The following is a 57822-nucleotide window of genomic DNA, read 5'->3' as shown; positions in this document are numbered from 1 at the left end:
ATCAATGCCAATTTCAAATTTACTTTGGAACTTTGTGTTCGCCTCATGTCCAGTGGTCAGACTGTCTGGCAGCAGCAGTGATGAGGTGATCTGGACCGGGTCGACGTTGTTGTGCCAAATTGACCTTGTGGTGTCGCCCACCCTGTAGGTTTGCTTTGCAGACTAGATTGGGACAGCCAGTGGCTGTTGGTGAGGTGTGGTGGCGTCATCAAAGACTGGTTGGGCTCTCAACTTGGAAAGGTTCAGCCGAGTTGTGGCTCAGTTCAACGTGTGAGTTTATAATTGTATGCGGTTAAGCTCGGGAATGTGTATGACACAGGCTCAAGAGAACCAGAGACTTGGAGGTTCCAGCATGGGTTGATGTCTTTGTCATCAGCGCTGATCAGCTGTAAGCTATCATCAGAGTGATTGGTTGTGCAACTTTTTAAAGCAGTAGCCCACATTTTTTAAAAGACCCAGAGAAAAATACAGCAAGGGTCACCAACTTTGAGAAATTGAAATATTATGGTTACTGCACCTGTCATGTGAGTATACATGCAGTGCATCCGGAAAGTATTCACACCCCTTCACTTTCCCCACATTTTGTTATGTTACAGCCTTATCCCAAAATGGATTAAATTCCTTTTTTTCTCTCATCAATCTACACACAGTACCCCATAATGACAAAGCGAAAAAGGTTTTGTAGAAATTTTTGCACATTTATTAAAAATAAAAAACTGAAATATTGCATGTACATAAGTAGTATTCACACCCTTTACTCAGTACTTGGTTGAGGCACCCTTGGCAGTGATTACAGCATCAAGTCTTCTTGGGTATGAAACTACAAGCTTGGCACACCTATATTTGGGGTATTTCTTCCATTCTTCTCTGCAGATCCTCTCAAGTTCTGTAAGGTTAGATGGGGAGCGTCGCGGCACAGCTATTTTCAGGTCTTTCCTGAGATGTTTAACGGGGTTCAAGTCTGGGCCACTCAAGGACATTCACAGACTTGTCCCGAAGCCACTCTTTCGTTGTCTTGGCTGTGTGCTTAGGGTCGTTGTCATGTTGAAAGGTAAACCTTCACCCCAGTCTGAGGTCCTGATCGCTCTGGAGCAGGTTTTCATCAAGGATCTCTCTGTACTTTGCTCCATTCATCTTTCCCTCGATCCTGACTAGTCTCCCAGTTCCTGCCGCTGAAAAACATCCCCACAGCATGATGCTGCCACCATCATGCTTCACTGTAGGGCTGGTATTAGCAAGGTGATGAGAGGTGCCTGGTTTCCTCCAGACGTGAAATTTGGCATTCAGGCCAAAGAGTTCAATCTTGGTTTCATCAGACCAGAGAATCTTGTTTCTCATGGTCTGAGAGTCCTTTAGGTGCTTTCTGGCAAACTCCAAGCGCGCTGTCATGTGCTTTTTACTGAGCAGAGGCTTCCGTCTGGCCACTCTACCATAAAGGCCCGACTGGTGGAGTGCTGCAGAGATGGTTGTCCTTCTGGAAGGTTCTCCCATCTCCACAGAGGAATGCTGGAGCTCTGTCAGAGTGACCATCAGGTTCTTGGTCACCTCCCTGACCAAGGCCCTTCTCCCCCAATTGCTCAGTTTGGCTGGGCGGCCAGCTCTAGGAAGAGTCCTGGTGGATCCAAACTTCTTCCATTTACGAATGATGAAGACCACTGTGCTCTTTGGGACCTTCAAAGCTGTAGAACATTTTTGTACCCTTCCCCAGAGCTGTGTCTCGATACAATCCTGTCTTGGAGGTCCACAGACAATTCCTTTGACTTCATGGCTTGGTTTCTGCTTTGACATGCACTGTCAACAGTGGGACCTTATATAGACAGGTGTGTGCCTTTCCAAATCAAGTCCAATCAATTGAATTTACTACAGGTGGACTCCAATCAAGATGTAGAAACATCTCAAGGATGATCAGTGGAAACAGGATGAACCTGAGCTCAATTTTGAGCGTTATAGCAAAGGGTGTGAATACTTATGTACATGCAATATTTCAGTTTTTTATTTTTAATAAATTTGCAAAAATTTCTACAAAACCTTTTTCACTTTGTCATTATTGGGTATTGTGTGTAGATTGATGAGAGAAAAAAAGGAATGTAATCCATTTTGGGATAAGGCTGTAACATAACAAAATGTGGGGAAAGTGAAGGGGTGTGAATACTTTCCGGATGCACTGTATATTAGGGTCCCACAGGATGACTTGTGGAGGGGAAGAGGTCATTTCAGTTGCATAGTGGTCAAGAAGTAAGTCTTCAGAGTTAACCGTGGCATGTACAATTAGCATCTTTTTAAGCACAACACACACACACACACACACACACACACACACACACACACACACACACACACACACACACACACACACACACACACACACACACACACACACACACACACACACACAGGAACAAACCTCTAATTTGTTTGCAAAAAACTTTACTCTAGTCATGGTTTATGACTTTCATTGTGGTTCCTAGCTGCTAACTGTGCTGTTTTGATTTCTGTTATTCAAGTAGGGAAATAAAGAACAAATAGTGTTCTGTGTCAATTCATAAAGGAATGCAACATTTTGCCCTTCATTACAGAACAATTCAATTTTATACAGAATAAGGGGCAGTCGTCAACACAGCTAGGAGCACTCATGGTAAGGACAGCACTAAGCTAAGTCAGAACCTTTCAGTAACAGCAAGTAGATACAAGGACCTGTAGATAAGCACTGACACAGGCAACCATGTGGGCAGGTATTCCATCCAACCAGTCAATACACCATGTGATTTAACTGATCTTTTTTGGCTGAAGGTGAACCAATCTGTGAAATCCCTTGGTGTAGTGATTGGTTGGATGGAAAACACTCTTGGCCCACCAAGTGTCAGCAGTATGAAGCTTCATGGTCCAGAAAATGGATGTTTCAGTTTCAGATGGACAGTTTGGTAATTCTCTCAGGTAAGTGAGTGAGCTGGATTCGCGTTTCCTCTTAATTGGCTTTTCGGTCCATCTCAGAGGATGGTGGACTGTTCCAGGCTCAGGAAGATAAGCCAATCTTGAAATTCCCTTGATATTTTGGTGGAATCAATTTTCCTCCTTTGAGTTCTGCCTGATATTTTCACATGCCTTAGTTGTGCATTTTTGCAATGAGTAAACTTTAACCAGCACACCACTTGAAACCTGACAGTCACAGAAAAAGCTGAATAACAATTATGACAAGAAAGCAAATTACTCAATACAGCAAACAGTGTGAAATTTGATATTCACATATTGCAGATAACATAGAATTCATGATTTTGCAAAAAGCTGCTGTGAGTGCTCAAGTATCCCCCCCCTTAAACGTGTGTGTGTGTGTGTGTGTGTGTGTGTGTGTGTGTGTGTGTGTGTGTGTGTGTGTGTGTGTGTGTGTGTGTGGTTGGACCTGTCGTTTTAGGCCTGACAAGAATGTTTATTGTCTAGAGTTAATCTAGTCAGGGCAGTTGAGGCCTGTTTAAGCTCAAGGTACATTATCCCATTTGCGAGGTTTCAGTTCCCTGATCTGACAGTATTCAGAGGAATTTCCAAAGTAGGGATACATTCTTAGCAGTTGGACACATCAATTTGTAGCTTTGACATCACTATGCAGAACCACGTGAACTGAGAAAATGTTCCATTTGGCCTCCATGGAAAGCGCCTAACATTGCATCATATCAGTTAGGCCTAATTTTAGGGTTGGGTTGAGGAGATAAGGGGGAAATGCATTATGCCAGAGGTTAATGATTAATTTAAAAATTATCTTGGGGGTTGTAAACTAAACAAGATAGAACCCAACCCTAAATGTTCTCATTAGACATGAGTGTGTGAATGTGTTTGAGTGAGTCAGCAGGTAAAATTGTGCGTTTTAAAAATTTGGCCTCTGTTTTATTTTAACTGTTTTACATGGCCTTTGCCAACATAATTTCTATTCAGAATTTCCATTGTTGTTCATCCCATCCCATACAAGAAAGGTTTTTTTTCTTTTCCTGCCAATGTATCCATGAGCAAGACAAAATCTGTTCTTGTTCACTCACTGCTGTGGTTAAAATTTCCCACTGAATGCCCTGAAACTGAGTTGTAAAATGAAGATAAACTGTTCTATCGGGAGAGTTTACCCATGGACGCAGGGAAATGACAAGGAGTAGATATAACAAGAAAAAGTTTTTTGTCTTTTTAAATTTTGTATGTGTCCAGCATTTTGTAAAAACACAGTATAAAAATACATTTACAAAATCTGCTTACAAAATACATTCATTGAGAACAATGCACATAGATTATATACCAAGTGTTAAAACACTCTTGAAGAAAACAGCATTACTATTTGGAACCAATAAGGTTATAATTTATGCTTTAAAAACTAAGCTACATATTTTACTCTCCTGCCACACTCAGTAAGAGGTAAATTGTCTGCATGTCTGCTCTGTCTGTGCTCATGTCCTAACTTGGGGATTAGGGTGACTGAGTGTTTAGAGGTCCACTGGCCAAGACACTGAAACCCCTGTGGGCTTGTTGTTTCTAGCTCCTGAATAAGAACTAATGCTTGATGTATTAACGTAAACTTTAGCTCAGTGCAAGCGTTTGAACACTCTGAAATGTCTTGTGCAGCAATACATTTTATGCAGCTTTTACTATTGACTCACTGTTCCTGGTTGGACTTCTGTTTCTAAATGAGGATTCACCACCTACTGGAGTCCCATTGCCCTGTGGGACTAGCTATATTAAGAACATCTGCTGGAACCAGCCCTTATGGAATAAGTGCTTATGGGTGGCAATGAAAACTATTTTGTGATGTTTATATGTGGATGTAAATGTGTGTCTGCATGTTTGTATAAGTGTATGTTGATGTATGTAGGTATATGAATATGTGTAAGTGCATTTTACCTATGTTTTGCATGTTTGCCAGTCTGCCAGTGTGTACCGTGCACCTATGAACATTGTGTGCACAGTGTGTGTACTGTTAGTTTACAATCGTGTGTGTGTGTGTGTGTGTGTGTGTGTGTGTGTGTGTGTGTGTGTGTGTGTGTGTGTGTGTGTGTGTGTGTGTGTGTATGTGTGTGTGTGTGTGTGTGTGTGTGTGTGTGTGTGTGTACGTGTGTGTGCGTGTGCACATGTCATTGCGGTCATCTGAGCAGCAGCCAGAAGAGGCCAGTCATGTTGAGCAGCAGGTTGGAGAGTGGTGTGTTCACATGCCCTGTCGAGGCAGGTGGATGTGAAGGGCAGTCAGTGTAAGGCTCCAGGCAGGCTGCATAGGCCATGACATGGGCCACATAGTTCTGCTCTTTGACCCCGTGGAAAAGGTGGGCCATGGGGCCTTTGGCATAGATGGCAACGTCTTCCCCACCGTGGGTCTCTGAGTCCAGTGGAACGGCAGCCTGCTGCATGTACTCCTCATCATCTACACAGAAGGTGTTCAAGGTTTGTAACACACCAGGGTTCAATTCATTGATTGATCAATTAATTGATTGACAAATTGTACTCGTTTCAAAGTAAAATATTCACCATTTGAAATCTTTCATGAAATCATAGGTGGTACAGGGTTAAATAAAACAGTGTTTAAATAAGATAATAATAGATGATTTAAGCTATTGGTTGACCAAATGATGCAATGTTTACTGCCTGGAACCTCTAAAATGTTTTTGTGACATTTCTGGAGATTATTTTTTTCCTCCCAAAATATATACAAGATGACTTTCTCCCAAAATAGAAGGCAATTATATTATTGAGCATTTACTTTGGTTTGTTTGGTGTGTCAGTTTGGAAAAATGGTACAAACTAAATGGTGCACAAGGGTCGGTGGAAGTGGATCATCAGTTTCCTGTGTTCTATAAAAAAATCCCTGAATGGTTTAAGTTAGTATACACATGCACGCACGCACGCACACGCACACACGCACGCATGCACACATGCACGCACACACACACACACACACACACGAATGGCACAAAGACACCTCAATATGCTGGACACCACTATCATTATGTGTGACTCGTTTTCCACGGTTTCCACAGTGAGACGTAGACATGACTCATCTGTACACCACATCAGTTAGTATTGTCTATATACACATTGCCACATGCTGGAGACAAGCTAGCACCACATCTTAAAAGTTTATGCTTACAGTAATCCACCATTGTGATGTTCCCTCTGGTTCCATTTACGTGTACATAGCCAGGACCATTGGCGTACAGGATGCTGGTGAATGGCATTTTGTCATCAGCTTTCTTTGGTGCCAGACCTGGTGGTGAAGGTGAGTAACAATTAAGTAGGCCATAAATATTTTAGGGGAAAAGTGAAAAACAACAGCCTCAGACATTGCGGCATTAAAAATAGTTCCCAACTAGTATGCATTGTACTCTATAAAATAAGTCCCCCCTCTTCTATTATATACCCACACACACACACACACACACACACATACACACGTACATACATACATACATACATACATATACATACATACATATACATATATACATATACATACACACACACGCACACACACACACACACACACACACACACACACACACACACACACACACACATATATATATATATATATATATATATATATATATATATATATATATATATATATATATATATGGAGGGTACTGTTGGTGACCTGTGTTCTTAATCCTGTACCCAAGCATTTTCAGGATTATGGTTGCAGTGGCATATACAAGCTCGTTGGTCTCTGTTATGGTGGCAGTTGAGATATTGCATAAGTCTGTGTTCACATCTGCAAGCAGGCTTTGTGATGGTACTTTGTCAGAGTCGTGGAACCCATCCCTGGAGTTGACTGTCTTTAGTCTGGCCATGATTCTCATTTGAACCTCAGTAGCTTAGAATTGTTTCAGCTGGTTGGCGTCTGTCCTCATGTATCTTCTGCCTACTGGGCAGCCATTCAGTCAATTAAGGGTGTCATTCAGGGCCCTGAACTGTATAGTCAACCTGTTGGAGCCTCTCCACAGGCTCCAACTTCCACAGGCTCTCCTTCTATTGATGTTTGAGCATTGAGCCACTAGCTCCTTCTGAGTCAGTGTGGATGTAAGTTTTCTGTTGTTCCACAGTTCCCACATTCACTTCATGTAACCTCTCTCCTGGGGTCTGCTGTTATAGTGGCATTCCATCAGTTCCAGGTTCTTGGCCCTTGTCCATGAATGTTATGTTCCAGTAGCCCATTTTTCATCAGGTTGCCCTGGTTCCTCAACACCTGATGCGAACCTTCTTAACCTGGATGATGTCCAAGCTGGTATGACTCTATTCATGTTACTCTCACTCATATCCAAGGTAGCTTGTACAGCATTAGGAGTCTAAGCCACGGACTCTTACTGGAGACTTGTCCCAACCAGGATTTCAACCCCTGATCTCCGGCATGAAAACCTGATGTTCTTACCCACTGAGCTATCCAGCTGCATAAATTTACTATTTTATGCAGGATTCTACTTATTAGATAGGAAAGTGAAAATTGACAAAAGAAAGGGGTATGCCTCAACATTGTCCTCAAAATAAATTCCTTTACATTGCCTTTATTTAGTAAGCAAGTGGTTCTTACTCGGATTGGGGTTTTAAGTGTAGGTCTTACCAAAGATGGGGTTCCCTCTCGGGGTGTTTCCACCAAAAGTGAAGACGTGGGAGTGGTCTGCAGTAACCACAGTGAGTGTGTCAGACTCCCTGGTGAGCCTTGACGCATGGTGCACGGCCCGGTCGAACATCACAGCCTCGGTCAGTGCCAGCTTCGCAATGCCATCGTGGTGGCCGTGGTCAATTCTCCCTCGTAATGGAGCATGGTTAGCAGACAGTCAGACCAGAGGTAGAACTTCCATTCAACAAATTCTAATACTGCCCCTCTACTGTAAAATGTTATCTAAATTTAAACTAGGCTCTCTTGAGCTGAGACAACATTCTCTGTTGGAGTATTCTATATTGGACTGTTATGGTAATATGGATTCAATAACAACAAAACTGTTGATTGACAGTTAAAACAAGCAGAGAGTGCATTTGTTTATATTTTAATATTGGTAATGAATATAATGGGTATCTTTGCAATGACACCCATACATAATGGAAATTGTACAGGTTCAAGGTTCCAAGGTAACTTGTAGGATAGTCACCCTTCAGCAGCAATATTGCTTATTCTGTGTTGCAGATGGAAAATATACCTAGTACATTTATGCGTTTTGAAATTCCTTATAAAAACATATTTATCTTTTACAACAAAGTAATAAATGTTTTAACATACTAAACTCTACATAATGCTAGCTATGAGTGGTGTGTGGCCCAGAAAACTACACTGTCAAAAGTAGCTTTACTTTCAAGATGGTACTTATCTTCAACAAAAAGGAAGAATCCTTTAGGGTTTTTGCTGAGGATCTGAATGGCTTTCTCTGTCATCTCCACGATAGAGGGGTCACATGTTCTATTACGGAAAACCTCAAACCTCATGTCCTTGGGCTCAAAAAGGCCTGGAATCACAACAGAGACATGAAATCATGTTAGCAAAGCTTCTTCTGACAATATATTACAACATTTTAACACGCAACAGCTAATGTGGTTATACCTTGTGTTATATGGAGCAAGATACTAATACTAATAATAATTTTATTTGTATAGCACCTTTCTAAAACAATGTTACAAAGTGCTTCACAAAAAAACAAAAAACAGATAAAACCAGACAAGGCAGGAATAAGAGTAAGATCAAATAACAGTAAAAATAAGCCATCTCAATCTTGCCTCTCTTGCTTTGTTTCCAAACCATCCAACCTGAGCTGCCCCTCTAATATACTCGTTCCTAATCCTGTCCTTCTTTATCACTCCCAATGAAAATCTTAACATCTTCAACTCAGCCACCTCCAGCTCTGGTCTCACAACCATCTTGTAAACCTTCCCTCTAACTCTTGCTGGTACCCTTTTGTCGCAAATCACTCCTTACACTCTTCTCCACCCACTCCACCCTGCCTGCACTCATCATTACTTTGGACAGTCGACCCTAAGTGTTTAAACTCATACGCCTTTGTCACCTCTACTCCTTGCATCCTCACCATTCCACTGTCCTCCCCTCTCATTCACGCATATGTATTCCATCCTGCTCCTACTGACTTTCATTCCTCTTCTCATATTCTTCATAAATTTTATAATTCTGTTATTCTCTTTCAATGTTGTATTCTGTAAATTGTGTAAACACAACATCCATTGCACGTTGTCCGTCTTGGGAGAAAGATCCCTCCTCTGTTCTTCTTGCTGAGATTTCTTCCTATTTTTTCTCTCTGTTAAAGAAGTTTTTTAGGGAGTTGTTCCTTATCTGATGCAATGGTCTAAGGACAGGGTGTTGTGTTGCTGTAAAGCCCTTTGAGGCAAATTTATAATTTGTGATATCGGGCTATACAAATAAAATTGACTTGACTTGACTTGACTTCCAGTGCATACCTCCACCTCTCCAGGCTCTCCTCAACCTGCACCCTACTCTCACTACAGATCACAGTGTCATCCACAAACATCATAGTTCACGGAGACTCCTGCCTGATCATGTCCATCCAGCTGTCCATAACCATTGCAAACAAGAAAGGGCTCAGAACCGTGATGGTGAGCCATCTATTAGTTGCTCACCATTCACTGCTCATGAGTTTCTAGACTTTTTCTGCAATAAGGTTGATGAGATCATAAACAAAATTATTCTTCAACTCCAGCTATTCCTGCAGACCCTGTCTTACCAAATTCATATCTATACAATGAGTCACTGATAGACCCTGTTATTACAGATTTTTAGAGTCTCTCTCTTGATACTTTGACTAAACTCATGTCAGCTTCTAAACCAACTACTTGCTTACTTGACCCTTTACCAGCAAAACTTTTTAAAGACCTCTGGCCTTTCCTGTGACCTATAATGCTAGACATTGTTAATTTATCACTTATACTGGAACTGTGCCCAGCAGTTTGAAGACAGCTGTGGTCAAACCTCTACTGAAGACACTGCGTCTCGATCCAGGGTCTCTTAATAACTATCGACCAGTCTCTAATCTTCCATTAGTTTCTAAAGTACTAAAAAAGAGTTGCGTATCAACAAATTTCGACCTGTATAGAAGAAAACTATCTATATGAACCTTTTCAATTGGATTCCAGAGCCTGTCACTCCACTGAAACTGCCCTGACCAGAATGGTGAATGATCTACTTGCTACGGACTCTGATTCCACCTCTGTGCTTCTACTACTGGACCTCAGTAGAGCCTTTGACGCCATTGATCACTGTATATTAATATAATAAATTGTAATTTTGGTTTATCTTGGTTATCTCTCTTTTGGCTCAAGTCCTACTTATCTGAAAAAAACATGTTGTGTTTGCCATAATAATATTACATCGAAATTTTCTGACGTTAAATATGGCATACCTCAGAGCTCGGTTCTTGGCCCTCTACTTTTCTCTCTATAGAGTTCACCTCTTAGCCAAATTATACGCAGTCTTGGAATACATTTCCATTGCTATGCGGCTAATAGTCAGCTGTATGTGCCTATAAGGGCTGATGATTGTACTCAGCTTACTAATTTAGAGGCCTGATTGGCTGCTGTGAAAATTGGATGTCACTAAATTTCCTGCTTTTAAATTTGGATAAAACCGAAATGTTAGTCGTTGGCCCTGCTAGACACAGACACTGATTTGATCAAGTAACAATAACAATCGACAACGCTGTGATTTCACAAAGTGTGGCACACAAAATCTTGGTGTAACGTTTGATCCCACATTTGATAAGCACATTAAAGAAATCACCAAGACTGCCTTTTTTTACTTACGTCCATTCCATCCATTATCCAAACCGCTTATCCTGCTCAGGGTCACAGGGATGCTGGAGCCTTTCCCAGCAGTCATTAGGTGGCCAGCAAGGAGACACTTAGGTATAGCTAAATTTTAGTCTTTCCTGGCCATGACTGACACAGAGACTCTAATACATGCAGTTGTATCGTCCAGACCTGATTACTGTAATGTTCTGTTTTCAGGTCTGCAACATGCTAGTACTAAAAGTCTTCAGATGGTTCAAAATGCTGCAGGTCAAATCCTAACTACAACTAGAAAAATCGACCATATTACATCAATTCTTGCCTACCTTCATTGGCTTCCTATCCATTGTAGATCTGACTTCAAGGTGCTTCTGCTGACTTATAACATCCTTAATGGGCTTGCCCCGTCATACCTGTCTGATCTCTTTAAATTGTACATTCCATCTAGAGCTCTCCGCTCTCAAAATACAGGGCTCCTGTGTGTACTCAAAGTTAAAAATAAGTCAGCTGGTATTAGGGTCTTTTCCTATCGGGCCCCCTTCTTGTGGAATAACCTGCCTGCTGACAATCAGAGTCTGCTGAGTCCTTTAAATCCAAACTCATAGTTTTGCCTTAACCTACAATTAGTTGCCTTTAAATTGAGTGCTTCACAACCTGTACTGCATGGCGGGTTGGTTTCTGTCTCAATGAATTTACCAACCACTGTTCTGCCAATGAGATTATAAGTATAGATTATTGACTACTGCAAATTGTTTTCTTCTCTCACATGTATTTTCTCTCTCTGAATTGTATCTTTTCCTTTCTCTTCTCCTGTGTATGTGAATGGTGTGATGTGAGTCTCCAAAGTGTGCACATGTAGTCTGTCCTCCTCCCAGGTCTCCATGGTGATGGTGGTCACCACCTGGACACTGCTTGGCATCCCCCTCATCACATTTTTTTTAATATGTCTTATAAATCTATAAAATGTTGTTATCCTGTTGCAATGTTATATCCTTCTTTCACTCAGGTGTGTGACTAATGTTTTATCTTGTCTCTTTTCCCATGCATGTGAATGGTGTGATGTAAGTCTCTCTTGTGTGCTTATGTAGTCTGTCCTCCTGTCAGGTCTACATGGTGATGGTGGTCGCGTGACTCAGGCCCTAAACTGTTCTAGTGGCATCTGGACATTGCTTGGCATCCTTCTCATCATATTCTTCATATATCTTATAATTCCATTATAATTCTGTTATCCTCTTTCAATGTTGTATTCTGTAAATTGTGTTTTATTCTGTACACACAACATCCATTGCATGTCTGTCCGTCTTGGGAGAGAGATCCTACATCTGTTGCTCTCCCTGAGGTTTCTTCCTATTTTTTCTCCCTGTTAAAGGTTTTTTTTTTTAGAGAGTTATTCCTTATCCGATGCGAGGGTCTAAGGACAGGATGTTGTGTTGCTGTAAAGCCCACTGAGGCATATTTGTAATTTATGATAATGAGCTATATAAATAAAATTAACTTGACATTTTTGCTCACATACACATGGGCACAGAGGTACACTTTGTGTGTGTGTGTGTGTGTGTGTGTGTGTGTGTGTGTGTGTGTGTGTGTGTGTGTGTGTGTGTGTGTGTGTGTGTGTGTGTGTGTGTACTGGACTCCTGTTGTGTTGTAATAGTTGATGGTTTGTATTTGATGACCCCTGGCCTACATGTGTCATCATATGGTTAGCAGTAAATAGTAAATGCTAGAAATCTTATACTTATAGACAGATGTTTTTTATGAGTTCAAAATACTGAACAGAAAATTGCTTTTGACATCACTTTTTACAAACTACCTACCCAGGGGACCTATCTGCTGTGTACTGAATGTAGGGGAAATGAACGTTCTACTAGCCTGTCTGGCCCATTCACCATTTATCAGTTCATTATGTGTACTTTATGAGTGTGTGTTGTGTGTGTACAGATAAAGAACATGTGTGTGTGACAATTAATCTCCCTGTCTATGTGAAGGCCTCAAAATACCAACCCATGAGCCGGTCAGTAGTTGTCACATTGATTTCGTCGAACTGCTTCTTGTGCCAAACATAGAGGGACCTCTTCTTCTGTAAAACAGAGGATATGTGTCTGTGGCTCAGGATATTACATTATTTCTAATAACTGACACATAAGCTGTCACTAATGATGGAGGTTTACATAATTCATTCAAAACCGTTGTTATCTAAAATTGAAAATTAAGAAAAAATCTTGGCAAAAACAAAGAGCAAAGTTAATGACCCAGCATATGAATTTTGCTGACAGATTTAAAGAAAACAAAATTTTCCATAAATGAACTCTGCAAATCTTAATTGGACACAATCTAATTGTAAATGTGTAGATCAACTAAAAATTTCATTTAACTTAAAAAGCTGTTTCCACATTAATAAATCGTTATTTTACCCATCTGGATCATGGCATTAGGTTATATAATACTAACTGGCATCTTTTCCGTGGTTGGAGACACTCTCCAGTATTTGTATACCACTGATTAAACTTTTTGACCAGGTAGGACAAACATTGGTACCACCGCAAACACGTATGTGCTGGAAACAATCTTCTTTTTCATTTAGCTGCTCCCGTTAGGGGTCGCCACAGTGGTTCATCATTTCCATCTCTTTCTATCCTCTGCATCTTCCTCTGTCACACCAACCACCTGCATGTTCTCCCTCACCACATCCATAAACCTCCTCTTTGGCCTTCCTCTTTCCTGGCAGCTTCGTCTTCAGCATCCTTCTCTCAATACACCCAGCATCTCTCCTCCGCACATATCCAAACCATCTCAATGTTGTCTCTCTTGCTTTGTTCCCAAACCATCCAACCTGAGCTGTCCCTCTAATATACTCGTTCTTAATCCTGTCCATTGCCACTCCCAGTGAAAACCTTAGCATCTTCAACTCGGCCACCTTCAGCTCCACCTCCTGTCTTTTCGTCAGTGCCATCATCTCCAGACCATACAACATAGCTGGTCTCACTACCATCTTCTAAACCTTCCCTTTAACTCTTGCTGGTACTCTTCTGTCACAAATCACTCCTGACACTCATCTCCATCCACTCCACCCTGCCTATACTCTCTTCGTCACCTCTTCCGCACTCCCCGTTACTTTGAATAGTTGACCCCAAGTATTTACTCATCCACCTTCGCTATCTCTACTCCTTGCATCCTCACCATTCCGTTGTCCTCCTTCTCATTTGTGCATAGGTATTCCACCTTGCTCCTATTGATTTTCATTCCTCTTCTCTCCAGTGTATACCTCCACCTCTCCAGGGTCTCCTCAACCTGCTTCCTACTCTCGCTACAGATAACAATGTCATCCGCGAACATTATAGTCCATGGAGACTCCTACCTGATCTCATCTGTCAACCTGTCCATCACCAATGCAACCAAGAAAGGGCTCAGAGCTGATCCTTGATGTAATCCCACTTCCACCTTGAACCCATCCATCATTCCAACCGCACACCTCACCACTGTCACACTGCCCTCATACATATCCTGAACCATTCTTACATACTTCTCTGCCACTCCCGACTCCCTCATACAATGCCACACCTCCTCTATCGGCAATGTGTCATATGCTTTCTCTAAATCTACAAAGACACAATGTAACTTCTTCTGACCTTCTCTGTACTTCTTCATCAACACTCAAAGCAAACATCACATCTGTAGTGCTCTTTCCTGTCATGAAACCATACTGCTGCTCGCTAATCATCACCTCTCCTCTTAACCTAGCTTCCACTACTCTCTCCCATAACTTCATGCTATGGATGATCATCTCTATACCTCTGTAGTTGCTACAGTTCTGCACATCACCCTTATTCTTGAAAATCGGTACCATTATGCTTCTTCTCCACTCCTTAAGTATCCCCTCACTTTCCAAGATTGTGTTAAACAGTCTAGTAAAAACTCCACCACCATCTCTCCTGAAAATCTCCATGCCTCCGCAGGTATGTCAAGTACATGCTGAAAACAATACCAGCAGGAAAAAAGACTGAAATGTGGTGCTGATGAGATGATGCTTCTGGTGGATAGAAAATGCATATTATTGTAGAACAGTGTTGTAATATATATTTTTTTCTTTTGGATTTTCTCCCCAATTGTACGTGCCAAGTACCTGACTCTTCCGAGCCGTCCTGGTCGCTGCTCCACCCCCTCTTTCGATCCGGGGAGGGCTGCAGAGTACCACATGTCTCCTCCAATACATGTGGAGTTGCCAGCCGCTTCTTTTCACGTGACAATGATGCGTTTCGCCAGGGGAATGTAGCATGTAGGAGGATCATGCTATTCCCCCCAGTTCCCCCTCCCCCCCAACAGGTGCCCCGACCGACCAGAGGAGGCACTAGTTCAGCGACCAGGACACATACCCACATCCGGCTTCCCACCTGCAGACATGGCCAATTGTGTCTGTAGGGATGCCTGACAAAGCCGGGGGTAATACAGGGATTCGAATCGGTGATCTACGTGTTGGTATGAAATGGAATAGACCACTATGCTAACCAGATGCCCCAAGTGTTGTGATATAATTTGATGAAGTTTGCAATACATTAGACTTCCTGTGTTAGCTTTGGTTGAAGGATCCCATTTTTACAACGGTGGGAACTGTTTACTGCTGAACTGATGGCATACTAGCAATAATGGCTGCCCCACCTTGTTTGTAGTCCAAGTAAGTCAGCTACAAAAAGTATATTTCTCTCAGCCTTCTATATTGAACTACTCTTGTCTGTCCAATAGAATCCCCCATTGTCATCACATTTGAAATGGATAAAATAACGACTTATTAATGGAGAATGTATTTCAACCTCAAGTTTCCCTGTTTCACAAGGAACATGGGTAAGGAAATCAAGTGTACGTAAGAACATTTAATCAGGCTTGTGTATTCTTCTTATCTCTGAGCAAATGAAAGCAATTGATGGAAGCTTACTGGTTTGGCCTTCAGCCACACATCAATAAGGTTCCTCTTGTCTTTGCGATCCCCCTTACGTGAGTTGGAGGTGGGATACTCAGGGTCTGGGGTGCCTTTTGGTGTCATATACATTCTCCCTCCACCCAGGATCACCTTGAACAGGAATCAGATGGTACTTGTAATCATTATATGAAATTCAAAATGAAAATTATACAATGAGGAGGGTAGTCATACTGCACCATTTATGTATCTGTATGGACAGGGCCTGAAGAGAATAGGTTGAGATTTGAAAGGTACAAGAAATGCATCATCTGTTTATATTTTATGCATGTTTCATTTGATTTTTTAATGCTTTATGGAAGAAGAAATGTTCCCTTTTTTAAATACTTGAAAATTTTGGAATGAAAATGTAATATTTTAAGTGACAAAACGCAACAATATCTGTCTGCTTTTCCAGGACAACACACCAAAACAATAACGCATTGAGCAACATGGAATTACATCTGCTACACTACAAAACAAACAGTGATGTGAACTCAAAATATCGGGCGTGCAAATTGGTTATAACATGAAATACCAAAAGGTCAAAATGAAATTACCAAGTGCTTCATAAGTTAACTTAAAATATATAATGCTTCAATTGGGACTCCTACCAGGGTAACCAGTGAAGATCACAGGCATTCTATAAAATGTTTGGGATTCCTAAGGTAAGAATTACCAATCACCATACAAATGGGGGCTAAAGCATCGATTCTTACATACATCAATGTCCACATTGGTGACCATTTGGGTGGCAATGTCCACACAGCCCTGTCGGCGGGCGCTAGAGGGAATGTCGGCATCGCTGTACCAGCTGCGGCTGACTGAGTGGGCGTAGGCAGCAGCGGGTGAGGCATGCTGAACACGGGTGGTTGTCACAATTCCTACAGATTTACCTGTAGTAAAGTACACAAGTACATACTATGAAACAGAGTCAGAATCCCTTTAGTCAGCAAGGTTTTCTTGGCACATACAGAAAGGCACACATGGTACAAGGTCATTGTACATGGTCAGAGACACACACAGACACACATGGACTAAATTCAGACACCAAATTGTTGTCTGATGTGGAGTGAAACCAGTGGGGAGTCCTCCAGTATAAACTGACTAGCATAGTAGAAGGACAACAAGAATTCACATATAGCACAGAAAAAAATGCGAAATTTACTACAGACAGCAGATTGCCTATCTAAACTACAGGGAAACACAGGGACTAACGGTCAAAGTTTTTTAGCAAGTGCAAACCAGACAGCCCATTAATGATGTTACTACACATGGTGAACATCAAAACTCATAAAGATAAGGGAATCTGAGTGCAGGCTATAGTAAATAAAACAGTTGACTCATGTAGGGAAATCAATCTGTGAACCCTGACCCTTTATTGCCAATGATAAAGTTAATTGGAACCTTCTTATCTAGTGACTGTTTCATTTCCAATAAGGCATGTCAAGATAAAGTGGTAAATCATCCCATCAATCTTTCATTCACATGTTGCATTCAGCATTTTGCTACTTGAATGTATACAGGAAGATGGAAAGAGAACTCTGCGCAGCATAATCTGATTCAGTTCCAGTGCTGAAAGGTGAGAGGGGTGGGACTGGGGTTGATGAGAGATAGGCTTGTACACATCAGGCTATTAGTATGAATTCACAGACCTTGTGGGAAAATTTGCAGCCCTGTGTATGGCTGTTAACTGGTGCTAGCCGGTACCTTGTGCTTTTGCACGTCGCAGCACGGAGTAAACCTCATTGCCAAAGGTGGTGTTACACTTGTAGGCCTCGGCATTAGCGCTAAGCCCCACTGTCTTAGCATTAGCCTTCACCCCACAGTGGTATGCTGTAGCTGTGCTAGCGCTGTCTGCTACCTGCTTGTCCACACTGTAAGTCTGGGGAGAGACAGGCAGAGAGAGGACAAGAGGGAGCGAGAGAGAAAGTGTGAGAGAAAGAGATAGACAAAGTAAGTAATACAGGAGAGAGAAACATCACAGCAATATGCATATGTGTGAGAGGAAAGATGTGGAGAGAGAAGGATAGATGAGTAAGGGATAGAGAGGGAGTGAGTCAGAGAGCAAGATGGAAGATGCTTTAGGGTGTTCACATTTCATACTTCTATGAGAGGAAACAGGATTGTCTGGGCATACAAATACCAAAACGGGTGATTAAACAACATTCATTATTGTTAAAATCAGCTCCTTGGGGCTTAATTTGGTGCTGATGCACCATGCTGCCGTCCAGACAGACCACTCCTGGTTGTCTATATGCCTCCTGGCCAAAGCAGATTATCAAAGCCAAATGCTCCATGTCGATACTTGCATCCTTGTGAGGAGCCTTCTTTCCAAGTCTTATTCCATTCATCTGTTTTGTTTACCAGCTTCACCCCTTTCTGGTTTCACGGGGGGGGGGGGGGGGTAGATTTGTTTGCTGTAATTCTTTCTGCAGAATGGAGGAAGACCCCCAGGACAGGTTGCCAATCCATTGCATAGCCAGCAAATAGTCAACATCAGTCAAACTCCCATTCATACCAATGAGTGATTTAGGTTTTCCAATTCATTTGATATGCATGTTTATGGACTGTGAGAGGAAACATGCTGGATGAACAAATAAAACAAACACAGATGGCCCCCAAGATCTCTCGAGAAGCTCAAACTTTACAAGAACACAAGCAAAGGGAATGTAGTTTTAAATGTTTGAGAGGCCCTGTGTGTCACAGCATGCTGAGCAACATAAATGTTCATTTTACCAGCTGTTTAAATAGTTAGTGCTGCTTTTGTTTGTGAGTCAAGCTAACATGAAATTTCATGAAACGTGTGTGCTAGGACAAAACAATAAAGGACTCGATGTTTAATCTCCCTCCTGCTTGCCACAGTGGCTGTAATACCTACATGCCTCAGAACATCTTGTCAGATGAACGTGAGAGGCCACAACAAAGAGACTGGATATTCAGATACCATTCCAAAAGGTATATAAAAAGATGGGAGATTATACTTGGCCGTAAAGGTGCATTTTAAATTTTTTCAGACTCTTAAGTCTACTTTCACTGTTTTCCTGCTTTTACTGTACTGTCAGCATTTCTGTTTACAATGTGGACTTTAGCTAACACTCATTAAAACACCCAGGAGTGTTTTCCCTGTAATTTTGCAGATATAAAAAAGCTAAAAGTGGGGCAAAATGAGGCAAGATGTAACTTGTTAGGGGGGAACAAAGCAAAAGCACTTCACCTGTGACCCACTAGTGTACACTTGGAAGCATTAACCTACAGTACCCGTGGCTCTCTACCTCACTTTTCTCTTGATCTAGCTTTTTGTCCCGCTTTCAGATACCTCTTCCATACTTCTGTCACAAATACAAAAATGAAAAAAAAATCCATGTCCACCTGAATATTACTGCAGTGTTCTCTATCAAATATACAGGAAAACACACTCCTGTCTCCTCCTCACTTTCTTTCACACACAAATACATATGTCACAAACATATCTGCCAGCAGATATCTGGCATGCTCTCTCTCTCTCTCTCTCTCTCTCTCTCTCTCTCTCTCTCTCTCTCTCTCTCTCTCTCTCTCTCTCTCTCTCTCTCTCTCTCTCTCTCTCTCTCTCTCTCTCTCTCTCTCTCTCTCTCTCTCTCTCTCTCTGATTTGCCGATTATCTACTGGGCCTGGCAATTGATAAGAGAGAACAGATGTGTATGTTGCTGACTGCAGATGATGATAAACAGAGGTCACAGACACGGAGGCGTAATAAAATGTATCAGTAATAAGTCTATAAATTATAAACTATAGAGATTAGTTAGCATCATTCATTGTGGTCATAGCTGTACTTTTCCAAGCACTGAAATCAGAAAGTGGCAGTAGTAGTTGTGTTAGCTGTAGTAGTGGTGTTACTAGAAATAGTGAGAGTTGTGTTTATTTCATTTTCTGATACAATTTCAGTCCTTTTTATCCAATTTTTTCCAAACTATCTAAAAAATAGAGAATACAGGGTGGAAAATAGTGGATATGTTAATGCTTTGGCCCATTATTTTCATTTAATTTAATTTATTCCACTCATGGTAATGCACAGCTCCAGACAGAAACAAGCAGTTCATAATCAAACACAAATCAATTTACACATTCCATGATTGAAAGGAGCAGGGAGAAGAAAAATCTTATTTTACCTGCCCCTTACTCAAACCTAAATAAACAACAGAATAGATGGTCTGTCAGTCAGTTACTCAACAACTAATACTTACAGCAACATGAGAAATGAAAAAGAATCAAAAAGCCATACACAATAATTCACCATCAACTGAAAACCCATTACCTGATGACTCTGTGCTGTCTAATTATTATTTCCTTATACATTTTCTTGAACTGAAAGATATTTATACAACCCTTTAGATTGTTCTCTAAAGAATTCCACAGTTTGACACCACATACCGAAATACACATCTGCTTTAAAGTAGTACGTGCATACTGAAGTTTAAAATTAGATTTCCTTCTATGGTCCTCGTCCTCTAAACTAAAAACAAATAATTTTTGTAAATCTTCTGGTAATACTCTGCGTTTTGCGCTGTACATAACTAACAATGTCTGTAACTCAACTAAATCTTTAAGTTTCATTAATCCTGACTTAATAAACAGTCCATTGGTGTGTTCTCTTGGATCCACTTTATGGATAATTCTTACTGCTCTTTTCTTTAATATAAACAATGGCTTTATGTTGCTCATATATGTGTTGCCCCACACTTCCACACAGTAACTGAAATATGGCAAAATAAGTGAGCAGTACAGAATTCGCATTACCTTGTAATTTAACATGTACTATGCTTTGTTCAGAACAGAAATATTCTTAGACAGCTTTGTTTTTTACATATGTTATATGAGATGTCCATGTCAGTTTGTCATCCATTATTACACCCAAAAAATCTAAACTCATTTACTCTTTCAATATCAACTCCATCTATATAGACAGTAAAACATTTTCATCCTTTTTCTGTTTAGCAAAAACCATAAACTTAGTTTTGCTCAAATTTAATGATAACTTATTTTCATCAAACCCATCTTTTCAAAGCATTTACAATGCTTTCTGTTAAACTTTCTCCTGAACTAAAATAATTAATTTCATCTGCAAACAAAACAAACTGCAGTATCTTTGACACTTCACATATATCATTGATATATACAATGAAAAGTTTCGGCCCCAACACTGAGCCTTGTGGGACTCCACATTCAATCTTCATGCATTCAGATGTATTGCCAGCAAACTGTACAAATTGTTTTCTGTTATCTAAATAACTGCTTTTCTGTTATCTAAATAACTGCTTAATTATGATAGAATTAATGATCTCAGATGTGCACCTTGATTTGTAGACCAAGCACTCTGTGAAACCCTAGACTCACTGAAACATCTTTTCACTCTAATTAAGAACTGGATCCTCTTGGGATTTGACAATAGCAGTACTGGTCATTTAGCCACATATGCTTCTGTTAAATGAAGTACTCAGGGCTGAAGCACAGGGATTTTAGGCTGAATAACGGCCTACCTTAGACAGAGCGAGGTAAGGGAAGGTGTCCATTGCCAGCACTGTCTCCTCTCCGGACCTGCCCTCCATCTGGCCCTGCAGGATACGAGCTGCTGACACTGTGGACACGCCCATCCCTGAGACGATGAGCATGATGGGCAATTTCAGGTAAAGAGGCTCCACAATCCACACAGCCTACTGACAGATAAGTACTCTGATGGCTTATGCATCAAATCCAAAATGTCTTTGAGCATCTTTATCTTTGCAATGGTGACAAACTGTGGAGGAACATTTCATTCACTCCTGACACATGTCAATGTGATATTTCCAGTACTAATACAGGTCTGAATAACAGGTCTATGCCTAGCATTTACAGGCGATACAAATGGAGACACTGTACAAGCAGTCTCAAAGTTAACACATGAAGCATACACTGACTCATGTTCATGCCGCCAGTTATGGTCCGTACTTTTATCCAAATCTCAAACAATGCTTTTCAAATTGAAAACGAGGGTGTCTGGGTGGCGTGGGCGGTCCATTCCATTGCCTACCAACACAGGGATCACCGGTTCCTGCTTGGGTAGCATCCCTACAGACACAATTGGCCGTGTCTGCAGGTGGGAAGCCGGATGTGGGTATGTGTCCAGGTCACTGCACTAGCGCCTCCTCTGGTCGGTTGGCGCGCCTGTTTGGTGGGGAGGGGGAATTGGGTGCGGGGGAATAGCGTGATCCTCCCATGTGCTACGTCCCCCTGATGAAACTCCTCACTGTCAGGTGAAAAGAAACGGCTGGCGACTCCACATGTATCAGAGGAGACATGTGGTAGTCTGCACCCCCCCCCCCAAGTACAATTGGGTAGGAAAAGCGAGGGGAGGGGGGGACAACCCAAATGAATAACAAATCCCCACATCAGGGCAAGGAAATACTCACCTCTCTCTACCACTCCTGGCTCCTTCTACTGATGATCATTTAAGAGTGCTCATGGCAGCAACGTGTACTTATTTTTGCAATTTATACTTGTTTCTGTCTATTCTATGTTTATTTTTTTCCAGCACTCTGAGTAAGAACACATGATTTGATCTCTCTCTTAATATACCTTTGGATTCGTGTGCAAACCCTACTTTTGTCTGCTGCTCGGAGATCATTATAGTTTAATGTAAATATACTTTAACACCCTTACGGGAAACATTCACACTTGGTTGCACTTAGACTGTCCCTGAAATATCACATTTGAATAATCACATTTGTTAAACTGAAAAACAAACTCTGGCCAGAGGATGATCAGGAAGGCATGTGGGGAAAACTCAGCCATGACCACCCAGAAATTTAACAAAGTGGATCTGATTAACAGCAGAGATTCTGGCAACTGACCGAAAAAAGGAAACAAAAAAGAAAACAATTCTTAAACTTCTGTGGCTTCAAACAGCCCAAACAAACATTGAACTTCATGCCTCACCAGCCATAAATCTATTTCCCGGGTGACAATAATTTACAATATTTTCTATGCTCAATTTAATCCAGATGGATAAGTCTCCCCGATTTGCCAAAGCCTGGTGTTTTGCCTGACGGTGAAGACGCTCAGTGCCAGACTGACCAGAAGGACAGCAACATCTGGAAAGAGGTGTGTCTATCGACGCTTGTGCCGGTTCACCTACCGTCACCGAGGAAGAGGATGATATTCTTGGCCTGGTGGTCCCGAGGGCGGAGTTTGAGCGCGGCGCCCAGCGTCTCCCTTGCCTGTGTGTCCCAATAGGCTGGCTCCTTCTCCCTTTCATGCTGCGCCACTTCATGGTAACACACACAAATGTAGGATGAATACGCGCGTGTGTGTGTGTGTGTGTGTGTGTGTCTGCATGTGCTTCAGGTGTGCCTGATCCTAGGTGTTATTCGCTCATGCATGTGGGGCGCATTGTTTATGTGTGAGTATGGGTGAAGAGGCACACTCTAAGGTGCATGTGGTGTCTTAAATGGGAATGGGGGTAGGTCAGGATCGGAAAAGCTTTGAGAGCATGTGAGTGTGTACGTTTGCGTGTGCATACATGCCTATCTTTTTCTCTCCCTTTCTCTTTCTCTTTGAAATGAAAGTACAGCCTCAGGGTGAAGTGTAGCAAGAGAGAGAGAGGTTTTGCAAGGTGTAATAGTGACAAAAAATGGCCACGATGACACTTGACTTTCCATTCATTTCCACGACAGACTTTCCATTCAAGCAAGTAGCAACCACGGAGAGTGCGATGATGAGGAAGGAGGTGGGAAATTGGAATACATCTGTCTTTCCCCCCCCAAAAAAAAACATTTTACATAAATAGACACACGAGCAAACAGAAATACATAAAAAACCCTGTCTGTGCAAAGACTCAACCATTAACACTGACCCACCTGAGTTCCTGAGTCATAAACCGAGACTGAGTTTTAAGCCCTCTGACACTCTCTCTCTCTCTTTCTTTCTCTCTCTCTCCCCCTTTCACAAATTCAAACTCACATTCACCCTGTCAAGCATACTTTTACACATTACTTACCAGTGTCATAGGTCTGAGGTTACCTATGTGAAGCTGTTCACCTGTTCATTCATCTGCCCACGTAGTTGTACTCATATCCCCACCACGGACAACAATAATAACTCTGTCATCTCCTCACCTTGGCTATCAGCAACCGCTATATCCACAGTCAACAGAATGGGGCCCAGAAGGAGCAGGAGCCCGGGGGCCCTGCTCTGTGCTGCCCGCATCCCTAACCCCAGGGGCCCGGAGGTTGGAGGCTGACACGGCCGGTGCTCAGAGCAAAACAGAGAGACTGGGGCAGAAAGATAGAGAGACACAGAGAGAGAGAAAGAGAGTATGTGTGGCTGCTAAGACCTCCAGCCCTGCCTTTTTAAAGCCCCGCTGGGTGTGTGGTAAGTAAGGGCCTTCGCCAGCTCATAGGCTTAGAGCCACAAAAGGGGGGAAGACAGAAAGGGGGGGGGTGAGCCAGGAGAAAAAAAAGAGGAGGAGAAAGCGACATAGAGGAGAACAGAGAGAAGAAGAGCAGGGAGTGAAACAACCAGGGAGACTGTTAAATGAAAGAGAATTGAGACAGGGAGAAAGAGAGAGACAGACAGACAGACAAACAGACAGACAGACAGACAGACAGACAGAGAGAAACAGACAAGAGACAGACAGAGAGAGAGAGAGGCAGGGCCCACACAAGAACATTGAGGCATCGCAGCCCCTCTTCTCACTTTGAACACATAGCCCCCCACTTACATTGTATTAAAAGGGTTTCTTTCATTTATTTCTGTCTTATTCCTGGGCCGTCTCTCGCTCTTTGAAATGTACATGGCAGGAATTTGATTGGTCCTTTGATGTGGCTAATGTATAATGGATCTTTTTATTCAGCAGTTGATTTAAGCTGGAGAAAAATATGGCTTCCCAATTTGTGTTGGCATCCATCATCATACAAATATAACAGTTTATCTTTCCATTTCTCTCTCTCTCTCTCTCTCTCTCTCTCTCTCTCTCTCTCTCTCTCTCTCTCTCTCTCGCTCTCTCTCTCTCGCTCTCTCTCTCTCTCTCTCTCTCTAGTGGAAAAATTGTCCAGGGAGAGAGAGGGAATGACGTTGAATGTATTCTTGAAAATATCATGCTGTTCTCTGCTTTTCATGTCGGGAAGATGGTCATATTTCCATTTTCCCTCAGTCTGAAATGCCGCATTTAAAAGACCCCAATATTTTCCCTCTCTCACCAAGTCAACTTGGCCATTTTTCTGTGGGAAGTGAAGCTGGGAGAGCATTTTTCCTCTGTGAGGTAGTGGAGACCGCCGGTAAAATGAAAGTTTCTCACCCCCCCTTTTTTTTTTTGCCCAAACACAACAGTTTATGTGTAAAAGGAGGTGAGTAGAGCCAACATTGTTCTGGATGGCCAGGAAGAGGTGAATACGAGATGCGCGGCTCCAGTCGTGCAAATTTGGGAGGCTGCACCTCGTTACTGTACTGCGCTCCGGAAAAACCATTGCTTTCTGCCAAAATGCTCGCCCATTGCCAATGGGGGTTTACGGCGAGTCACATGTGTCTAATCAAGACTCTAGTAAAATCATAGCTGCAGCCTGGGTAAGGAGGCCTCACATGATGTGGCCCACACCACATGAACCGAAAACACCAGTGGCGATGTGCGAGAATGGTTAGAACTTGTGGAGGCGCGTCTCTTTCTGTCCATTTGTTTTGGGTTTGCCACAGAGAAATGCTGGCTTATGATGGGAAAGTCAGCTTGCGTTTCTCCAAGATGAGTTTAAATACCTGTTGGCTGTTTTAGGATAAGCAGGGATCATTATTCCACCGAAAGCTACTTAAAACACTTTTAAGGTTGGTTATGTAGCGCTTGAATGCTCGTGGAAAGTATATAAATTCATCTTGGGAGTTTTACAAGACTTTGTCAACCAAAGCATAACAAAAGTTGGAAGAAATGCTCTACAGTTGCTGCTGTGGAAATGAAGTCGTTGCCTGATAGTCATAGTTTCATATTTCTCTACCCATAACCTGGTTCCAGTCCATTTAAGTGAGACTTTGTTCACCAAACAATTGTTAAGTGTCCTTAAAAGTGTCATTACCTGATTAATTGATCACTTCCGATCAATTTGGTAAGAATACATATAAATAGTTGATAAAGTACACATCTCATTTCAGAAACAGGCCTCACTTCATTTCTTGGCTGATAGCGGCTACAAAATCGGACATTTCAGAATTTAGATATGAACTGATGAAAGCAATTCTTCTCAGGATGCCTGTGTGGCATGGCGGTCTATTCCGTTGCCTACCAACACGGGGATAGTCGGTTCGATTCCCCGTGTTACCTCCGGCTTGGTCGAGTGTCCCTACAGATACAATTGGCCATGTCTGCTGGTGGGAAGCCAGATGTGGTTACGTGTCCTGGTCGCTGCACTAGCGCCTCCTCTGGTCGGTCGGGGTGCCTGTTCAGGGGGGGGGGAACTGGGGGGAATAGTGTGATCCTCCCATGTGCTATGTCCCCCTGGTGAAACTTCTCACTGTCAGGTGAAAGGAAGCAGCTGGCGACTCCACATGTATCAGAGGAGGCATGTGGTGGTCTGCAGCCCTCCCCGGATCAGCAGAGGAGGTGAAGCAGCAAACGGGATGGCTCGGAAGAGTGGAATAGTTGGCCAAGAGCAACTGGGGAGAAAAAGGGGAACAATCTAAAAAAAAGAAAAGGAAAACATTCTTCTCCTGGCGGGGAGTGTGTGTGGATGTTTCAGTAAAGCAGCAGATGGTTGACTTCTGTACATTATGTAGACCTGACCAAGCAGAGCAGCTGCTTGTCCTTCGATATCTCTAATATATAGTAGTTAAAACGTTTCCATTTCATTGACAAAGACCAAGGCCTTCCATTACCCAAGCCCCTTTTAAAAGTGCAATTTGTTTAAAATTCATTCTGCTGTATCCCTCATTTTCTAACAGATGTCCTTTTGTCAGATGTTTGACAGGAAACAGATTTTGGAAGGAAACTCGACAGATTTGATGCCCATCATGTGTTGTTCTTCCTTTTCTTTTAGTTTCTTGTGTGGTTCATCCTGTGAGATCACCTATCCCCACTGTTTTATCTGATGTTCCTGGTTTTTTTCCTCACTGAAATAATTAAAGGAACTAGAAACCAAAAGACAGGAGTGTCACCAAAGACAAGTGGCAAAAGAGGCTGGAGATGGCCTAAGATAGTGTAATAATAAATGTGCCAACCAGTTCTTTCATTTCCTCCCTGTACCTGCACACAAATTTAGGGCTCCCTGTTTTTTTTCTCTTTTTTTGGGGGGTGGGGGTAGGGGGGTCCAAAGGGCCCCAGCAAATGTGCTACACCCATTTCTAACATAACACAATATGAGGAAGTGGGCAAGTGATCATCATTGAATCACTCTTTGTACTTTTAACCAACCTATCCTAATCAGCTCCCTGTATCAGCTCACAGGGCGAGCGAGGTTTTGCTTGGTTGACAAATTGCTCTCCTCAACTTTATTTTTGTAGCATTTTTCCACCTCTTGCCTGTTTTCATTGGTCGAAACCCACCCATAATGGTTTTACGGCTTTCCCTTCCAGCATGAATGAAGAAAGACCGATTCACAGGGTTGAATTTCCAACAACAATAGTTTCTAATTTAATAATGTGGCATTTTCTCTAGTAAGATTTAAGTACTCCCTCATTTATCAGGAAAAGAGTGAGGAAAGGTGGGGGAAAGGGCTCAAAATGAAGTCGACGCCCATTCTGCAAGATGATTAGTTTCCCATTTTGTGGATTTGCAGTGCTGTTGGATGCTGTCAGGATGCCTTCCCAGAAAGGTCTCAGCAGCCATTCACTCAGTGCCAGTATGCTAGGAGCCGATGTGTGTATAGAGCCCATTCAGTAGAACTGCTCACAGTGATCACACACCCGTCCAGGTCGATATGATCACCATTAGCAAAGACGAGCTTTGTTCTCTAGATCAGTGGTTCTCAACCTTTTTGGGGTCCTGGACCCCCTGCGTATTTTTGATCTACCCTGAGGACCCCTCCACCTGATCTTGGGGGAGGGGGGTTGCAATTTGATAGAAACAGTAGAAACTGCATTTTAAATTGCATCATAGCATTTATTCACTCTTTGGGGCAAAAATAAGAGCTTTCAGTTGTAACTTAGATATAGTTAACAAAACAGAATTCTGATGCAGTAACTTTCAGATGTATGTAACAAAACAGAGTATGTATTCAGTAACTTTCAGATATATGTAACAACAGAATTTTTATGCAGTAACTTTTAACAATGCAAACGGGAGCGAGATCTCTTATTAAAATACAATAGATTACACTTGTGAAACAGATGTAATTAGAGAAAAAAAGTCCTCTTACCCTTTATAGTTTAGGTAGATAAAGGTCTCAGTCACATTTGAGTAAAATAATCCTATTTCTATAAATGTCATAGGATCTTTTTTTAAAAGATATTTTATTTTCACGGACCCCTTGCAATTACACCACGGACCACTAGGGGTCCGCGGACCCCCGGTTGAGAAACACTGCTCTAGATGACCATCTAATTGACATGTGCACACTTTGTAGAATAAATATAATGTAATGAAATAGACACCTTCTGTGTTTCACTGCGTTCAACTGAATGAAAGACAGGAGCCTACTGTCTGCTGTCGTACTGTAACAAAATATCATCTGCTCCAAACAGGAATTTCAAAATAGACTATAGGTTACAGTATCATCACTTCGTGTTGTGACTGTATTTTTTTTTCTGGGTGGGGGGGGGAGAATTTCCCCCCTTTTTTTCCAAATTGTATCCAGTCAATTACCCCCACTCTTCTGAGCTGTCCCGGTCGCTGCTAAACCCCCTCTGCCGATCCGGAAGGGCTGCAGACTACCACATGCCTCCTTCAATACATGTGGAGTCGCCAGCTGCTTCTTTTCACCTGACAGTGAGGAGTTTCCCCAGGGGACATAGCGCGTGGGAGGATCACGCTTTCCCCCCCAGTACCCGAACAGGTGCCCTGACCGACCAGAGGAGGGGCTAGCGCAGCGACCAGGACACATGCCCACATCCGGCTTCCCACGTGCAGACACAGCCAATTGTGTCTGTAGGGACACCCGAGCAAGCCAAAGGTAACACGGGGATTCGAACCGGCAATCCCCATGTTGGTAGGCAATGGAATAGACCGCCATGCCACCTGGATGTCCCGTTACTGTATGTTTTCGATGAAACCTAAAACTGAAAATAAACATACCATTTTAGACTCACTGGTGATTTCAGAGGTGGATTTTTGGATTTTCGGAGCAGAGGTGTAAGCCTTCAGTAAATAATTAAACACTTTAATATTAGATTTGCCCAACTATCTCTGTATTAAAATACTTTTATTTTTATTTCCCAAGTAAGAAAGATCTCGAAAATTATCACTTAGTGGACTGTTTGATCGCAGTAACCCGACTATTTAAAAGGTGTCCGGGGTAAGGGTTAGTTAGGGTTACTTTTGATGAGTATACCGTGATCACTACAAGGAATTTCCACTGTATTATGTTAGTGCGAAAGTACCTCTGAAGACCCAGTCTGACTATTCCATGAGCCATATCTGGGGGAACCTTGAATGGCTCACCCACACTCCTTTACTTTTCAGACTGTATGGAAACTTGCCGGGGTAAGGTACTTAAAGCCACCTCATCCCTGCATCTGGATCATGTGTTAGAGACCACTGAATGTAAAATACAAACCTTATAACCCCCCACCCACACACACACACACACACACACACACACACCTCCTCCCACACTCTGCTCTTTACTCACCAGCCTCCTCTAAACCTACAGATTCTGTGAGTTACTGTGGTAACCCAGATTGTGATTCTAGATTACAATTTAGACTGCAGCTTGACAAGGGAAATGTTTAGGCTTAGGTTGTCAAGGCGAGGATGTACATGTGGGTGCCAGCAGACCACACAGCAATGGGCTCATATGGGGCTAAATACTTTAACTCCCCTTTGAAATGATGGGCGTTTAAGGAGATTTTCGGAAGCAAGTTAGAAATGGAGGAGAGGTAGATAGACAGGACCAAATAGACCAAATAGGAGCGTTGTAGATGCTGGAGATTGTGTATGCATGGATACGTGTGCACGCACGTGCACAGGCACGTGTGTGTGTGTGCATCTGGCTGACTTAGATAAGAGATGCAGTCATTAGGAGGAGCGGTCAGAGACAGACAGTCAGCAGGAGGAGAATGAAAAAAAAAACTGGTGACAATGCTCGTAGAATGATTAGATTTGGTCAGCTGATAATGCCTGTGATCTATTTTGACATCGTGTGTGTAACCCAAACAGACACACACACACACACACACACACACACACACACACACACACACACACATAGTCATACGCCTGAGGACACAGATGAAGAATCAATTTAGATCAATTTAAACGAGGGACCATAAATGACGTGACGGCGTTTATGTGCAGCGTCACCGACCAAGATCTCATCTGACGACAGTTGGAAGGCTGGTCATAAAATGTTTTTTACTGCTGGCATGCAGCTTGGTTAGGATGACAATTACATACAGGGCCCCTTAAGGGACCCACATCGTGATTAATGAGAATGCTCTCGCTCTGGCGAGTGAGCGCTACCTAAACATCAAACGACCCGAGGGTCTGAGAAGTTGGTGCACTTTAGTGTTTAATTGGACTCATAAAGGAAATGTAGAGGTTAGTTAATCCTGTATAAGCTACAGTATGAGTTTGTATTTGTGTTCAAGACGGAGAATGAATGAAAGACAATGCATATATGTGAGAGGAGAGTGACAAAGTGTATATATGAGAGAGAGAAAATGTGGTAGAGAGAGCAAATTAACTGTGTGTGTGTATGTGTGTGTGCGTGCACGTGTGTGTTTCTCCATGCTCGTGTAGATGTGCAAAGTGTTTTTTCTAAGTTTGTCTGACATGCTGTAATAGTTGATGGTTGGTTTTGAGTCTGACTCCAGGCCTTGCATGTTATGACGTGGAAAAACTAAATGACATAAAAACCAATATCCACGGACTAAACTTAATGTTTACTACTGAAAAGTATATTGCTCCTCGTAAACAAATCCTTTCATTCGCTCAAAATGACCACATGAAATCTTTGGGTATGGCCACTGGTTTGCCAACCTTCGCGGCTTTCTTTCTTCCATGTGACGTTCTCCGGGTGATGTTACATTTCTAGATTCAGCTGCGCTACAAGTTAAACATTTTGACTCACCCGTGCAGCCGTATCCGGCAAAGAAAATCAAGCAGGTCAGTGGAATCATCCCGCCTCTGAGCCTGACCGCTTCCCGAGTTGTCAGACTATTTTTCTTCTTGACGCTAGCCCGGCACCCTTCTCCTTCTTCTATCCTATTCCTTCTAGCCCGGCGTTTACAATCTGCCTCTTATATCCCGCTCTACAACAATGGTTGGCGAAGTTTCTCACCTTCAAGGTAACCAGAGAAGTGAATGACTGAGGTAAAGAAAAAAAAATACTTATTTTCCCTCCATCAATTCAATTCTGCTGCCTTGGCTTGCATCTGCTGTGCCAAATAGAGGAAAGAGGAGGAGGGGAAAACACACACACACAGACAGATAAACAGGAAAGTACACAGACACACATACACTGATACACACAATCACATTCAAACACACACCACCACCAGCATCCAGCCCATCAACAACCACCGACCACTCACCTTTTTAATACTGGTTTGCATCAGATAGTATATCCCACCAGATTAGAGCAAGGCACCTCAACCCCCACCCCATACCCCCCCCCCCCACACACACACACACACAGTGTGCCCATCCATTTCCTCCACAGAGCATTAAATCAAAGTGCTTCTATCTCTGTCTTTGCGGACACATGGCTGTCAGCAGCTCGACCAGGTTGGGGCTTTTGTAGTTTGCAGCAGGAGTTGTCTTTGATTGAGTTTCAGAGGATCCGAAGTGGGATGCGGGGGTCTGACAGATGTGAGATAAACAAGCATGTGGCTACATTAGCAAAGGTAAGCAAGTGTAAGTGCATGCATCCTAATGAGGTAAATGTTGTTTGAAAACCGAGATTACATGCAAGAAAGAAATAAGGAAGAAAAAAAAACAGAACCCAAGCTAATTCCTGTGTGTGTGCAGGGAGCGAGGCACCGGAGATGCCTACCTCTGCAAGATGGATGGGGCTGGCCTGGTGGGAGAAAACAAGAATTTTGATCAGCACACACACTTGGGTACCTGCCTCATCTGCCTTTCCTCCCACTCAAAACGAAACACTGCTCACCCCAGATCTCCACCACTTCAAAGAGCTTGTCATTACGGAAGCTGTCAAGACTGCACAGAAACATACAGAGGAAGGGAAATGTACAGAGAGAGAGCGAGAGAGAGCAAGAGAGAGTGAGAGAGAGAGCGAGAGAGAAAGAAAGAAAGAAGAAAAAGGTCAGTGTAACTGAAATGATAGTGTGTTTGTTGTGTGTGTGTGAGAGAGAGAGAGACTAGTAAGGCAAAGACAATACAAGACGAAAATGAGTATGTGTGTAGGGAGGTGTGTTTGTGTGTGTATATATGAGAGCGAGACAGAGAGAGAGAGAGAGAGAGAGAGAGAGAGAGAGAGAGAGAGAGAGAGAGAGAGAGAGAGAGAGAGAGAGAGAGAGAGAGAGAACACGAGAGAGAGAGCTCTCGTTCGCTCTCTCTCTCTCATAACCACCAAAATTGTGTAACCCATGGAAATAGGTACCACACAGGACACAATCACTACTTTTGGGGTTCTTTTTTGTTGTTGTGTGTTATCACGCTAAATTTAATTGAGGAATTAAGTCCCACCTTTATGGTTTAGGCAACAACAAATGTTGTTTTACATGCTTTGGCAATATGTACAAAAACACATGTCATGCCAATAAACCAAATATTGAATTGAATTGAGAGCGAGAGCGAGAGCGAGAGAGAGAGAGATAATAGCAGCAACCACACTAACAGCATACACAAGTATGATTCGAAACAAATCAATTCTAGCTGCAATTTGTTTCACCTGGCACAACCCTGAATGAGACCAGACAGAAACACAACAGTCTGTCAGATACCAAATATATACTCAAAAATAATTCCTTAACCACATTTCTTTCTGGTTGAGGGAGCCTACATTAAATGGATGGTAAAGTCGCTGAATGTAAATTTATCAAGGAGCCCAAACACTATAATGGTACCGCATGGAAAAAAATGGAGGATAGGCTTTCATTTCTTTTTTCTTTTCTTAACTATTATAGGATGTTTTCTCAGACAGTGAGGGGTGTCCCATTGTTTCCTGCAAGGCCACCCAAGCGTGATATTCCTGCTTTCCAGCAAGGTACTAAGAAGTCCCTGAAGCCGTCGCTTGAGGCCAAACACCAGTTTATTTAACCAGAGAGGGCTTGCTGAGGCCAGGCAGAAGTCCATTTAAAAACATCCTCCACAATGACCTCCATGTCTGCCAGGTGCTGACCAGGCACAGTCTTTTAGCTGCAGAGACATGGCTGCATCTCAGCCGCACTGAACGTTAACATTTGAAGGCATTCTGCTGACTTTTATCCAGATCAAATGCCACAGGTAAGCTGCACCCATGTCTTGCTCAGGGATGCATGTCAGTTGTGGCGAGAATCAAACCCGTAACCCTTCGTTTATAGGACAGTCCCTCTAGCTCACACCGACTCCCATTCCCCAACAAACATGTTTTCATGGGAGTGTGTAAGCCTACAGTAGGACTAGGACAAAGGATGGATGATAATTCAAGGGAATGCCTGAAACCTTTTGAAGAGAACATTCTTTGACACTATATGAAAGATAAGGTCTTCTCAATGTTTTTTTTAATATCACTGTCTCACAAATACTAATTGGTTTTATACATTTTTGTCCCAAGTAGCTCCATAAGGAATATCCTTCATTGTTGTTTAGTCTTCATTTGTATAATTGTCCACTCTATACATGTGGAGATATCAGTGGCGAGAGTGAAACTCATGCAGGGATGGGCAACATGATCCAGAAAGGGCCGGTGTGGGTGCAGGTCCTTGTTCCAACCAAGCAGTTACACACCTGAGTCTACAAATCAAGGTCCTTAGCCAAGCCTATTGGTTGACCAATAGACTCAGGTGTGTAACTGCTTGGTTGAAACAAAGACCCGCACCCACACTGGCCCTTTCTGGATCATGTTGCCCATCCCTGAAAGACTCGATCATGTAAATTACCTGATTGAGATGTTTTTTTTGGTGATCTCTTATTTGTTAAGCAAAAACATGTTCCATTATGCAACAGAGGGAATCATTTACTATGTTGTAAAACAACATAGTAAATGATTAGCCTTAAACACAGTAGCCTTAAACACAGTCCTCACATGTCACTGCGCTCTCCAAGAAGCCCCAGCAGCGTCTTCATTTCCTGCAGCGTCTGAAGAAGGTGAGTCTCCCCCAACCCATCCTCATCACATTCTACAGAGGCACCATAAAGAGCATTCTGACCAGCTGTATCACTGTCTGGCATGGGAACCGCAAGGCCTCCAATTGCAAATCCCTACAGCGGATAGTGAAGACAGCTGGAAAGATCATAAAAACTGCTCTCCCATCCATCCAGGCCATCTATGATGCACGGTGCACCCGGAAGGCTCTTAGCATCATGAAGGACCCCACCCACCCTTCCCACTTCACCCACCTACCCTCTGGCAGGAGGTACCGAAGCATTCGTGCTGCCTCCACCAGACCACGCAACAGTTTCATTCCTCAGGCTGTGAGGTTCCTCAACAGCCTGAATACTTAGACCTTCCATAAAATGACTTTTTGACCTTCTTACTCACTGCCCGTGTCAGGTGTGCTTGTGATGTTTAAGTCTGTGAAGTAATTTTTGTTTTAAATTCACTTTTTGTTTTTAATATTTATTGTGTGTTATTTATTGTGTGTTATTTGTTTTATGTGGCACTGAAGTCCATGTGAAACGTAATTTCATTCTCTTGTATGTATGAGACATGCATATAAGGCCATGACAAATAAAAGCAATGTAAGTCTAAGTCTAATACTACATTTTATCTGTTATCCTTTATAGGAAAAGAGCCCGTTTAATCAATTACCTTTAAGAAAAAAAACAAGAAGAACATTTAAGCACCAAATATGATATTTGGAGAAATATGCAGGAAGCAAACGAGGGGCTGTTATGGCACAGGTATAGTTTTTAAACCTGGCATTGAAAATAAACAAGTTTGTTGTTGCTGTTTGGTGAACAAGGAACATGTACGTGTTCCCCCTCCTATAACTGCTTCGTGACTCACAGAGCCTGTACTGGAACCAGAGGAAGACTTGGTGCAGCCATAAAACATTTATTTATTCCGTTGCTAAGGATGTGTTGAAGATAAATAATAAACCCAATGTGGGGAGGCAAACTCTTAGGTGTTTTGAGATTTGGCATGGCTTTGTACAAATGGCGACATTGGTTTTTACTGGCAGCTCGACGGTACATGGGCCATTACCTTTGCACAAATACATCTTGGGCCTACATCTGCTGAGTTGGACCAAGAACCTAACAGAGGGCACGGCCCGTGGAGGATAAAGGAATGAAGAGGTGGGACTTGTATGAAAGAGAAAATACAGGCAGAATATAGGATAATTACCTGAATAGGAAAAAAATTACAAACTAGAAGCATATTTTACTTTTTATTGCCAAAATTACCACATGGTGTGATCACTGAAGGGAGACAGTGTTTTCATACAGATTCAAAACGTAGACCCGCTCCTGAACCAGCCTGTCAACAGCTACTAATAAGTTGCCCCTTTAAAGCAAGAAATGCAATAAAGCCATGAAGATGAAAGGGTGAAATGAGAGCACTTTTTTGAACAGGGCAAATATAATATTAGACAAAGACATTTTGTGTGCAAAAGCACAGGTCAGACGGATAAAACTCATCTGCGGTATGTGGCTTAACAATTACAGTCCTTAGTGTAAGTCATAGTTAATGCACTATAAACTATGGTGTATAAATTAGGGTGGTGACTACGGTCTTTGATCATGCACAGACAAGTGCTTTTTTTGTCATCTCAGTTGATGCTACTAGACTGCAAGTACTGGCATTTTAACTGTGAATGTTAACTGGTCTGCACCCACCAACCTGCCTACCTGCTCTGTACTCCTAACTGGCGAAGCGCACATGAAACGTGCTCAATAGAAGTCACCCGGGAGCATTCTTTGCAGCATCTAGTGGCCGAAAAAAGAACAGCAAGCACCCCCTCTTGTTTCGAGAGCTTGCAATATTGTTAAGACGGTAATGACGATTATTATAGTCTTTTGTCTATCGTGTGTCATACGCTGTCCCCAAGCATTAAATAGGAAATCCTTTTGTTTTTATAGCGTCATAGTATATTGAACGTTTATTTCATTTCGAGAGTTTTTCTATTTTCCTGGTTTCTTTCCAGATGGACAATTTTTTTTGGTATACTGCGTTTACATTATCTATAGATTACAATGAGTCTGATTCCGCTTCACATTGATACCCAAGTAGTTAGTACTACCAAGTAGTTAGTATTATGCTAATGATAAACAGGATCAGATTGCAAGGTGAGCTCAACTGAGCACATTTTAAATGTTTTTGTGAAGAATGATTGACGCACCTGTAGGCTAAATGAGAGCGTATGCAGGTGCGGCTGCCTTGAGTCAGCTTAATGGACCCGGAACAAACCAGTGAGAAGGAGCGGGAACCGTCTCTTCACAGCTTAATGGAGGGGGGGTAACGGGAGGCTACTATATAATTAATTATGGGGGGGGGTGACTTGAGGCTACTATATAATTTTGTTTGTTTGTTTCTTTCTTGTTGTTGCTTAATCAGTATTGCAATGTTTTTTTATGTGATCTGCATGCAATGTAAAATCGCGTTACTTTATTTCTAATGACTTGTTTTGACAGTATTGTTAGTTGTGACAGTCACGCCAATAAAGCGTTTTGAGGTTATGTGCACGTGTGTGCGCGTGCGTGTGAGAGCGATAAGCAGTAATTTAGCTGTGAAAATGACGGAGACCAATGGAGTCACAGTCATGCTGGTGAGAGCGCGTCTAGGGACCCCACATCTGTCAGCGCTTTCCTGTCTGTCGGACTCTGGCTGCCTTCAATTAACCCCTCACACAAACCACAGCCTCGGCTTTACTGAGAAAGCAATCACGCATAGGCGAAATATACTGCTCAAAAAAAATAAAGGGAACACCTAAAAACACAATATAGACCTCGATGAATGAAATATTTCAGCTGAAAATCTTTATTTATTAGACAGAGGAATGTGTTTAGAGCAAAATAACCTAAGAATGATCAATGGAAATCAAAATCATTAGCCCATTAAGGTCTGGATTCAGAATCATACTCAAAATCAAAGTGGAAAATGAGAACATAGGCTGATCCAACTTCTGTGGAAATTCTTCAAGACGATTCAAAATGAGGATCAGTAGTGTGTGTGGCCTCCACGTGCCTGTATGCACTCCCTACAACGTCTGGGCATGCTCCTGATGAGACGATGGATGTCTCCTGAGGGATCTCCTCCCAGACCTGGATCAGGGCATCGGTCAACTCCTGGACAATCTGTGGTGCGACATCGCGTTGGCGGATGGTACGAGACATGATGTCCCAGAGGTGCTCGATTGGATTCAGGTCTGGGGAACGTGCAGGCCAGTCCATAGCATCAATACCCTCGACATACAGGAACTGCTGACACACTCTGGCCACATGAGGACGAGCATTGTCATGCATGAGCAGGAACCCAGGGCCCACTGCACCAGCATATGGTCTGACAATGGGTCTGAGGATCTCATCCCGGTACCTAATGGCAGTCATGGTACCTCTGGCTAGCACGTAGAGGTCTGTGCGGCCCTCTAAGGATATGCCTCCCCAGACCATCACTGACCCACCGCCAAACCGGTCATGCTGGAGGATGTTGCAGGCAGCAGAACGTTCTCCACAGCGTCTCCAGACTCTCTCACGTCTGTCACATGTGTTCAGTGTGAACCTGCTCTCATCTGTGAAGAGCACAGGGCGCCAATGGCAAATCTGCCAACCAAGATGTTCTCTTGCAAAGGTCAATCGGGCTGCACGGTGTTGGGCTGTGAGCACAGGCCCCAATTGTGGACGTCGGGCCCTCATACCATCCTCATGCATTCTGTTTCTCACTGTTTGAGCAGAAACCTGCACATTAGTGGCCTGTTGAAGGTCGTTTTGTAGGGCTCCGGCAGTGCTCCTCCTGTTCCTCCTTGCACAAAGGACCAGATAGAGGTCCTGCTGCGGGGTTGTTGTCCTCCTGCGGCCCCCTCCACATCTCCTGGTGTACTGGCCTGTCTCCTGGTACCTCCTCCATGCTCTGGACACTGTGCTGGGAGACACATCAAATCTTCTTGCCACAGCACGCATTGATGTGCCATCCTGGATGAGCTGCACTACCTGAGCAACTTCTGTAGGTTGCAGATACCGCCTCATGCCACCTCAAGTGGTGAGAGCACTAGCAAAATGAGAAACTAACCAAAGATCGGCCAGAAAAGATGAGGACAGGCAAATGGTCTGTGGCCACCACCTGCAAATCCATTCCTTTTATAGGGGTTGTCTTGCAAATTGTCTAATTTCCACCAGGTGGAAATTAGACAATTTACCAACAGGTGAAATTGAGTCACAAATCAGTGTTGCCTCCTAACTGGACAGGTTGATATCTCAAAAGTGTGATTGACTTGGAGCTACATTGCATTGCTTATGTGTTCCCTTTATTTTTTTGAGCAGTGTAGTATCTCCGAACAGTTCTCGTAAACCTGCACGGACTACCAGGGTTTCGGAAGGGCATCGTGACAATTCAGATAGCAGAACTTTGCCAGTTAAAGAAAAGTGCATAACAATCGACTCTGGGGGTTTCCTGGAACATCACAACTTCCTGATCCTGTGTGGTAAACCCCACCTACCATGGTGTCCTAAAATAAATCACAAGTGTTTGCAAATTCTCTTTGAAACTATGCTTTAGTGGTATGCGTTGGTGGGCAAACGCATTCCTGAGACGTATGTTTGAATTAACCAATCAAATCCAAAGCGATGATTTCACAGTCAGTCAGGCAGTGGCGTTTCAAACAAACAAACAAACAAACAAACAAACAAACAAACAAACAAACATATTACGTCTATAGAACAGCTTGGGCAGTCTTTCAACATTAAAACTGTCATCAGCTTAGTCCATTTCCTTTAGCTTAAGAACTGAAAAAGACAAACTGCCTGCAGCTGTTTGTCTGCCGGTTAAAATTAAATTGCTCAAACTGCTGTGCTGGATAATTTGGGCCTACAAGGAGATTATCCATTTTGAATACAAACGAAAATATAAAGAGGGTGTCTATTTTACCTTATATATATATATATATATATATATATATATATATATATATATATATATATATATATATAACTATATATAGTAAGATGTGAGTATACCAAAAAAAAGAATTTCCAAATTTTAAGAGTAGCATTCAATTGTAAATAGAAACGCTTGTGCAGCATGGGCCCAAGTCCACACCAAACATGAATCCAATTTGATTGCTTTGATAATTTCACTAGCGTTTGTATGCTTTTGTGAACATTAAAATATATAAAGTACAAACAAACGACCCGCTTAAAATGTTACACTCTTAAAGGGTACAAAGAGAAAGCGGATACGTAGTTCCTAGAACAAATGTTTCCCACCGGAGCTATTTTTTATCGGACCGATATGGAAGTTTGGTCTATACGCGCTAACTAGCTGCTGTTTGGTACATATTTGCTTATTAGTGTGTGATATATGGCTATTCCAGGCAAGTATTATATATGTATTTTTTGTGCTAGTTGTTAATATTGTCAGTGGTAGTAATGCTAGACCGACCCATCTCTTATCGCTCTTTAGTACCTCGGATTTGTCTAGCCTACTAACGCTAGGCAAACCAGTCAGTGCTGCCACTATATTTATATTTAACCAAGCCAGAGTTAAAACCTTATACAAATCCAGTAAAATACAGCCAGCCAAATGATTTGACATTAAACCGCTCAAAAGCCCCCCTCCCTCTTTTTTAAAAAAAAATCTTATATTTTGTATCGCTTTTAATTTGAGGTGAAGAAGGATTTGGGCTTAGTTTGGTGGAAACTTGTTCGCTGTGTCTATGTGCTTTACATGTCACTATAAAGACATTGACTTCGCAACTCATTCCTGTTGCACCTTTTAAAGTGAGGCATTGAACCTGCTTTCCGTCGTTAGCAAATGGACATTAGGTTATGTTATTATTTTGGTTGTAAAACGACCCATTCCAAAGATATTTAGTTTGCTAAGTGTAAAAAAATCCAATGTAAAACCACATTTACCCAAGCCATGAACAGGAAAAAAACATGAAAAGACCTTGGTGTATTTTGCAGGACCCAATAAGGACAGCATCAGAGCTGGATGCAAAAAATGTGGCTACCGTAAGTATTCATTTTTCACAGATGATTTGCAAATTTTGAATTTTTTATCTTTCAGAACTTGATAAAAGGTAATGTTCAAGGTCATAATCTGTGGACATAGAGTAACTTATGTTTGTGTTTCTTGTAGAAATTAACCATGGCAACTTGTAAAACCATTTTAAAAGTGACAATGTATTGGGATCAGGATCCACTATTATTTGCTAATTAAGTTTTCACATACTAGGCGTTTGACTTGATGACTTGTTTTACGTGAAATGCATAGGACAGACTCTGCCACAATAAGTAGAAGAACCAGGTTCCTAAAGCCAATTCACAAATAATAAATGCAATTTTTAGTACTATGCTGTTCTCTTGAACCTTTTTCCCTTTTGAACGACTTTTCCCCTAGCGGGCCATTTAACCTTTGAGTGCCGAAACTTTGTCAGAGTCGACCCTCAGAAAGACATTGTTCTGGATGTGAGCAGCACCAGCTCTGAGGAGAGTGAGGTGGACATAGCAGAGGCCCAGCGGAATGAGAAATCGGGACGCAGTGGCCAACGCTCACGAGGTCAGAAAAATGATTGTATGAGCAAATAATCAAGATGTACTTTATTTATATGCCACTTTTCATCAAATGATACAGATTATTAATGAATAATAAATGAAACATAAGATAAGTGAATGAAGTAAAAGTTGGACATGACCTGAAAGCAGGGCTATGAAGAAGTAAAACTGGCAATTACAGTGAAAATAAAATGGGTAAAAATAATTTGCACAAATGCATGTTTTTAAAAGTTAGTTTCAGAAATTATTAAAAATATGTGATTGATCCTGTCTTGACCTCCTTGTGGGAGGGATCCAGGGGTTCTAGAGGGCAAATGTGTCAGATTGGATAGTTTCAACTCAAAGAACAATGTAGACCCACAGCACAACAGTTATTCCTTAATTGTTTTTGATTGTATTGCACTGACAAGCAGCAGTAGGTACTACTAGTGGTGGTGGTGGTTGCACTACTGATAGTACCAGTGGAGTTCCTACTTCTAGAGATATACAGTTTCTATGCTATTATAGATGTTGCTGGTTACATGGCTGAAGCCTTTTGCTCATTCGTAATGGACAACTTCAATTCCATTTCAGCATGTTTCAGCCTTTTGTCTGTGATTTTCTTGTCATCCTAGGTTCCCATGATGATGATCGGAAGGACGGATACAAACGGAGGAGAAGCAGAGACAGAAAATCCAAGAAGAGGTAACTTTTTGTTCAAACTTTTTTATGAACTGTAGAAGCTCTAACTAAATCCTTACAAATCTAAAATGGTTCATTTACAAATGTTGATTTTTGGCATGCTGAATATATTCTGTTACTAAGACAAAAAGTGATTACCAGGCTAATGATGTATATTGGATTTGGAAATTAGAAGTAAATTGACTGGACGTACAAACTAAGGAATGGAAGGGAGGGAGGAAGGAACGGAACACTTTTCATCACCTCCACACAAATGTATAAAAGCACTACTACCAGGGTCCACGATGGTGTAGCGGTCTAAGCATCAGCTTTGTGTCGATACAGTTGCCTACTGGAGACCGGATTTCACGCCCTGGTGTCGTCAGATCCAACTACGGCCGGACTCGATGAAGCAGCAGTAATTGGCAATGCTGTCTTCAGGAGGGGGGCGGAGTCGGCTTGTGTTCGTCACATGAATGCGTCTCTGTGTGTGTCGGAAAAAGCAGTGGTTCGCCTGGATTTGCCTTGTCACGAAAGTGGGGAGGCATCTCCTTCGAGACTGCTGGCCGGAGAGATGCAGTTGGCGAACGCATGCAGTACGAGGGTGGATGTTTGAACTAAAATAGGGATCGATTGGCAACTAAATTGGGAAAAAATCAGAAATAAATTTTAGAAGAAAAAAAAGCACTCCTACTACTATTTTCGGCTGCTCCCGTTAAGGGTTGCCACAGCGAATCATCTGTTTCCATCGCTTCCTGTCCTCTGCATCTTCCTCTGTTATGCTAGCCATCTCCATGTCCTCCCTCACCACATCCATAAACCTCCTCTTTGGTCTCCTCTTTTAATTTTGCTTGGCAACTCCATTTTCAGCGTCCTTCTCCCAATATACCCAGCATCTCTCCTCCGCACATGTCCAAACTATCTCAATCTCACCTGGCTTGCTTTGTCTCCAAACCATCCAACCTGAGCTGTCCATCCATTATCCAAACCGATTATCCTGCTCTCAGGATCACGGGGATGCTGGAGTCTATCCCAGCAGTCATTGGGCGGCAGGCGGGGAGACACCCGGCCGCCAGGCCATCACAGGGCACACACACACACACACGTAGGGACAATTTAGTATGGCTGATTCACCTGACCTACATGTCTTTGGACTGTGGGTTTCCCTCCAATGTACTCATTCCTAATCCTGTCCTTTATCATCACCCCCAATGAAAATCTTAGCATCTTCAACTCTGCCACCTCCAGCTCTGCCTCCTGTCTTTTTGTCATTGCCACCGTCTTCAAACCATACAATATAACTGGTCTCACTATCATCGTGTAAACCTTTCCTTTCACTCGTGCTGATATCCTTCTGTTGCAAATCACTCCTAACGCTCTTCTCCACCCACTCCACCCTGCCTGCACTTTCTTCTTCACCTCTCTTCTGCACTACCCGTTACTTTGAACAGTTGACCCCAAGTATTTAAACTCATCCACCACCTTTGTCACCTCTGCTCCTTGCATCCTCACCATTCTGCTGTCCTCCGTCTCGTTCACGCATATGTATTCCGTCTTGCTCCTACTGACTTACATTCCTCTTCTCTCCAGTGCATACTTCCACCTCTCCAGGCTCTCTCAACCTGCACCCTACTCACTACAGATCACAATTGTCATCCGCGAACATTGTAGTCTACGGAGACTCCTGCTTGATCTTGACAGTCAACCTGTCTATCACGATTGCAAACAAGAAAGGGCTCAGAGCCGATCCTTGATGTAATCCCACCTCCACCTTGAACCCATTCGTCATTCCTACCGTACACCTCACCACTGTCACACTGCCCTCATACATATCCTGCGCCACTCTTGCATTTTTCTCTGCCACTCCTGACTTCCTCATACAATACCACATCTCCTTTCTTGGCACCCTGTCCTATGCTTTCTTTGAATCCACAAAGACACAATTTAACTCCTTCTGACGTTCTGTATACTTCTCTGTCAACATTCTCAAAGCAAACATTACATCTGTAGTGCTCTTGGCATGAAACCATACTGCTGTTCACTAATCATCACCTCTCCTCTTAACTTAATTTCCACTAGTCTTTCCCATATTTTTATGCTGTGGCTGATCAACTTTATATCACCATAGTTACTACAGTTCTGTACATCATCCTTATTCCTGAAAATAAGTACCAGTACACTTCTCTACTCCTCAGGCATCTGCTCCCTTTCCAAGATTGTTTTAAACAATCTAGTTAAAAACTTCACTGCCATCTCTCCTAAACATATCCATGCCTCCACTGGTATGTCATCTGGACCAACTGCTTTTCCAATCTTCATCTTCTTCATAGCTTCCCTCACTTCCTTCTTGCTAATCCACTGCACTTCCTTATTCACTATCCCCACATCATCCAACCTTCTCTCTCTCTCATTTTCTTCATTCATCAGTCTCTCAAAGTACTCCTTCTACCTTCTTAACACCCTCTCCTCGTTTGTCAGCACATTTCCATCTCTATCCTTCATCACCCTAACCTGCTGCACCTCCTTCCCTGCTTGGTTCCTTTGTCTAGCCAATGGGTACAAGTCCTTTTCTCCTTCCTTAGTGTCCAACCTCTCATACAATTCACCGTACACCTTTTCCTTTGCCTTTGCCACCTCTCTCTTCGCTTTACACTGCATCTCCTTGTACTTCTGTCTGCTTTTTTCATCTCTCTGACTATCCCACTTCTTCTCGGCCAGCCTCTTCCTCCGCATACTTTCCTGTACTTCATTCCACCACCAAGTCTCCTTGTCTTCCTTCCTGTGTCCAGCTGACACACCATGTGCATGTCGTGCTGTCTCCCTCACTATTTCTGCAGTAGTTGCCCAGCCATCCAGCAACTCTTCACTACCACCCAATACCTGATGTAACTCTTCCCTGAACTCCACACAGCAGTCTTCCTTCTCCAACTTCGACCATTTGATCCTTGGCTCTTCCTTCACTCTTCCTCTTCTTGTTCTCCAAAGTCATCCTAAAGACCACCATCCAATGCTGCCTAGCTACATTCTCCGCTGTCAGCACCTTGTAGTCTCCAATCCCTTTCAGATTGCGCCTCCTGCATAAGACATAGTCCACCTGTGTGCCCTTTTCTCCACTCTTATGTCACCCTGTGTTCCTCCCTCTTCTTGAAATACATATTCACCACAGCCATTTCCATCCTTTTCTGAAATCCACCACCATCTGTCCTTCCACATTCCTCTCCTTGACACCATACCTACCCATCACTTCCTCATCACCTCTGTTCCCTTCACCTACATGCCCATTGAAGTCCTACTGAATTGCCATGCTCCTCCTTGGGTACACTCTCCACCACTTCATACAACTCTAGAATTCTTCTTTCACTTCCATCTCACACCCAACTTGCGGGGCATATGCACTGTCATCCTTTTTCATCACACTTTCAATTTCCAGCTTCATACTCATCACTCTGTCCGACACACTCGACGCATGCTCTTCCTTCAAAATTACCGCTACCCCATTTCTCATCCCATCCGCACCATGGTAGAAGAGTTTGAATCCACTTCCGATGCTCCTGGCCTTACTCCCCTTCCACCTGGTCTCTTGCACACACAGTATATCTACCTTCCTTCTCTCCATCATGTCAGCCAGCTCTCTCCCTTTACCAGTCATGGTGCCAACATTCAAAGTTCTGACTCTCACCTTCACACTCCTACCCTTTTTCTTCTCCACTGCCTCTGGCCATTCCTTCCCCCTCTCCTTGTCCTTTGCCCCAACAATAGCATAGTTTCCACCAGCACCCTGCTGGCCAACAGTACCAGTGGTGGTCATTGGTAACCCGGGCCTCGACTGATCCGGTATGGAAATGATTTATGATCTGCATATTTGATTTGGCAAAGGTTTTACATTGGATGCCCTTACTGACTTAACCCTTCCCATGGGTTATAAAGCACATAGTTCCTATTTCACAACATTATAAAATTGAATTATTTTAATTATTTAAAATAAAAATTGATATTTTGTGACCACAACTATAATTTGTGATTGCCAACCAAAGTGTTGTATCAGTGCAACTATATGTATTTGACTTCCTGCGTTCTGAGTGCTTGCACTTGGTTGCATGACATCCATAAACTTGAGATGGATCAGCTTATTTTAATGTACTTCCAGGTGTTATTATGCCAAACTGATGACTTGTGCCAGCTGCCAACTCACATTTGGATCAGTCAAAGGTTTCAGAGTGTAAAGTGCAGGGGGAGCTTATAGAAATTTTTTCAGTCAAAGTTTCAGATTTGTTACATGCATGTCAGTGTGTCCTCCGCTTGTGTGTCTTTTCAAAGTGATAAAACACTGAAGCCAGCCCCCACTTGTTCTCTTACATGTCCCTCTGCATTTTTGCATCAGGTAAACACTGATGATATAAGGTTTTATATATATATATATATATATATATATATATATATATATATATATATATATATATATATATATATATATATATATATATATATATATACACAGTGCATTCGGAAAGTATTCACACCCCTTCACTTTCCCCACATTTTGTTATGTTACAGCCTTATTCCAAAATGGATTAAATCCCTTTTTTTCCTCATCAATCTACATAAAATACCCCATAATGACAACGCGAAAAAGGTTTTGTAGAAATTTTTGCAAATTTATTAAAAATAAAAAACTGAAATATTGCATGTACATAAGTATTCACACCCTTTACTCAGTACTTGGTTGAAGCACCCTGGCAGCGATCACAGTCTCAAGTCTTCTTGGGTATGAAGCTACAAGCTTGGCACACCTATATTTGGGGTATTTCTCCCATTTTTCTCTGCAGATCCTCTTGAGCTCTGTAAGGTTAGATGGGGAGCGTTGCTGCACAGCTATTTTCAGGTCTTTCCAGAGATGTTCAATGAGGTTCAAGTGTGGGCTCTGGCTGGGCCACTTAAGTACATTCACAGACTTGTCCCAAAGCCACTCCTTCATTGTCTTGGCTGTGTGCTTAGGGTTCGTTGTCGTGTTGAAAGGTAAACCTTCACCCCAGTCTGAGGTCCTGAGCGCTCTGGAGCAGGTTTTCATCAAGGATCTCTCTGTACTTTGCTCCATTCATCTTTCCCTCGATCCTGACTAGTCTCCCAGTTCCTGCCGCTGAAAAACATCCCCACAGCATGATGCTGCCACCACCATGCTTCACTGTAGGGATGGTATTAGCAAGGTTATGAGAGGTGCCTGGTTTCCTCCAGACGTGACTTTTGGCATTCAGGCCAAAGAGTTCAATCTTGGTTTCATCAGACCAGAGAATCTTGTTTCTCATGGTCTGAGAGTCCTTTAGGTGCTCTCTGGCAAACTCCAAACGGGCTGTCATGTACCTTTTACTCAGCAGAGGCTTCCGTCTGGCCACTCTACCACAAAGGCCTGATTGGTGGAGTGCTGCAGAGATGGTTGTCCTTCTGGAAGGTTCTCCCATCTCCACAGAGGAACACTGGAGCTCTGTCAGAGTGACCATCGGGTTCTTGGTCACCTCCCTGACCAAGGCCCTTCTCCCCTGATTGCTCAGTTTGGCTGGGTGGCCAGCTCTAGGAAGAGTCCTAGTGGATCCAAACTTCTTCCATTTACGAATGATGGAGACCACTATGCTCTTCAGGACCTTCAAAGCTGTAAACATTTTTTTGTACCCTTCCCCAGATCTGTGCCTCGATACAATCCTGTCTCGGAGGTCCACAGACAATTCCTTTGACTTCATGGCTTGGTTTCTGCTCTGACATGCACTGTCAACAGTGGGACCTTATATAGACAGGTGTGTGGCTTTCCAAATCATGTCCAGTCAATTGAATTTACTACAGGTGGACTCCAATCAAGATGTAGAAACATCTCAAGGATGATCAGTGGAAACAGGATGAACCTGAGCTCAATTTTGAGTGTCATAGCAGAGGGTGTGAATACTTATGTACATGCAATATTTCAGTTTTTTATTTTTAATAAATTTGCAAAAATTTCTACAAAACCTTTTTCACTTTCTCATTATGGCGTATTGTGTGTAGATTGATGAGAAAAAAAAGGAATTTAATCCATTTTGGGATAAGGCTGTAACATAACAAAATGTAGGGAAAGTGAAGGGGTGTGAATACTTTACGGATGCACTGTATATAGTTCTGGCTTTCAATATGGGTGTGAATCAGTGTCTATGAGAAAATTTGCATCAGGCAAATGTCCCTCAGAAATGCTGTGATCCCATTTCTGAAGCTCATTCCCACTTTCCAGATCATATTCATCTTCAAGCGATGAAGAGGTTGTGAAGAGGACAAAGAAACACGAAAGGTATTCCTCATCGAGCGACGAAGAGGATGGGAGTATGAAGAAAAAGAAGCACAAAAGCCACAAGAAGAAAAGCAAAAAGAACAAGAGGGAACCTGGCAAACATCACAAGAAGAAGCATAAGAAAAGGAAAGAGGAGTCTTCCTCTGACAGCTCCAGTGCATCATCGGACAGTGATTGAGACTGCTGAACTTTGGCCTATAGAATTAAGTGACAAAAGGTTTCTTGTGCTGGTGTTGAAAAAAAAATGGACTATCATTCCAATTAAAATCTGAATTTTCTGATTTTCATAGAATTTGGGTTTTGCAGACATTGTTAAAATGAAAGTCAACACATCACCACTTCATTATAAACCAAACAGACAAAAATGAGTAGTGCGGACAGTTAAAACAAGGATAGGAGTAAGATTGAGGCCGGGCAAATACCTTTTTTTTTTTTTTGATGCAGAATTGTTTGTTTTGTTTTTGTAAGCACAAGTGGCTAAATCACATCAGTTTCTCAGTAGTAAGATCTCGTCGCTGTTCTCTTGGTCATTTTGAAATGGTTTTTGGAGACGATTAAAATCTGTAAAACTGATGACAAGTCAAATCCTTGTGCACATACATGACTGCATGTTTTATATAGTATTAAGCCAATTGCCTAATGGCAGATTTTGTGATATTTACTCTTGTCAAAATGGATTTTTGTGTTATATTTCATTCCCTGTGTTGCTTTAAACCCGCCCTCAGAGATGGTGTACTGCAGATGCTTAAAAGGATCAGATTTGTGTAGCAGTCTATTCCGTTGCCTACCAACATTGGGGTTGCTGGTTCGAATCCCTGTGTTACCTCTGGCTTGGTTGGGCATCCCTACAGACACAATTGGCCATGTCTGTGGGTGGGAAGCTGGATGTGGGTATGTGTCCTGGTCACTGCACTAGCGCCTCCTCTGGTCGGTCGGGGCGCTTGTCTGGGGGGGAGGGGGAACTAGGGAGAATAGCGTGATCCTCTCACGTGCTACGTCCCCCTGGTGAAACTGTCAGTTGAAAAGAAGCAGCTGGCGACTCCACATGTACCGGAGGAGGCATGTGGTAGTCTGAAGCCCTCCCCGGATCAACAGAGGGGGTGGAGCAGCGACTGGGAGAGCTCGGAAGAGTGGGGTAATTGGCCAAGTATAAATGGAGAGAAAAAAGGGGGAAAATCCAAAAAAAGAAAGGGGAGGGGGGAGATCAGATTCAAATGCAAAACCCAGCATTGGCCTGCTTAATTTGTCGGGTCAGTTTGTTGATAAAATCTCACTGAAATTAATTTGTTCACACCGCAAGCGGCCACCAAATATCCATTCATTTTAAACAGTCAGAGAAAATGTCAGCCAATGTCAACCACAATTACATCGTTTCTCTTTTGATACCAAAAATATGTCTGAATTTGTACAATTAAAAGCATTGCCCAGTCACAAACTCATAATGCTTCATGTCCTGGCTATCACAAAAGCGCCATTGGTGCTAAAGCTGGTAAGGATTTCCAGCTTTTTTCTTTCAACTTATTTTTTTGTCCTAACAAACCTCATTGTGAGTTTGTTTTTTTTGGGGGGGGGGGTTTCCATCAGGATTTAGCATAACATTATAACTTACTAGAAAGCCACTTTATTTTGTCATTGTATTCTTACAACGAATTTGTTCTCTGCATTTAACCCATCCCATGGTATAGGAGCAGTGGGCAGCTGCAGCGCCCAGGGACCAACTCCAGTTCTTTCCATTGCCTTGCTCAGGGGCACAGACAGGAGTATTAACCCTGACATGCATGTCAGGGTTAATACTCTGACATGGGTTAAGGTTAATACCCTAGCATGTCTTCTTTTCTTTTTTTCTTTTTTTTTTGCTATAGGTAAGGCAAAGTCTATAGTGGTTGCAATAAAACCTCTAATCAAAATAGTCATTGTTATCCCTTTGTCTTTGTCAAAGGAGATATAGTTAAGTGAAACTGTTCCAGTCCTTGCTGGGAACCTGGTGAACCCCCTCAATGTGTATTCGAAGTCCCGAGACCCTACTTTACAACTCCCTGACCTAGCTCCCTTAGTCCTTCAGATGTCAGGGTTTACCACAAAGGAAATATTTCATAATCCTAGAGAGGGGGGCCCTAGTGTTTTGGCAGAATCTGTTTGAAAGCCATCTGACCATCTGAGGTATTCTTTTCCAAAATAATATTTTCACTTTATATTAAGTGAAAATGTTAAGTCTGTTTGGACCATAGCATAATTTATTGACAAAATAAGATGTAGCAATTCTTGTGTCATCCTCCAAAGCCAGCACACATACAGGGGCCAAGTTCAGACAAGCAACCATTAACTCACATCCTGACAGTATCAGTGGCTACATAAAGGACGTCAGGCTACACAGCCATGGCACTTCTCAATAACAACATTATTCACTAGGGTGCCTTAGTGGACACCATCCTCTGGTGATGTTTTGTTGGATTCTATCCCCAATACCTCCAGAAGGCTCAGGTCCATCATCATGGAGTCCCCCATGCCTGTTTGAAGCATATCATACGGCTCTCTAAATCCTGTGTCGAATGTAACCCTAACGTTGGCATTTCCCAAACGTATTCATATACAACGATGCATAAATATTCCCAGAGAGTTTCTTCTGTTGCTAAAATATATCAATTTAAAGTGTCACAGTCATTTAAAAATTAGGTAGATAGCCTTTGTCTGCCATATATGTACACTCATGGAGCACTTTATTAGGAACACCTGTACACCTATTTATTTATGCAAATATCTAATCAGCCAATCATGTGACAGCAGTGTAATGCATAAAATCATGTTGATACAGGTCAGGAGCTTCTGTTAATGTTCATATCAACCATCAGAATGGGGGGAAAATGTGATCTCAGTGATTTCGACCGTGGTGTGCATTGTTGCCAGACGGGCTGGTTTGAGTATTTCTGTAACTGCTGATCACCTGGGATTTTCATGCGAAACAGTCTTTATAGTTTACTTAGAATGGTGTGGGGGGGAAAAATCCAGTGATAGGCAGTTTTGCAGACGGAAACACCTTGTAGATGAGAGGTCAACAGAGAATGGCCAGACTGGTTTCAGCTGACAGAAAGGCTATGGTAACTCAGATAACCACTCTGTACAATTGAGGTGGATGGGCTACAACAGCAGAAGACCACGTCAGGTTCCACTTCTGTCAGCCAAGAACAGAAAGCTGAGGCTGCAGTGGGTACAGGCTCACCAAAACTGGACAGTTGACGATTGGAAAAATGTAGCCTGGTCTGATGAATCTCGATTTCTGCTGAAGCACACAGATGATAGGGTCAGAATTTGGTGTCAACAGCATGAAACCATGGACCAAACCTGTGTTGTGTCAACAGTCCAGGCTTGTGGCGGTGGTGTGGGAATTTTTTTTGTTGCACATTTTGGGCCAGATAATACCAATGTTTTTTTTGTTTTGTTTTTGTTCTTATTGTTTTGTTTTGTTGCTTTGTTCTCTCTGTTTTTATATAGTTTTGATTGTGTTGTTTTTGGAGGTTTTTAGATATGTGTTTTTGTCTTTTGTGTTGCACTGCTGTGGGCTGGGGGAAACAGAATTTTGTTTCTTTTGTGTATGTAGTACATAAGATGAAATGACAAATAAATTGTTCCTGATTCCTGATCAATCATCACTTGAATGCCACAGCCCGTTTGAGTTTTGTTGCTGACCATGTGCATCCCTCCATGGCCACCATTTACCCATCTTCTAATGGCTACTTCCAGCTTGATAAAGCACCATGTCACAAAGCAAAAGTCGTTTCAAACTGGTTTCATGAACATGACAATGAATTCAATGTTCTTCAGTGGCCTTCCCAGTCACTAGATCTGAATCCAATGGAACATCTTTGGGATGTGGTAGAGAAGGAGATTCACAGCATGAATGTGCAGCTGACAAAGCTGCAGAAATTGCACGATGCAATCATGTCAATATGGACCAGAAACTCAAAGGAATGTTCCCAACATCTGGAATGTGGAATCCATGCCATGAAGAATTGAGGCTGTTTTGAAAGCAAAGGGAGACCCTGCCAACTATTGGTATAGTGTTCCTAATAAAGTGCTCAGTGAGTATATCAAAGGAGGCAAATAAGAACTAACAATCAATGTGCTGGGGGCTAAAACACATTCCACTCACTTGTAACACTATGGATCCAATCCCAGCTCTTGAGCAGTATGACATGTCCCCCTAAGCCATTCTGTTCCCAGCAAACATGCCTCTTTGGGGTCCATGTGGGGCCACTGCAGGCAGGAACAGAGGGCCCACTGTGGGCAGCCCACTGTGGGCCTCGTTACCGGCATGAAATGCAGGTCACGTGTGAGCCCCACACTAAAGGCCCCTAGTGGGGCCCCAGTGGGCTGAGTGTGGGCTGCCCACACTAAGCAGAGTGGGCCCTCAGTGGGACCCATTGTGGGCCCGCAGCATGCCCATAGTATGCCTGCACTTTGGGCTGGGAGCAGTGGTCCCACACGGGCCCATAGTGCCCCATGTGTACCTGTTATGCTAGTGACATTTATTGACAGCCAGCTCAAACAAAAAAATGAAGAAAATATAAATTATATATGAACAATTGGAATTGAAAAACAAAACTATATACCAAATTAAATGCTTTTATAAAACAGAACAACAAACATAGAACCACATTTGAACACAATAAGAACATTAAATCTAAAAAAAACCCAAATATTAAATCTATTTATTTTTTGCTCCTTCTGCTCCTTCCTCCGTCTCTATCCCTGGCATTTCTGAGCCACATTTTGATGGCAGCTTCCACCTCGGATGCTGTGGCCCAGCTGCTTTTTGTCACAGTATCTGATGAAAACAACAATTGAAATGTAAGTGCACAGTATGAGTTAGCCACTGGTGGAGCATTTAATCTAGTCTGGGATTCCAGTCACCTGTTGGGGTAGAGGCAAATCTTGAACAGAGATGTCTTGAAACCTGGGCAAGTAAAGCCAAAATTATCTGTATGTGACCGTGTTTTTTTATTTAGGTAAACTGACACTTTGATTGTTCCGTGGACTCGGGTGTGGCAAAATTCAAATTAAACTACCCAAATCCAACTTCTTGGAGTATTTAAAGTAATGAGGATTGGCACCACCTCGTGACCAAGCCCAAACTGAACCGGGGCTATAGGCTATATTTACTTGTGTACTGCTAGAGTGACGGAGTGTGTCAAGTTTATTACTGCACACATGCACAACATGTCAGATGTATTGCAGACTATATGAGACTACAATAAGCTGCTGTGTGTGTATGTTTGCTAAATTTCTGATGGTTCAAAATTATTGAAATTGTAAAGTTATGAGTAATAGTTCATCTGTAATTAAGTTGGTTAAAAAAAACAGCATGAGCTGCTCTATGGGAACATTTAAGGGACAAAAAATTAACAAAAAAACTAGTGTTCTTTCTCTTAACTATAATATGAAACAGCTGCGACAAACCAAAAAGTTGAGACGGTACTTGTTTTGTTGGATGGGCAGTTTTAGTTAAGTATGGGATGAACCGGTTATACCTTGGACAAGTTGTTTACATTGTACTATCATTTTTGCAGAGGTCTGACTATATGCAGCATTGGGCATGGGCGGTAAATAAAAAGTTTGAGTACCGCTTACCCTAAAGCAGCTGTAATCTTAAAAAGTTTTAACTGTACTGTCAACAGGGGGTTGACCTCAAAGGTTAAAACTGCTGTCGGCCCCGCATGGCCTAACCCACAGAGGGCCCATGTGGGCTTACTGTGGGCAAAACCACAGTTGGGCTTGCCCACAGTAACTCCACATAGGTGCCTCAAAGGGCAAAACTGCTGTGGGCCCCGCATGGGCTAACCACAGGGGGCCCATGTGGGCTTACTGTGGGCAAGACCACAGTGGGTTGCCCACAGAAAACCCTCATGGGGGCCTCAAAGGGCAAAACTGCTGTTGGCCCCGCATGGGCTGACCACATGGGGCTCATATAGGCTTACTGTGGGCAAGAGCACAGCTGGGCTTGCCCACAATAAGCCCACATAGGGGCCTCAAAGGGCAAAACTACTGTGGGCCCTGCATGGGCTAACCACATGTGGCCCATGTGGGATTAGTGTGGGTTTGCCCCTGCCCACATCGCCCCACAGTAAACCCACACCTACCCACAGTGGGCCCGCACGGGCATGTTTGCTGGGTTCTGTTTTGTCCCCTTTTGCTGTTACCCTTTTATGCCTAAATTCAATAAGGTCAGATAGATGAGAATGCATCCCACTGTAAACAATGGGTGAGAGATACTCACTGACAAGGTCTCAGGGTCAACTCACAACAGTCAACTTGTGGCATTTGTCACAAGCCAAACTTTTTATGAAGGGCTATTGAGGAAAACACCTCACTCTAATATATCTGCTATAACAACAAGGCTATTAAATAAGTAATGATAGAACATATAAATTAACGTTTGAACTCACAGATTCAAAAGAAGAAGTAGTTACAAATTTTTAAAAAAGTTTGCAAATGAGATTATGAAAACTGTGGCTAAAACCAAAAATCATTGCATACAAGCAATTGTATTAAAATTGTGACTTAAATTGTGTCTACAAGGTGATTTAAAAAATGTAAGTACAAACGCTTTGAAATAATATGCCGTGCAATAATAGGAGAATAATTAGTAACCACACAATAACGTCTAAGAAGACAAACACCGTACTTGTTACAACACGCCAATCGAAAAGCTTTTACCACCATCTAGTGGTTGGGCATTTGACATGCAAGGACAGGGTCTGACATGTCTTCATGTCTTCAGTAGAGAGATTGACACAGAAAAGGCCAAGCGGATACAGATTGCAAAAGATACAGATGGGGGTGGGGGTTAAAGGGCATTGTTGACAGACTACTGTAGACCAGATTTTCCCAAACTTTTTTTTTCGGGGGACCCACTTTTTTTTTTATGACAAACCATTGCGACCCAGTCCATAATAGGCCTTATCTATAAATCGTGCAAAGAGCGAATTTGTGCATAAATGAGCGTTCCTGACCACTTTTACCACCATTGCTGAGTCACCTTGTATTATCTTGAATAGGTAAACCATCCATTTCAAAGAGATATACGTTTGATAAATCACAACTTTGTTTTATACATGTGTTATTGAAAACATATGTTTTGTTTGCACTAGTGATGGTCAGGTTGACGGACGAGATCGGGCAGGAGTCCCTGTGGACAATGACTTTTGTGGATGACATTGTGATCTGTAGCAAGAGTAGGGTGCACAGGAACCCATTGTTATCTTTTGCTTGGGAATCTTTGAGAGTGGCACATCATATTATGAAATCCAATACATATCTCACACCTAAAGCATCCATATAGTACAATAGGCAAGAAGACATTCATGTGGGGCAGGTGAGCTAGGTCAGGTATACATCTCCTTGGAGACCTGTTTGGGAAAGACTAAATGAAATCCTTTGAGGAAGTAAAGACAGAATATAATCTAGATAAATCAGACTTTTAGAAATTTTTGCAAATTAGGCGTTGTATATTGGGCCAGGTATAATCTGAATTGAATCCACAAACTAGAATACAGGATCTATTCCATACAACATGGATGGGAAAAGGGGGGCCCTCAATATTTTATGTGCATATTAGGGCTAGTACACACGTCACAACTAGAGGGCCTGAAAATGTGTTGGGAAAAGGATGTTGCGGGGGGGGGATTTTGACAGAGGTCTGGGAGAAGACTGTTGCATCGTGACATAAATGCTCACATGAAGCACGGTCACAACTCATTCATTATAAGGTGATCAATAGAAGCTACTGGACCCCATGTAAACTGGCCAAACTGAAACTAAGGGACAATGATACTTGCTGGAGATGTGGGAAGGAGTCTGGGACTTTCGTACATCTACTGTATTATTGTGAGAAGACAGTATGTATGTGGGACAACATTGTTGTTTTTCTGAATGGGATGTTGAAGTTATCACTGATTAAAACCCCAGCACTGTGTCTTTTGGGACTGTTACCAGAAAATGTCAGAATATCTAATCATATGAAACTATGGGTACAGCTGGCTCTGATAACTGGCTGCAGAATCAATCTGAGACACTGGAAATCCTCTGCTCCTTCAACCTACAATGAATGGATGGAAACAATGTATAAGATGGCAACATATGAACGAATCACTTATAGAGTGGCGGGTAGAGAGAACATGTTTAAGGAGGTCTGGGGCTTATTCTTCACAGAAATGGAATGTGGACATTGAAATAGATGATTACTCTGCATGAATATTCATATGGACTCTATGGCTATGTGTCTTGCCTAATTGTTTTGTTTTTAATTTGTATATGTTTACTTTGTTTGTTTGTTTGTTTGTTTGTTTTTTGTGAATTTGTTTGGGTGTATGTTGTTTAAAAACAGGAAAGGAGGACAGTTGAGTTTGTTTGATACTTGTGTTATGATGCATTGTGTTTGGGGATGCAATTGTTGATCTGTCCAGAAAAATATCAATAAAAAAAAAAAAAAGCAAGAGTAGGGTTCAGGTTTAGGAGAGCTTGGAGAGGGAGAGGTATGTACTGGAGAGAAGAGGAATGAAAGTCAGTAGGAGCAAGATGGAATACCTATGCGTGAATGAGATGGAGGACAGTGGAATGGTGAGGATGCAAGGAGTAGAGGTGACGAAGGCATATGAGTTTAAATACTTGGGGTCAACTGTCCAAAGTAACGGGGAGTGCAGAAGAGAGGTGAAGAAGAGAGTGCAGGCAGGGTGGAGTGGGTGGAGAAGAGTGTCAGGAGTGATTTGCAATAGAAGGGTACCAGCAAGAGTTAAAGGGAAGGTTTACAAGATGGTTTTGAGTCCAGCTATATTATATGGTTTGGAAACAGTGGCACTGACGAAAAGACAGGAGGCGGAGCTGGAGGTGGCAGAGTAGGAGATGCTAAGATTTTCATTGGGAGTGATGAAGAAGGACAGGATTAGGAACGATTATATTAGAGGGACAGCTCAAGTTAGACGGTTTGGAGACAAAGCAAGAGAGGCAAGATTGAGATGGTTTGGACGTGTGGAGGAGAGATGCTGGGTATATTGGGAGAAGGAGGCTGAATATGGAGCTGCCAGCGAAGAGAAAAGAGGAAGGCCAAAGAGGAGGTTTATGGATGTGGTGAGGGAGGACATGCAGGTCGCTGGTGTGACAGAGGAAGATGCAGAAGACAGGAAGAGATGGAAACGGATGATCCGCTGTGGCAACCCCTAATGGGAGCAGCCGAACGTAGTCATAGTAGTAGTAGTAGTAGTAGTAGTAGTAGCAGTAGTAGTAGTAGTAGTAGAAGTAGTAGTAGAAGTAGTAGTTACTGAAAACATATGAATGAGAAAATAATTGTGTTTAGACGGTGTTAACAGGCTCTCGTTTTTTTCCCTCATCAGTAAAACAAACAGAACGTATTCTAGCCTTTCATATTAGGTTGAATATTGTAAGTACAATTATCAAAACAAATGCTCATGCCCATTATCAGAAAAAGTAGGCTTGTGTTTAAGTGCAGCTATTGTTATCAGTCAATCAATTCGAAAAGTCAACAATCAGTTCGTTGACCACATCATGTCTATTCCATGTCAGATCTCATTAGGCCCATTATGTGCTATTTACTTACACTGACTATCTTTTTAGGCCTTTTCCAAATATCCAATTGTGCATATTAATTTTACTAACACCTTGCTAATGTGATAGGTGGGCCTGCTTGCTTTTTAGCATTGCATTCCAGTCCAGTGTACAAGAGGAGAGCACAACGTGCATATTGAGTTCAGCGTTCAGTCTATTTCTGGTGGAAACCGTGAATGTGGTGGAAATACCAACGAGCTTCCTCATGTGGCTTAAAGGTATACTGCAGATACAAATCTTACGAAAAGGCTATGGAAGAAACTCTGCAAATTTTATTTGGCGACCCAAATAAAATGTCTTGCAACCCACCTGTGGGTCCCGACCCAGTCTCTGGGAATGACTGGCATAGAGTCAGAGAGAGAGAGAGAGAGAAAGAGAGAGAAAGAGAGAAACAGTGACACAGAGGTTTGGAGGTGTTTTATAAAGCTGCATGACAGTTGTTTGATTTGCCAAATAATCATGAATGAACATAAGTTGCTGAGTGACAAGGCTCATTGGCACGGCTCCTAAATGGCACAGTCAATTATATCAAACGTCAGTCTCACCTTGTAAACGAGCCTGGGA

The 57822-nt window shown here is 42.4% G+C and overlaps 2 protein-coding genes across 2 annotated transcripts; one reads left to right on the top strand and one right to left on the bottom strand.

Moving 5' to 3' along the window:
* Nucleotides 1-5111: 5111 nt before the first annotated feature.
* alpi.1 (alkaline phosphatase, intestinal, tandem duplicate 1) lies at nt 5112-23932 on the bottom strand. Its single transcript, XM_056276851.1, has 11 exons — nt 23842-23932; nt 22863-22991; nt 21229-21344; nt 17423-17597; nt 16436-16608; nt 15692-15826; nt 12766-12841; nt 8325-8459; nt 7580-7771; nt 6110-6226; nt 5112-5386 (listed from the first exon to the last, which is right to left on the bottom strand). Exons 1-11 carry the CDS (start codon nt 23930-23932, stop codon nt 5112-5114), a joined length of 1614 nt encoding a protein of 537 aa, XP_056132826.1.
* Nucleotides 23933-39406: 15474 nt separating this feature from the next.
* srek1ip1 (SREK1-interacting protein 1) lies at nt 39407-49618 on the top strand. Its single transcript, XM_056277684.1, has 5 exons — nt 39407-39493; nt 40086-40133; nt 40522-40680; nt 41291-41360; nt 47587-49618. The coding sequence occupies exons 1-5, from the start codon at nt 39481-39483 to the stop codon at nt 47819-47821; spliced, it is 525 nt and encodes a 174-aa protein (XP_056133659.1). The 5' UTR covers nt 39407-39480; the 3' UTR covers nt 47822-49618.
* The last annotated feature ends 8204 nt before the right edge of the window (nt 49619-57822 follow it).

Source organism: Lampris incognitus, chromosome 3, assembly GCF_029633865.1.
Source record: "Lampris incognitus isolate fLamInc1 chromosome 3, fLamInc1.hap2, whole genome shotgun sequence".
In the NCBI taxonomy this organism is placed as follows: domain Eukaryota; kingdom Metazoa; phylum Chordata; class Actinopteri; order Lampriformes; family Lampridae; genus Lampris; species Lampris incognitus.
This window is presented reverse-complemented; position numbering and strand designations above follow the sequence as displayed.

What these genes read in the sequence shown, in the direction of transcription:
- alpi.1 (XM_056276851.1), bottom strand. Translation starts at nt 23,932, where the DNA reads ATGCGGGCAGCACAGAGCAGGGCCCCCGGGCTCCTGCTCCTTCTGGGC. An exon ending in TGTGGCTGAAGGCCAAACCA is followed by an intron (nt 12,842 to 15,691) that starts GTAAGCTTCCAT and finishes TCTGTTTTACAG; the next exon opens with AAGAAGAGGTCCCTCTATGT. An exon ending in CATCACAATGGTGGATTACT is followed by an intron (nt 5,387 to 6,109) that starts GTAAGCATAAAC and finishes CCTTCTGTGTAG; the next exon opens with ATGATGAGGAGTACATGCAG.
- srek1ip1 (XM_056277684.1), top strand. An exon ending in ATGCAAAAAATGTGGCTACC is followed by an intron (nt 40,134 to 40,521) that starts GTAAGTATTCAT and finishes CTTTTCCCCTAG; the next exon opens with CGGGCCATTTAACCTTTGAG. An exon ending in GACAGAAAATCCAAGAAGAG is followed by an intron (nt 41,361 to 47,586) that starts GTAACTTTTTGT and finishes CCCACTTTCCAG; the next exon opens with ATCATATTCATCTTCAAGCG.